The following is a 69,431-nucleotide window of genomic DNA, read 5'->3' as shown; positions in this document are numbered from 1 at the left end:
ACATATGTGTGGTGCAAAAGAAGGTGCGGTGGCATTATCCTGGACGACTCAAACCAGGTGAAGGAAGGCTTTTACTCAAGACTTAGCTCAGGAGACGCCTTGACGGCGGAGCTTTGGGGTTGTCTCCTCGGCCTTAAGCGAGCCTGGGATATGGGAATCCGTGATGCTGTGCTGAGATCGGACTGTTCCGAGGCCCTGCACCTGATACGAGGTCACGTCCCTGACTTACATGAGGATTGGTACCTGATCATGGAAGTGAAGCAAGTCCTTAACAGAGACTGGCGAATCGACTTGAAGCAATGCCGAAGAGAGGATAATGCAAGAGCTGATACGCTCGCCAAGTTCGCATTGAACCTTAGCCCGGGATTTCAGATCTTAGGCCCCTCTAGCGTCATGAACGTGCTGAACGCAGAAGGTGTAGGATAGTTCATTTTTTGTCGACTTTTGATTCTCAGTTTGTTTGGTTTTCATTTCCTCTGCAATCAAAAAAAAAAAAAGAGATAATTAGTCAACATTAATTGGGTGTATACTTAACTGGCCAAAGCCATGGATACGGATTAATTAAATGTAGAGATATACATTTAGCCAAATTTTATGTCGCGTCCTTTTATTGGTATATATGTTATTATTATGATATTCTCAGTGATAGTGTAAATGAATATTATTTCACTTATTGGATTCATGAATATGAAAAAAATAGTTAAATATAACCCATTTGATTAGTTGAGTTATTAAGGCTATATGATAGGATTTAGTCCTTCACTCTCAAAAAAAAATTGTTTGATTCTCATTATCTCACAAGCACTACAGTACATACCGCTTAGTTTTAGTCTGAAAAGAGAAAACTATAAATAAAATTATTGTATTGGGAAAATATATCTAGAAGAGTAGGAAGGGAAAATCAAGCTAGTATTGTTACATAAGCAGAGGTTTTTGTCTCATTTTGATGCTACCGTTGGCTAGAATGAATGGAACGGAATAAACGCCCCAACGTATAACTGCTATGCTAGGCATCACTTTTGTTCCTTAATATAGGAATTTATTTGATTTTTATTTTAGTCTTAAATTATTCCAATTTACTTTGTCTCTCATATTTATCTTTTTTTCCTTTCAATGAAATCTTACAATAATAATAATTTATAGTCAATACACTTGATTAGTAAAGATATTTTAGAAAACATAATATATATTTATTATAAATAACTAACTTAACTAGTTTTCTTAATCTACTCAAATTAGTCAACTAGCTCTTATATTAAAAACCGGAGATAGTATATTTTTTGGCTTCTCCATTCCACTGAGGTGGCAAGATGGTATATTTTTATTAAGATAAAATAGCATATAATTTTATATGAATGAGAGGCACTACTATTGTCCAATAAAATACGATAGTTCATTCTTGATTTTCTCATGGCATACCAAGCACTTATCTCGTTGTTGGAAAAAAAAATCTCATTTCCATAATCCGCTCAAAAGGAAAATAAAAAACTCGTTCTTACTTCCATTTCTTACGAAAACATTTTACAATCTAATTAAAAACTTCCTTCACAATTTCCACTGCTTTGGGATATTTTTCTGGGCCACCGCCCAAATCGCCGTTGGCCCAAATCGATGCTGATATCATTATCTTGTGAATGCTAGTATTTCGCAAGCCAGCTATCCTAATTTGTGTTACTAAAAAAAAAACTTTCCTAATTTGTCAAAAGGGGAAACAAACGGCAAACTGATGAGTAACTTGTTGAGCAATTAACTGAGGAAATTCACATTAAAGGAAACAAATATCTTATCAGAATCACGTAGATTTGGCATATCAAAGGCAGAATAAGAATAGTTCTTTTACATATGTGTATATATAGATAAGGCCCAATGTCGGAATATTACGTACAGACACCTTATCGGCATCACCGTACTGTGATTAGTTCATCTCTTCTATTCAGCAATACCATTAAATCTGTAAGCTTAATTTGTTCGTTTCCTCTTCTTGTCTATGACTGGTTTAGAGAAATGTAAAGCTTCTTATAATATGTTTCTTCTTAGGTTTCTGTCGCTTCTGTAGTCTTTAACTCTTAATTAATTATTGAAGCTTTTGAAGAACACCTTTTTCACCTATTATTCATAAAGGCAAACAAATACAAAGCTTTAGTACCCAAAAAGAAAAAGCACCAAGCTTTATTACCCGTATGTAGAAGAGTTTAAGCGTGAACCAGAGTTATTTTTACGGCAAACCACTAATCAAAGAAAACAAATCTATATATACTTAATTATACTACTTTTTAACTGTCAGATTTTCCAATGGGTGCTTCACTTGCCTGAATAAGGTAGGATTTCTTTACAAGAAAACTAAAAAAAATTTACGTTCTGCTATGCATGAAACATACTGACTACATTTGTTTTCTTTTGTAGGGTTTTTTTTGGGGAGAATGATGATACTGATCATTCAAATCGCTCTCGCCTTGTGTGCTTTAGCAGCAAGAACAGATGCGTCCATTGCTGTAGGTGTTAACTATGGAAGACTAGGAGACAACCTGCCACCTCCGGCCGAGGTGGTGAAGATGTTTCAGAAAAACGGCATAACTGAGATGAGGCTATTCGACCCTGACATTGCTGTGCTTGAAGCTCTCAGAAACACCCACATTGGTCTCACTCTCGGCATCCGAAACGAGGATTTGCCCGCCATGGCTGCCAGCATGGAACCTGTCAACACGTGGTTCAAAACCTACGTAGAACCATACCTCGACGACGTTGACTTCGCGTACATAGCTGTCGGAAACGAGCTGGTTCCCGGAGACTTGGCTAACTACGTACTCCCAGTCATGCAGAATTTCCAAACGCTACTGGATGCTCAGAATTTGAACGGCATTTCTATGACAACCTGTGTGGCTACCACTGTCTTGGGAACTTCATTTCCTCCTTCGCAATCGGTTTTCTCAGACCAATCAAGAGAGGTCATGACAGGGATTCTAGGGTTTCTTTCAGCTCAAGGATCGCCTCTTCTGATCAATCTCTATCCATATTTTGCATATGCGTCTGACCCTAAAAACATACGCTTGGATTATGCTCAGTTAAGTGCTACAGATATTGTGGTTCAAGATGGAAGCTTGGGGTATTCCAACATGCTCGATGCTATGATAGATGCGTTCTTCTGGGCTACGGAGAAAGTGGGATTTGCTGACGTGGACGTTGTGGTTTCTGAGAGTGGTTGGCCTTCTGATGGTAACGGGGAGCTCACAACTATATCAATGGCTGCTACTTATAATCAGAACTTCGTGAGGCGCATTGCTTCACTGACAGGAACACCGAAGAGACCAAACAAATTCATCGAAGGTTTTGTGTTTGCGATGTTCAATGAGAATCTCAAGCCTCCTGGTGTGGAACAACATTTCGGACTGTACTATCCTGACATGCGACCTGTTTATCCGGTTTTCCCTCTTTTGCATTAGAACTTAAAGTGCTAGTTGATGATCCTCATTGTTATAGGCTTATAGCAGTAATTTTAGGTATTGACTTAGCCCCTAGGGCACTATGAGAACAAATAGGCTAATATCGGAACTTTATGTGTTTTTCACTGAAAACATATGAGATGTAATGTTCATCATTTATTGATTTGATATTATATATTGATTTTTTTTTTTTACTTTACTTGTTGATATTGATTGATGATTCATATTTCTTGTAATAAAACTTCTCATTCTTAAGATTGGTGGCTGGATATCTTTGCTAGGTTATTTTCGTTTCTTTTCTGCTTTCTTTTTTGGGAGGTTTTGTCTAGTTTCCTAAAACATAGTAGGCCTAATGCATTTGAAGATTTCGGGCTAAAATACAGTGGCCCAGTGAAGAAACGGTCACCAATTCGGCTGGCCAAAGGAGAAATAACAGATGGATCGGATCAATATGCAGGAAGGCTCCCACGTTGGAACTCGACCTCTTATTTTGTAGCAAAAATTTCTACCCAGAAGTATAGCTAGGCACCAAAAAATAATTTATAATTCACATCCTTTGATAATCATTAATTCCTGTATTTAAAAAAGAAAGAAAGAAAGAAAGAGTTAATGAACTTATAGCCTAACGATATGAAAGATTCAGGCCATGGGTCAGAGAACCTCAGACTATTAGGTTATCTCCTTCAAATATTTAAAAAAAAAAAAAAGGAAAAGAAAAGAAGAACAAGGAGCAAGATGGTTCTCTGGAAACGACATAGTTTCTGGCATGATATTTTGAGCTCATACAAAGAATTTGGTTAAAATTTCAAAGTAATGCTAATGCCGGGTTACGAATGGAAAATATTGACAATGGCAAAGACTGAGGAATTTCATTAAAGTTGGACGACAGGATGCAAACATGAAGCCTTGGCCCCGGGGAACAAGTTTCAATGCGACGCGGCTTGATGAGCACAAGGAGCTACATCATCACTACGCACCGTTTCATCAAAGTTAGAAATTATCTCAACCGTTCGATGGTGAGCAATCTAGGTGGATATAGAAATTCTGAAGGATTGGAGCGTTTCAGTCCTCTCGGTTTATTCCCCCTTCTTCTCCGACATCGTCTTCATGCGCAGGTAAACACCTAATCAAGTGATTGAACAAGTGAAAGAGGGAGGAAGGCTGCAAGCTGCTTCGAAGAAGATGTGCTAATGACTGCGCCTTCGCTCCTTATTTCCCAGCTGATGAGCCCCACAAGTTCGCCAAATGTTCACAAAGTCTTTGGAGCCAATAATGTCGGCAAGATGCTTAAGGAGGTGCCTAGAAAGAGGCAACCGGTTTCAGTACTAATTACCTTGATAAGCATTTTAAGTTCATCATATCTGTACCGTCTATGTACTGTCTATATTGAACAGTCATTATTAAAAAAACTTGCTCATTATTTTTTTTTACAAAAAAAAAAAAGAACTTTTCTTGAATGGAGGGAACTTCGATTCCTTGACTTTGGGTGTGTTTGGATGAAACCAAATCATGGTTTGGAGAATAGCTTCTGGAGAATAGATTCTGGAAAAAATAAATTTTGTGAAAAAGTGATTCTGAGAAGTAAGAGTGTTTGGATAGTTGTTATCAGAAGCACTTTTTATATGTACAAATTATTAAAAAAAGCATAAGTTAATATGATAATTACATAAAACATAGATTGTTTGATATATTTTAATTTGAAGGAATAAAATTGTTAATAATATATTTTTTACCAACATAATTAATAATATATAAGATAATATAATTAATAAATAATTAATATGTGTATATTTATTTATAAGATATAAGATTAAATATGTTTATAAAAACTTAATTAAGGGGTATTAAAGTCATATTATTGTTGAGATTTATTCTAATAGGCACAATCATACTCTTCAATTTGAACCAAAAGCAGAATGGATTCACTTTTCCCGAAACCATGGTTTTGGATTCCAAAACCATGGTTTCAGATAATTTATGCCTATTTGGGTTGTTTTTTTCCCAAACCATAGTTTGGCCTACTATCCAAACAGGGCTTTTATTCCACAAAACTACATCGCATGGCAATTAAATGGAGAGAACTCTTTCTCGACTTTATTAAAACGGTGTGCACAAATGATGAGCTCCTGGTGCTCTCGTCATGCTTAGCATTGAAATTCAAGGAGTGTTTGAAAGTATTTTTTCTCGAAACGAGACAAACTCTTCTACATATTTACTTCGTACACCGTAAAAATACTTTTAAAACCATGGTTTTGATTCCATTCAAACACCTCCTGAGTCATGTATTCATGGTTGATTCCCAACCGCGTTTTCTGGGATATTGCATTGCCTCTAGCTAGTATAATTTCCCTCTTGCATAAATATTTTCCATGAACTTTTTGTGTGAGGTCTGTTGATTATTAATGATATTGATATTATCTCATGAAAGGAAATTAAAATTTCGTTAATGACCGAGCATATAGGAGACCTATTTGTGCCTTGTCAAGGAATTAACTCTTGCACCGTACCAAACGGGGCATTAGTGGAAGTTACTTCCTCGTATACACGAAGCACGGCAACTGGTGAATAACTTGTCATGCAAGCAATTGAGGAAATTCAGTCATTCACAGTACATGAAACATATAATCAAAGTTAGAGTAGGATTTCTATATATACATATAAAAAGCCCAAGGAAGGAATTAGAAGCGTCACTGATATCAGCTCATCCATCTTCTATTCCGCAGTACCATTAAATCTGTAAGTTACTGGAATTCAATTACTTTCTTGTTCGTTTGGCAGAGCTTTAATTCATCTATGTTTTCACTTTGTTTTCTTTTTCTGTAGTCTTTAACTCTTCATCGTAGTTTTTTAACCCCTTCTTCAAGCGAACACTTTATACTGATAGAAACGTCTATATATATTGATGATAAAGACAAACAGGTGCGAAGCTTTATTAGAAACTTGAAGAGTTTTCGCGCTGTGATTTGTTCAGCAAATCTATATGTAATTAATTAAAAACTGCTTCTTCTGTCAAATTTTCCAACGGTTGCTTCGCTTGCTTGAATAATTAGCTAGGTGACTGCTTCCCTTCATGAAGGTTCTTACATTTGTAACCTCATGCTTAAATAAAACTTCTTTTTTTTTTGGCAGGGTTTTTCAGGCGGAATGATGATGACACTTGTTCAAGTCGCTCTTGCGTTATGTGCTTTAGCAGCAAGGGCTGAAGCATTCGTTGCTATAGGTGTTAACTACGGAAGACTTGGAAACGACCTGCCGTCTCCGGCTCAAGTGGTGCAACTCTACAGGAACAACGGCATAACCAAGATGAGGCTATTCGACCCTGACGTTGCTGTGCTTGAAGCCCTCAGAAACACCCAAATTGATCTCACTCTTGGCATTCGAAACGAAGATTTACCCGCCATGGCTGCCACCATCGAAGCCGTCGACAAGTGGTTCGCAACCTACGTACAACCATACTCCCAAGACATCGTCTTTCGTTTCATTGTTGTCGGAAACGAGGTGGTTCCAGGGAACTTGGCTAACTACGTGCTGCCTGTGATGCAGAATCTTCAAAGCATACTTGATGCTTCTCATTTAAGTGGCATTTCTGTGACCACCTCGGTGCCTACTTCTGTCTTCGGAACTTCATATCCACCTTCGCTCTCTGTTTTCTCAGACGAATCGAAGGAGGCTATGGTTGGGATTCTGGGTTTCCTTTCAGCTCAAGCAAACCCTCTTTTGGTTAACTTGTATCCATATTTTGCATATGCGTCTGACCCTCAAAACATACGCTTGGACTACGCTCAGTTAAATGCTAAGGACGTTGTAGTTCAGGACGGAAGTTTTGGGTATTGTAACATGCTTGATGCCATGATCGATTCGTTTTTCTGGGCAATGGAGAAAGTGGGATTTGCTGATGTGGACGTTGTGGTTTCTGAGAGTGGTTGGCCTTCTGCTGGTAAAGGGGAGCTCACAACTACATCAATGGCCGCTACTTATAATCAGAACTTCGTGAGACGCATTGCTTCACAGGCAGGAACACCAAAGAGGCCGGACGCTTTCATAGAAGGTTTTGTGTTTGCGATGTTCAATGAGAATCTCAAGCCTGGCGGTGTAGAGCAACATTTCGGACTGTTCTATCCTGACATGCGACCTGTTTATCCGGTGTTTCCTGATGTGCATTAGAAGTGCTAGCGATTAGCGGTTATTCTAGGTATTAACTGAGCCCCTAGCTAGGCATAATAAAAACAAGTAGGATATTGCAGCTTAATGTGGCTTTTTACTAAAACCAGATGAGATGCACTGTTCATCATTTGTTGATTCTATATTATGTATTGATGGATGATTCATATTTCTAGTAATAAAATTTCTCATTCTTTGATTGGTAGTTATTATACCTCATAGTTTTCGTTTCTTTTCCGCCTTTATGTTTGGGAGTTTTGTTTAGTTTCCTAGAAAACATAGTAGGCCTGGGCATTTGATTCCGGGCTAAAGAGTCACGCGTGGCCCAATCAACAGACAATAGCGAGGTGATAATAATTTGGTACAGCTCGCCGCCTTGTCTTATATTTATATGCATGCGCCTCTAAATATTTACCTTTAGTTTTCTAAAAAGAAAAAAAACGTTATGATTTGAAATTACTGTGAATTATCAGGGTAAGAAATAACGTATGCATCGGTAGGCAGGAAAGCTTCTCATCGTTATAACTCCTTCCCAAGCTTTACCAAAAATCCACACCAAAAAAGCCTATCCGGCACCAAATAATACTACCTCCAATCCTTAATATAAAATCTCATTTAATTTTTATTTTGATCATAATTATAAAATCTCAATCCACTTTGCCTCTCATATTTATAGTTTTTTTCTAAGATAATCCTTCTAATAATAATAATTCTAGCTAATACACTTGATTAGCAAGAATATTTTAGAAAAAACAGTACATATTTATTACACATAACTAACTTAACTTATTTCTTTTATCTCCTCAAATTAATCAACTAGCTCTTATAATTAAGATTGTAGATAGCACTCAATAGCGATTTCTGTGATTAGACGCGCAATTTCTTAATATTCTGCTGATCGATTCACAACTCATTGAAAAAGAGATAAAAGGAAGAAAAAAGAGTAGGATAGTTCTCTGTATACTACTGCAAATAAATTCAAACCAAGGGGCAGACTAAAAAGAAAAAGCAAAGAAAATGCGTGTGAGAGAGACAAGTGGGGGGTGGAGACGATAATGAACTAGTCAACACTCAACAGCTATCAGTACCAATCTCAATAAAAATATATGTATTTCCCCAAGGGTAAGAGCTTGAACCCGGTGACAAGTTGCGGAGATTGCAATCATGCAATAACAATGCAAATAACATATCCAAAAACTGACACAATTAAAGACGCGAGAGTGATTTAGGCCCGCTTTCCTTGTTCAAGAAGGGGTAATCTGTGTATCCCACAACGGGATCCTGGGTGTAGAAAGTCTTCCTGTTATACTTATTCAGAGGTGCATTAATCTTAAGCCTTAGGACCAGGTCTGGATTTGATATGAAAAGACGACCAAATGATACCAAATCAGCATCATCTTGAGCCACGGCATCAATTGCTAATTCCCTTGTGAATCCACCACTGCACATGAGCGTCCCTTGATAAGCCTTCCTCAAGTTCCTCATCAAGTGAGCTTCTTCTTCTTCACTCCCAGGTCTGCCTGATTCTGTTTGCCCATATGCAGTGTATCGAGGCTGGGTCACGTGGAGATATGTAAGCTTTGAGCCTAACTCTTGTTGGAGCTTGTTGAGCCTCTCGACCACAGCTAAGCCTAGTCTAAGTGGGTCAGAGTCCATGGCATCCAGGTGATCTATTGCCGGTGAGATTCTCACGGCAACTCTATCGGCTCCGATGGCAGAAACCACTGCTTTAACCACCTGCATTAGAAATCTGCAACGATTATCTAGTGATCCACCATATTCATCTGTTCGATCGTTGATCCCATCCTTCAAAAATTGATCAATAATGTACCCATGAGCCCCGTGAATTTCAATTCCATCAAAACCTGTTTTATCACATGGCATTGAGTCAATGTGTTGGTACATGATCAAACAAAAGAAGTGTCGTTAAAATTATAGTTAATATGGTGTTTCAATTCAACAGTCCACAAGCAAAAGTTAATTTTTTTAACCCAAGACATAGCAGCGTCTAGACAAAGAAGCCAAGTTTATCGCCAAAAAAGACAAAGAAGCCAAGTTGCATCAAGCCTCTCTGGAGGACAGTATCATTTCAAGTCTCTGTCCGGAGGGTCATTTTGAGGCAATCTCCGCTCTGGGATAAGAAAAAGGAATCATATGAACTAACAAACGCGCAAGAATTTTATAATCGTAAGCGTGACTTTTCATTATCATCGTGCACTTTGAAGCGAATGATATGGATATGCATTATTAGGCTAAAGGAGCGCTAACTTTTCCCAATGTGGACCATACTTCCATGAGCATGAAAAAGACTACACTTTCGACGCGTTAGGTATTATGGAGCCTTTAAAACGGAGGAGCATTCATAATCACTCAATGGACCATATGGAGAAGGAAGTATTTTTAGTCCCCAGCCAAATGATAATTTATAAGCTATAGCCTATGATAGTCATTATTGTTGGGAATGACAATTAAAAAGCGAACAGTTCTTATGTGGAAGTATATAATTAAATTAGCAAACTAACCCGCCCGAATAGCGTTTACTGCCGCTTGCCGGTAATGCTGCACGATGTCCGGTATTTCATAAGTTTTCAGGGCTCGAGGCTCTGGATACACGCCATAGGACCCATCCGGCAAGAGAATTCTCCACCTCGCTGATATGGGCTTGCTAGTGGACGATATGGGCGGGGCCCCTCCTGGCTGATAAACTGTTTCGGAAGTAGAAAGAGAAAAACGAGGATAAGTCCTAACACCTCCTAACTGACAAGGATAAATATGAAATATCATAACGTCAAACCAGAGTTGGGCAAGGATAATCAAGTAAATTTAAAATCCAATTCCGACCTATTTAGCAAAATAGTTCCATAAAATGTTTATGATATACTCTCCTTTTTGTACCATCATACCAATTGATTTTTTTTTCATACAAGACCCTTTATAAAATTTAATAAAATATTTTTAACTCATTTTTAAAATACACTTATCTCTTTTATTCTTAGCTTAATTACTAGTTTTCCCATCCTATTTTCCTCCCCCAGTTAAAAACTCTACAAATCAATGAGTAGCTTTAAGAAGCTGTAAACATGTTTTATATTTAACTAATACTTACAAATTTCATTAATTTCAAGATAGTAGTTGGCAAGGCTTTGTTTAAAAAAAGATCGAAGGAAGTAATACATATATATACTTTACAACATGTCAATATAAGATTTGGATCCTCTAAAGTGCAAATTACGTCGAGAAAAGGGTGGACTCCCTTCTATAAGACGCACATCATTAGAAGTGGAGCCACCCTTTATGTCTGTTTCTCTCTAACTTTGAGTTGTTAATATGGGATGTGTCGGGGTAACTTGTTTGGTCCATTTAAATGCTTAGCAATTTAAAATAAATAAATATGAATACCAAATGATTTAAGGTTAAGCTCCATCTACTCCCAAAATGTCCTATTTGGTTTGTAGTTGGAGAAAATAAATAATTTTGATTATCATTTTTATCCATCATATGATTAATGTTCAAGTAACCAAGTGTAAGCAAGTGAGACTGTCCCCATTGAAGATCAGATACCAACGGCCCCTTACTCTTACAAATAGTATAGCTTTATATGGGTTTTTTATGATATATAGAGATATATATATATTAGGTACATAGATTTGGTATGACCTATAAAACACAAAAAATGGAGGCCACAAATAAGGCACAAATGGAGAATCATGCTGGACAAGAAAGACATTATGCGACACTTTCAGGCCACAAGTAAGCATTTGAAGTTTTGTCTTATGGCTAGCTCTCTCTATACATTTATCGATAAGTATCCTGTACCTATGCTAGCATTCAAACTTTCCTGATTAAATGGACGGAGATCATCATAAATTAAATTAGGAGTTATTACCTGAGTGAGAAGCTCGGCCAACATGCCAGAGTTGGCAAAAGATAATGCTTCCTTTGGCATGGACAGCATCCACTATCTTCCTCCATGCCCCAACTTGTTCTTCTGAATATATGCCAGGTACATGTGGAAATCTGCATAATTAAGCCAATTTCGCATTTCATTTTGAATCCAATGTCTAACTGTACGTCGTGTGTAAAATGTACTTTATTCCGCATCAAAGTTGTATTCCATATCAATAGTCAAATTTCAATGAAAATTTTGCACCACCCAAAAGAAAATTTTAACTGGAAAACTTTTTTCCCTCTTGTGGTACTGTGGGTTTTAGGGTCAAACTTGAAAACAGCTTGAAAGTGCCCATAGTCAAATAGTGTCTATAAATAAGTTTAAATATGCTTTTGGTCCCTTTTTTTCTTTTTTTTGGGGGGGGGGGGGATTAGGGTTTAATAAAAATAAAAGCATGTTGATTATATAAAAAGACAAGGGCAACAATCATTTTAGTTTTTCATGGGTAGAGATAGTAACGTTATCCTTCTATCTCTGGAAGAGCAACTTGCACTTCCAACTAAATTTCAAAGTAAAATTTATGAATATTGCGAAAGAAATTTCAGGTTTGAGTAGCAAGACATCAAAATTTTGCATGGACAAGAAAACTGGATCTTTTTACAGAAGTTAGAAAATAATATGCTGTACAAAAACTGGTCACTTTTTGCATTTTTTTCTTTAAAAATTTTATGAAACAAAAACATCAAAACATGATAGTCATAAAAAAAAAAAAGCAAAAAATTCTTGGACACTGACACCTGCATATCCCACTATAAAATGTGGGTATCACGACGAAGGAAATCCCGCCACGTGGCTACTATCATTTCATATGACACCATCTTTGACCAGCGAGGAACGAAATTCAATAATTCATTCATTCCAGATTCCACTACCAGATGATCCTGAATTACAAAAGACCTCAAAAAGTAGACAAAATTACAAGGATTACCCTGGCGCCGTGGGAGAGATCAAGGTTCCTTCGGTAATGAGAAAGCCCCCCGGAGTTGACCTCTGCACGTAGTACTCTGCCATCGCCGGCTGCGGAATCCAGTTCAAAGCTCTGCATCTCGTCATCGGCGCCAGCACCACCCTGTCCAATTCCAACAACACCGACTCAGTTAATTTCTCAAAAATCCATCGCCGATTTCGTCTCCCCAAATCCTGAAAATTTGAGTCAAAGGAATCTTAAAAAAAAAAACAGAGAGAGAGAGAGAGAGAAGTGAGACCTGTGAGAGAGATCGAATTTGCCCATCTTGTAAGGAGAGAAGAGGGTGGCTCTTCCTTGCGTTGTAGTATCCGCCATTTCAATCGTCTACGCCTCTGTTCAGTGCGTCGGAGTTCTGATCCTCCGCTGCTGGTGGCAGTGGCTGCTCGATGGTCCCTTGTTCCCTTCTCAACTACTACCGCGAGCAAATGATGTAGAACAATTCTGACTAGAGTGATCTCAAGTATTTATCGCAAGTGTCCTATTTGATATATATATATATATATATATATATAAAGACACAAACATACCGTACCCGCGGACGCCGGGGAAGAGGGATGTTGCTGCTGAGCACGTGATAAATTTTTGAGACGGAAACCGAAGCGGTTGTGATGGCTAATGGACGGTGAAGAAGGGGAGAGAGTGGAGTTGAATATTCAGGGCAGAGGGGGGGCCCACGGGTGGTGGTGTGGTGTGATGTGGATGGGCATAAGGCTATGAATTTTGCATTATGTTCACGTGGGGCTGCGTTCCGTGAAAACCGTGGCGGCGTTCACATGATTCTGAAATTTTCAGGCACTTTGGTCATCAGGGTTTCAACTTTCAACTCCTCTCCTAACAAATCTCGGTGCGCGGGGTTAGCGTTACTTTTTTTCTTTTGTATATATAATACTTCCTGTACGACATCTTATAATGAGTACAGGAAGTAGTATATGTTAAGCCGGGCAAGTTACAAACTTGACAAAAGAAGCTAGGCTAAAATAACTCAAGACGGCATCAAGTTTGCTTGAAGACGACTATGACAGTCAGGATACGGTTCCCATAGCAGCGTCATGTCTTCCGCCTGTTGGTGAGCATCCTCAACCAAAAAATCTGCACAGTATAAGGTTTCTGGCAATGCATGCCTAACCTCAATCTCCCAATCAGAGTAGATTAGCCTCTCCCTTCTCTAATTTCAGGTTTAAACGGATGATCCGTTCCACAGTCCGCCATCAGTAATTGAATCGCTTCAAGAGAATCAGTACTCCTCAAAATTTTGTTGAAGCCTTGTTGTTCACAAATGTGGAGTCCTGTTATATTCTTCTAATCTTAAATATAAGACATCTTTTATAGTGTAAAATTATACTATAAAAAGGTTTTATATTTAGAAACAAAGGAATAATTCCTGAAAAGTCTGTACAAGTTGGTGATATGCATCCAAGCTTTGGTTGTAATCCTAAAATCCACTCTCCCTTCAAATTCCTGATCAATCCACCACACGAGGCATGCCTTTGAGAATTCACAGATCCATCTGCATCTAGGCGAAGGTAACCCTCTGGTGGTGGAGACTTTCCCCTATGAAACTAACTATACTATTAATTTTTGTTTGAATTTCTGATTCATAAATACTTATAAGTCATTTTATGTAAATCGAAACAAAACTCTTCTCACATATTTATTTCATAAATAATAATTAAAAAATCATTTTTAAAGGACGATTCTAAATAAACTGAGAGGCCCGTTTGGAAAAATGATTGAAATTTTTTTTTTTTGGTACAAAAATTTTTGAAAAGGGGGTTGGGCTCACCCACAATCCAAGCATGTTTGAAATTATTTATAAACACGTTTTATGTAAAATGAGACAATTTCTATTACGTACTTATCCCCTCCTCCGTAAGTCATCATTCAAAACCTGCTTGTAAAATATCATTCCATTGTTAAGATTGTGGGAATGCCTGTAAAATGTACGCCACCTTACAATACTGGGTTAAAGTTGATATAAAGTATTTTCTTTAAGGTGGATCTAATGTTCTAAAATATGTTATGGTTGATTCAATATTTTAAAGTATATTTCATGCATGTCAATCATCTTAAAGTATTTAGTATTTTTTTTATGTGTCTAACACCATAAAAAATATTGAAGTAAATACTTTATGATAATTGGTGTTAAATGTAGCTGAAAAATTAAGCATGCTCAGTAAATCACATAATATTTTGAGATACCGAACATACTTAAAAAATTAATTCAAAGTGTTAGATGCAACTTAAACTTGCTATGTTGGCCAAAAAACCTAAATTGTACTACTACCTCCGTTCTAATTATAAGAGCTAATTGACTAATTTGAGGAGATTAGAAAGAAGTTAAGTTAGTTATTTATGATAAATATGTGTTGTCTTTTTTAAAATATCCTTACTAGTCAGGTATATTAGCTATAACTATTATTGTTAGAAGTATTACCTTGGAAAAAAATATATAAATACGAGAGACAAAATGGATTTAGGTCTTATATTTATGATTAAAATAAAAATCAAATAAGATCTTATATTAAAAATAAGAGATAGTACTATATGAATTTTGAAGAAACCGCTCTTCTTGGACCGCCGGAGCTGCTGGCGTCTTTGCATCTCTGGTCCCTCCTTTTTCATTATTCAAGGATCGAAGTTGGTCTATTTGGGCCGAATTGCACAAGACAAACAAATTGAGATTTAGCTTTAAATGCATAAGTACTCTAATTTTGTAAAAGCCTTTTATCCTTTTAAATTAAAAAGAAACGTGGCTTTTTTTTTTTTTAATTCTCTTCTACTTCTGAAAAAGTCTATTCTGGCATTTTGTCTCATGGCGCATCTAGAATTTAAGTTTAAGAAGAGCATGGCTTAATTAATAATATCAAATTAAATGAAAACTGATAATTAGTTAACAAATAATTAATCTTGAATTGTATAAATGAATTGTGACGTGTACAATTAGCTAGTATATTATTTTTTAAAAAATAATCAAATAAAATATGTCTAGAAAATTACATGAATTATAATTAGTTAGTTTGATCTTTTGATTATATCATCAAAGGCAAATATTATGCATTGCCTAGATCTGCAGAAAGCAAGAAAATTAACCTGAAGTCTGAGAGAGACCAGATATGATTGGAAATATTAAAAAAAGAAAGATAAATTTTTTTAATGTAATAAAAAATTATAATTTAATTGATCACATTCAAAAGATATTTATTGCAAATTACAGTAATATTTTAGTTGTCAAGTTACTTAATTAGCTAAGATATGCTTCTTAAGCACGCAAAGTGCCCTTTGCACCCTTAATTAACCCATCCAATCTCCCAAGCATCAAGCCACATGGTTCACTTTCTTATTTTATGTTTTTTTGACCAATGGATCACTTTTCACGCACAATATAGCATAAACAAAAGATGGAAACTTAGGAGAAAGTGATTTTTTCCCAACGAAAACGAAGTTGTTTTTTCTTTTTTCTTTTTGCTGTGATATCGATAAACATGTTTTCCTATTAATTTAAGAGTGAAACTAAGACTAAATTTCTTCCAAGCGATCCCACTCATCCTAGAATCGGCGTCATTTTGATATATTACAGAAAAAATGAAAAATAAAATTTTATAGGGGGCGAATGCTTTGAATCTGAATGCTTTTTAAAGTACATTGAACATACCTCCTTGATTAATTATAACATCCTTCCCTGCAATTTATTATTAATAATTAGCTTTCTTAAAATTGGCACCAACCAAAAATTGTTATTCTTGTCAGTTTCATTCACACAAGTAGCATCGATTTATAATTTTAAGGGGAAATGTGAATTCTCAAGATTATTCGCCCTTCTTTCCCTGAAGATGTGCCATTTTGCTTGCGTTATATTTAAGAAAAAATTAACTTTTAGTGAGAAATGAATCAAATGGTCCATCATGTTTGCAAGTAAGATATATTTATTATCAATTTTATATCTCATATTAGCATTTACACCCATAATAAATAATAAATTAAATTTACATTTTTTAATCAAACGAAAACATCAATTTTAAATTATAAGATAAAATCATAAAAATCATAAAACTTTTGCATACACGCAATTACTAACTTAATTTAAAAAATTTTAAAAGTAGAATTAGAATCTTTTAATTAAATTTTATTACTCTTTTATCTTACATCTCAGCTTTATTAAAATTAAAAATTACAAACTTAAATTAGTATTGTTGTTGTTACTACCATTGTTGGGGGAAATTGCAACGGGGGCACAGAGAATGATTCTAATGCCAAAAAGCCTCAAGAAATACAAAAATACTCCTCTGATCATATTTATAAAGCAAAGAAAGAAAATAATTTTTGTTCTATTTATAAGGTACTAGGAGATATTTTTACATGGATGTACAATTTTACTCTTTATTTATTAATTTTGTTTACATGAGGTATAATGTATATTAAATAGGAATAAAGTTAAAAATTGTTGAATTTTAAATAAAAATTAATAAAATTTAATGTTTTTCTTGATCTATATAAAATATACTAGAAGTGTCTTATAAATAGAATAAGAAGAGCAGGTCTGAAATCTTATAGGCTCTAATTGTAAATAAGTTTTGATATAGGGCTCTAATTATAAATAAGTTTGCATATATTATTCCTTTAGTCATTAATATAAGACCTAATTAATTAATTTGAATAAATTAAAAATATTAGTTAAATTAGTTAATATGATATGTTTTTCGTCAAGCACTCTAAGCATTTTTCTTAATTTTCTTCCTTCTTCTTCCATTTGATTATTGTTAGCGAAATATCAATAAGGTTAGTTTAAAAAAAAAATGTCAAGTAGATCTTGCATATATGATCAACATAAACTATTTAATTAGGTTTTATATTAAAAGCCAAAAGAGTATTATCTTGATTTAAAGAAAAGAAAAATCTCTTCCCATGATGGCTGGCGCTGTAGTCGCCGGTCAGCCACATAAACTCCGGCGTAACAAGCAATACATTGGCGAGGGTGGGGTTGGATTTAAGCACACAGTCTTTGGGATTTCAGTGTTATATGCAAAATATTATTTATATATATATATAAATAAAGAAGTTAATGTTATTAACTGAGAACGCTTTACTAGTTATTAACTTCAATAAAAATTAATCAAGTTAGTAAAGAATCCGCTCATAACCTACAAGACTATAAGTTCAAATCCTGATACTGATATAAGGACTTTATTGGTGAATACTCTATAAGTACCTCTGTAAGCACTTTTTAAGCCTAAAAACATGCTCTGCGGTGTGTTTTAATGAGTCTCCGAATTCAACTTATCTAATTTTTTTTATTAAAATATCTAAATTTTTTGTATTAAAAAAAACTTTATATACTATTTTTCTTAATTCCCTCACTTCTTCTTCTATTTGATTATTGTTAGTGAAATATCAATAGGGTTAATTTAAAAAAAACATTTGATAAACATGTCAAGTAGACCTTGCATATATGATCAACATAAACTACTTAATTAGATCTTACATTAAAAATCAAAAGAGTATTATCTTGATTTAAAGAAAAGAAAAATCTCTTCCCATGATGGCTGGCGCTGTAGCCGCCGGTCAGCCGCATAAACTCCGGCGTAACAGGCAATATATTGGCGAGGGTTTGGACTTAAGCGCAGAGTCTTTGGAATTTCAGTGTCGTATGCAAAATATTGTTTTTATATATGCAAATAAAGAAGTTAATGTTATTAATTGAAAACGTTTTACTAGTTATTAACTTCAATAAAAATTGATCAAGTTAGTAAAGAATCTGCTCATAACCCATAAGACTATAAATTCAAATCCCGATACTGATGTGAGGACTTTATTGGTGGACACTCTATAATTATCTCTGTAAGCAACATGCTCTGCAATCTGTCTTAATGAGTCCTCGAATTCAACTTATCTAAACCTTTTTTTATTAAAAAAAACTTTATATACTAAAGTTGTCCGTCTCTTTTACTAAAGTTGTTAATGTTACAACTATCAGTGGAAGATTAAAGCTTTATTATAGGAGTTGTCAATTTGCTGTACTAAAATTATTAATCCCTTTAGGATGTTTGTTGGTGGTGGCATGGATAGAAGCAAAAGCTTCCTCTTTTCTTATTAGATTACTAAATATATAAATTCAATAAAAATAATTGTTAATTTCTTATCCTAAAGTTAAATTGTCAGTCTTCCACTTTCCTACCAGAATTAATAACTAGAGTAGTATTTTATAATTAACAACAAACTATGTATACCCACACAGGCGGTGTGCTCAAATTCTACATAGCCATCCTTCACCAGTAATTATGTTGCTGGCGACCATGGAGAGTTTTCTTTTTCTTTTTCTTTTTTGCCTTTTTACCGAAAAACGTTTTGGTAAATGAGCATCGTCGCTTTTGCCTTCGTCATAAGGGCGGCAAACCGGCCTAACCTGTGAGAAAGAGCAGTGGCCGCAAAATTGGACTCCTTTTGGCACTAACTAGGACCTGCCACGTGCACATTTGTATTTTGTTCTATCTTTGGCTGCGAAATAAACATTTATTTTCATACTGAAGCATAACGGTAAAAAATACTACTACTTCCGATTCTAAATATAAAAATTAGTTGACTCATTTAAAAAGATTAAGAAAAAAATTAAATTAGTTTTTTGTAATAAATATGTTTATTTTTCATAAAATATCCTTACTAATCAAGTGTATTTGCTAGAACTATCATTGTTAGAAGGACTATTTTGAAAAAAATACATAAATATGAGAAATAAAGTGAATTAGGGTCTTATATTTAGGACTAAAATAAAAATCAAATAAAGTCTTATATTAAGGAGTGGAGATAATACTAGTTTAATGTGAAATGTTTGCAATTTTGTAATTGAAATATTTATTTCCTTTGTTACTATTGAAACTTTTAGTTGAGTTTGATGTCATAACTTGTAATGTTGAATGTGTCATGTGAACTTATGATCATGATTAGCCATCGGTTTGGTTGACCCCCAAAAACTGAGGGGTTGATTTGAAATAGCTTATAATAAGGTTTTCAATCTTGTGAAATATGATGTAAGTATGTGAGAGAAAATTTGTTTATGTTTATATGAAATATATTTATAAACATTTAAATAAGTCAACCCAAACTATCATGAAAAACAGTTTAAATTAAGTTCTTTTTGTTATGCTGTACGAGATAAATATATGAAGACAATTTTACTTAACAAAATACAAAAATACTTATTTATAGTAAAATTAAACCCAAGTCAAGATGCTCACACTCATCGGGTCAAGTTAACATGTGACTTTATAAGTGTACATATCTATTTTAACGACAAACAATAGTAAGTTTTCATATTTCATGGCTGGTCAAAAAAAAGTTTTCATATTTCATGGATGAATTTATATGAGTACACATGCATTTCAATAACTAACAATATCAAAATAATAACTACTTATAAGAAAATTTACAAATCTTAATTTACATGACAAGATCTCATATAAAAATTTACAAGTACTCACGAGTTAATTTATGAATACACATACATATTTTAACTTTTTTTTTTTTGCCAAGAACCTTTTTTTAATTAAAGTAACTTTTTTCTTCTTAATATTAATATTTCATCTTGATGTATTGGGTATGTACCCAACTAATAATGGAAGATAAGATTCAGAAAGAATTGACTTTGAACGGTTTAAATAGGCATCTTCCTGCGGCATGCAAAGTCGTCACCATATAACTGATTATGACATTATTAAAGTGGATGTTTCTAGTTGAAGGCTTTTCTTATTCAACAACTTTGAATATATAACAAACGAACAAGTCCTTAGAATACTAATCCATAATTTTTTTTCTTTGACATTATCGTCACCGCTCTAAATTAATCTCCTAAGAACTCACCCCGCATAGCTGCCAACCCCCGTGGAATATGCTTCATTTCTCAATTCCCCTGTTCTGTCCTTTACTCCTTTTATTCTGTTAAATTATACTACTATCAACAAATTAATAGTTTTAATTATTGTATGATTTATGCGAACAAAACAAGTGACATCATCTATGCGCCCAATCCTATATACTACTATCATTCTTACTGAGTATAATGCTTCCTGTAATAGTTGGCCCAAAAAAAAAAAAGGATTGAGAATGGACGATGATGATATCACGCTCTATTTTGATGTGACGAAGATAGGGCCAGGGGAGAGCAAGAAGCTAGCAAACGCCAACGTAGTTTATACATATAATTATGAGAGAGGATATGAGGCTGTAAGCGAGGCTGCGATTGCTTTTGCAAGAACACATCTTATGGAACACTGTGCATATAAAGAGGCTTTTAATCAATCAATTAGGTCTAATTTTGCAAATTAAAAAGTTGAGGTTGTTGCTGATAATGATAACCATAACCCAGTAAGAATGAGATCATCACACTGCATTCATATGATTAAGACGCAAGGGCAAGTGGCAGTCAATAAAATAGCGTAAACAAAGTATTCATTTTATTCCACAATACAAGTCACTTTTAAAAGATTGATTTAGTTTAAAATAGAAGTCATTTGAACAGTAATAAATGCTTCTTTATCAATTTTTTCTCTTCAATTCCCATTCACAACCTCGCGAATAAAGTTGAAAAAAAAAACCTTTTCAGTCCAAAAAAAAGCTGATTTTTTTTTTATATTTGGGACTGATTTGATAAATGTTTTTTTGACTAGTGACTGATTTAATAAGTTAACTACTATCTCTAGTTTTTAATATTAGAGTTCGTCTGACTTTTATTTTGGTTCTAAATATAAAATCACAATTCATTTTATCTTTCATATTTACTACCTCTGGTTCTTAATATAAGATATCGTTTGACTTTTATTTTGATCCTAAATATAATATTCCAATATATTTTGTCTATAATATTTATGTATTTTTTTCCAAGATAGTCCTTATAACAATGGTAGTTCTAGCCAATACACTTGATTAGCAAGGATATTTTAGAAAAGATAACACATATTTATGACAAATAACTAACTTAACTTCTTTCTTTAATCTCCTCAAATTAGTTAACTAGCTCTTATGATTATGACCGAAGGTAGTATCTATTTCTTTATAAGATAATCCTTCCAATAATGGTAGTTCTAGTCAATACATTTGATTATTAATAATATTTTAAGAAAGATAACACTTATTTATTATAAATAACTAATTTAATTAAAATTTTTAATATACTTAAATTGGTCAACTAATTCTTCTATTAAAAATTAAAAATAATATTATTTTTTATGCTCCATTAATAAATTAGTTTTTTTTTTGCCAGCACATTAATAAATTAGTTAAAGTAACCTATACACTGTGAATCAGCCTAATTAAGGCCACCACAGTACGACCGAAAGAGAAGGTTCTATATCATGCTCCTATGTGCGTGTTCCCGCAATAATGTTGGACATCGGAGGCAGATAATTAACGTAGGCGGCCCCCACATGACCATCACGAGGATAAAGAGGAGGGGGGACAGCCTTGCTTCCCACCCCTTCTTCTTATCCTCAAATATTCTACTCTATTTCATTATTATTTTTAAAAATGTTTTTTCAAAAATTTATTGTACTCATAAACAGGACAAATTACTCTTTAATGATGAAAATATATCCACACATTTTTTTTCCAAACAGAATGCGTGAAATGGAAATCAGGAAAAATATGTGCGGATGTGGAGAGTTTTTGTGATTCGGGTTTTGATTTGTTTTTTTGTGGAGGAATAAAACGTGGCAAAAGAACAATAAATGCAAAAAAAAAAAAAAGAATTGATTCGAGACTTGTTTTGGTTTGACCAGATCCCCGCAGTGCATCCAATGGCTCCATCAGATTCAGAGCCGGGTCTTCACACCCCAGTGACATTGACCTAATTCTCCAAAATTTTCCCCATTAATAATTAATTAATTAATCGATAATTACAACTTTTTTCCAGTTTCACGCTAATTACACCGCCAGAGTGCGTGCTTTTCCACGCCACTGTCATAAGGGGCCATGATCCCTGCCCATCATCCAACGGCGTCGTTTCCGCCTTTTCGACCAGATGATATCATTAAATAAAATTGCCAATTATTAAATATTAAAAAAAGAAAAAAGAAGAAGGAAAATGCATAGGATGCGGTTGTTGCCAAACACAATGGAGTTGAACAGCGAGAGAGTGGACAGAAACGACACCAACCAAACAAGGCGTAGAAAGAAACTGACGTCCCTTGTTGTGTTGTGCAGCCTGCAGCTTTCCTTTCGCAAAAATGTCTTGTTCCTTCCATGGCCGCATCGCTTCCTTTCGACGCGCACGAGGCTTCTAGCTTCGCTTCTAACTCGTAATCTCAACCATTTGCTTCCGTCTCACCCCCCCTTTTTTTTAATTGTTAAATTAAAAAAAATACCCTTTTTCTTTGCCCGAAAATTACCTGAAGTTGATCAATTAATTAAGATTTAATTCCTTCCCTTTTACCTTCCTCAAAGGTTGAAGCCCAGAGCTCTATAATGGCCGCCTCAACTCTTTCCTTCTCTGTCTAATACCTGCTTTCATTTCCTTATCCGGCTTTCGCGAGGTGAGCTTGTCTATTTCATATGTTTTTTGTTTTTGCTTTTTTGTTTTTCACTCCTCCCTTTCCCCTTTGAATTTTGGCTGTTCTTATTCCTGCTGATGTATGCGGGAGATGCAAAATTTTCTCTCACTTGTGCTCATGTTTCATTCTTGAAGAGATGATTTTCCAAGTTCCGTCCTCTACCTTACTTTAAAATTTCCACTTCTTTACGTTTTTGTGGGGCACTTTCTTCTTTATTAATTCCCCCCTTTTTTCTTTTGTTTTGGATACTTTTATGCAGTTTGGGACGTCAGTGTGGGATGCTTTGATTACATGTTTTTGTGCTGTTTATAGGTCTTGAGATTGTTGCATCTTGTCTTCAGGCTTTTCTTTTCTTTTGTTTCCCCCCTCCGTCGGAGCTAGCGCAGAAGAGAGTAAAAAATGAACAGAAGATGGCTGAGTGACGCATCCTATGAAGAAAGCTTGGCATCGGAAATTGTATTTTTGAGCTAAAAAAGAAAATTTACTTGTGCTTCTTTGTTTATCATGAGTTGTATGTGGAAGCGCTTGCAGATTTACGGTTTTTTCTGGAAGAAAGTCTAAGGAGAAAAGGGGAGTTAGAAGTGATGGGATCTCCGACCAAGTATTAGCTTCTTTTTGCCCCTCCCATTTTTCTCTTTTCTTTCTAATTTATCAAATACTTAAAGTTCATATGGCCTCAGTACCTCTTGAAGTAGCTTGGACGGATGATAACTAGGGCGGTTACAATGAATGAAACCTCCAGTCTTCAAGAGTACATTAATAACATAAATTTGAAGTTTTAGCACTAAATGACTTGTTTGTGCGCGAATAATGAATTTCTGAGTCTTCAGTGGATGATCTGTGGTCTTGTTGGTAGCCGTGCTTATGGCCTGCCCTAACTTTGATGTATTTGATTGTTATAGACATTCATGATAGACTTGATATGTCAGTTAGCTGTAATTCTTGCTGTTGCCTTCTTTGAAATGTTGCTTTGACGATAATCTTGTTTATCTGAGTTCAATTTCATTATGTTTAGGTAGGTACAAATGTCTGGAATGGCAAAGGATGAAGATTCAGGCAGTCCCAGTTGGGCTTCTTCATTTTTTATGCAGACAACAGAGGATGTGGCAAGAGCCGTTGCTGCTGCTGCAACTGTTGTTAATTCGCCAAGGCCATCTGTAATATTTTCATCTAAAGATGATCATAGTAGTGGCAATCTTCAAAGGTTCCAGAATCATGTTTCAAAATTAATAAAAGGCTTCTCACGCACTTCTGATGTTAAAGTTGCAAATTACAATCCTGAAGTCCTAACAAGTCAGAAGCGACAATGGGCAGAAAACTTTCAGTTGCAGTACTTGGTAAAATATTTTTCTAAGATACACCAAAATTATATGTTCATTCTACTTGTTCTCTTCCAAACTAGAATGAACACCTGCGCTGTTTGTCATTATGGGGTCTGCTGCTTCTGGAATTGTGTGCGCCCCGGTCTTGTTTCCTTCTTGATTGTTCGTTTCTAAAATATGTTATATTTTTGGATCTGCTGCTATTTCTTTTTTGGTCCAATCCCTTGTATTTAAGCTGCATTTCATGCAAATTACAAAGACTACATAGGCTGCTTTTTACTTCCAGGTTTTCAGCTTATACCTCTTTCTGGTTTATCTCTTTGTTGTTTGGTTCTAATATCTATTAGTTGAATCTGCTGCTATTTCTGTTTGGTTCAAGTTTTTCTGCGGTCTTACTTCAAGGTTCACAGCATTCTCAGTTTTAGGCATTACACAACCTTCTTGTCTAATGACAAAAACTCATGAAACTGTGTTGTCAATACATTTTTCTCATAGATGCTCTTGATTGAGTGCGCAGGACCATAGGTCTTGGAAGGAGCCGACACGGCTGTTTGAAAGCATGGTGGTTGTGGGACTTCATCCTAATTGTGACATTCAGGCACTGCAGAGGCAATATGTTGAAAGAAAATCTGAAGGTTCTGGTAAATTTAGAAGTTCACTTGGCCATCAGAATCAGTCCCGCGTAGAACCCAGTTTTGAGCCACAGGTTCTTAGACTTCTTAACAGATCTTAGTTTATTATCAAAACTACCAGTACTATTACCATTATTATTACAGTTTTATTGTAATGATTGCTATTATTTTTATTCACTTTTTTAATTAATTTGGTTAAAATTGTCATATCATGAACGCTGCATGTTTGGACTTTTTTCAGGTCTTGTTTGTTTACCCTCCAGAAAAACATCTGCCTCTTAAATACAAGGATCTCGTCTCCTTCTGCTTTCCTGGAGGCCTCGAGGTCAGGAGTATGCTTGAATCTACCTGTATATATTTGTAGTATATCTGAGTGTTTGTGGTTGTTAAAAACCATTAAAAAATCAATTTTTAGAGGGAAATTTTGTTTCTAGGGAGGTTGATATTGTTGAACATCATCTGTTAAACTAATTTAAATGTGCCTATTAAGTCAGAGTGCGCATCCACTGTTAAACTAATTAATTACAAGGTTTTACTCATTCAATTATTTGCCGCAAATGGTAGTTCATGACTTGATATATGTGAGGAGTCTCAAAGTTATCTGTTCTTGTATTTATTTATTTCTGCATATCTAGAAAGCTTTTGCTGAGGTCTTAATTTTTCCTGGATGTAATTGTAGGTTCGTGCTGTCGAGAGAACCCCTTCCATGAGTGAGTTGAACGAAATTCTTCTTGGGCAGGTAGCTTAGCTACTTTGTGCTCCCACTGATTCTACTTATTACTTTGTAGGACTTTTTTTTTTGGTTCATATTGGATTGATGCATGATCGTATTTATTCCTTTTGCCTCTTAACTAAGTGATGAATTGTGATATCCATCCTTGCTAATCCGATTTCACTGTCGAACTCCTCGGTAAAGAGAGTTGGAACCCTGTAATTCTAAAAGAATTTTGTATCCTCCAGAATTCTTCTCTTTGGAACATATTTTCACATAAGGTGCCATGTTCTGGTTATTTGAAATTTATGTCACAGTCAATCATAACTTTGTCATTCTGATCCTTGCTTTTCGTGGATTCTCAAGCTGGCAATTCGTTTCAGGATCATGATTCCCCAACCATTTTATACTTCCTATCAATTGAGAGTTTGTCTTTCTCAGGCTTTAGCTGTTGGCATTAGCATATATCAAACAGTTTGGGGTTGTTCTTCTTTTCCCATATTAACTATGTCAAAGCCTAATAATTAGATCTTGATTGACTTCTAACTGCTGTGCAACCATTCTATTTCGCCTTGCTGGAAATATTGTAATCTGTTAAATCCTGATTCCCTGAGGTGTGGTTTGTTTTCTACAGGAACACCTTAAACAAAGTGATCTGTCATTTGTATTCAGGCTACAGGTAGGTGCATCAATCTTATCTTTTACTCCATGTCCGCCATGCTTTTGCATTTCTTCTATGGATATTCTTGATTAGGCATGGTGTATATTTAGTTTGTGTTCTGGACTAATGAAAGGAGGCAGCTGGTCTGACAATTCATTGCCTCCATTTTGCAAATTAGACTATGTGCCTTGCTTACCAATACTTTTTCTGTCTAAAATAGGAGTCACTTGTTTACTATGTAGACATCTATGGAGGTTTAATTTTATAATCTCAAATTGTCTTAGGTTTACTATTTGACCATGGGAAACTAACATAAGTGAAGTGTCTTTTAGTTAGACTGGTGTTAGTTTGGGTTCTTGCTTTGGATGTACTTCTGATTATGTACCTTGGTCAGTATTTAGGTTATGTTTGTGGTTTACCTATGTTATGTGATGCAAAAAGCTCTTTTCAGTAATTCTTTTGAAGCTCTAAAAACTAAGTCAAATTGTTAGATTGTTGCTGTTTGAAAATATTTCATTTACTTGATTGTCTGTTCTAGGGCTGAAACTTCAAAACCTTGATAGAAGATAAAAAAAGATTGTCAGTTTATACCATTAAATTTTGGTTACAGTTAAAGGAATGAGTTTTATATGATGGCTCAATTTGCTCTCATGTCATTCTGAACTTTTACCTAATGAAGACACTGTCAAATAAGTAACTTGTCTGGTGAGTACCTAAAAAGTGATTGTTCCAGTCCCTGCCTGTGTTGGGAGATGAACAGAAAAATTTAGCTACCTTAAGATAAACGGATCAAATATTGTTGAGACAATAAAAGCTGGTCCATTACATTGCTCCTGGCTTCCAGACATTTTTTAATCCTGTCTTGGCACTTGTTTGTACTTATAACGTCTTCTTTTTCCCCCCAACAGGGTGCTGATAATTCAACACTTTATGGGTGCTGTGTCTTGGTTGAAGAATTAGTACAAAAGCCCTCGGGATTGCTCTCCCTGATTTCCGATAAGCAGCCACCATCATCTTTGAGACGTCATATATTAACCACACAGAGATGTTATTGCATTCTTTCAAGGGTCCCATTTTTTGAATTGCACTTTGGTGTATTAAATAGGTGAGTGTTTATACGGAGTTAACTGATGAGAAGTAGGGTGCATGCAGAAAATATTTGCACTTCTATCATGCTTTCAATGTATTACTTTTGGAGAAGATGGATCTGTTAACTGTCAAATCTCTTTTGTAGACACTTCATGCTCTATGAAATACTGAAATAATGTGTAAAGGAGTTTATTCTGATTGAGAGGGGGTTTCACTGGATTACTTCCTCGTAATTTCTTAAACTTCACGTTAGTATTTCCTATATTTTGTGAAACTATGGTTTCAAGGAATTATTGTTACTGAAGACGTTATATATGCCCATATTTCTGTTTGAGGAAATAAGTTATTATTGTCAAGTCTCATCAAATCATAGTACTTATATTTTCTAGTAGTTTTTTTATATATAGATTGGAAGATTGGGCCCTTTATGAACGAGTTATAACTTAGAAAATTTTTCCCTTTAAATTTTTTGGCAGTTGGCTCATATTGCTTGCTTCATGATCATGTACTCATTGTTGTGCTGTGTGATGCTTATAAATATTTATTTTTAATTTTATATGTATGATTTGACTCGTTTGTGCTAATATCTCTGTAGCATCTTCACCCAAGAAAGGCTAGAGCGGTTGACAAAAAGTATTGGAGATTTAAATTTAGAATTCGTTGAAGGTAACCATGAGGAGGAACCCCCAGAGGACAATCCTGAGAGCGTCTTGGTGGATACTAGACCAACAGAAGACAGAGCTGATGAAATGGTGATAATCCCAGACTCAAGCTCAGGAAATTCCATTCCTGAAAGCGTTGTGGGTGATGATAATCACTCAGAGCACCAAATGGCTAATGGAAAATTGCCGAAATTGAAGGAGAATGCTGGTGATGAAATTGTTGTACCAGTTGATTCTGAATCTGAACAGACAACTACCAAAGGTGAACCTGGCACTATGAGTTCTGAGGATAGTGATTTATATGGAGACACCTATGCAGCAAACAAGCAATCAGAAGATAAGCGCTTCCCAAATGCTATTCTGCCGCTATTGCGCTATAGCCAGTATGAAAGCTCTGAATCTTCCTGCAGGTATATATCATCATGACTGTCCAGGTCTTTGATTAGTATTTGTATGATGATGGCATTATGATATCAAACAGCAAAAGAAATCCGGACTTCCTTTACAGTTTTTAGTTATACTAGTAGTTAGTAGTAGTTAGTTATTAAAAGCTAAATATTGGTTATAACTATGAACTCTTCTTTTGCTAATATGCTAACATATCCTGCATGGCGGGGTGTCGCTTTCCTTGTTTTGTAAGTTGTATTCTGCGTTAGAAAACCTTATTATCTCCCAACATTTTGATAATTGTGGGGTAAAGTGTTTTATTTTGAAAAAAATCCAGAACATTTATCTTCCCCCCCCCCTTTAATCAGAGGGATTCATGATAAGGTTTTGAAGAACTAGTTTTCAATGGTGCAGAAACTTGGTGATGTATTAGCCCTGGTGATTGACATAACTCACACAGTGAGTAAATGAATTGTATCCATTGCTAACAAACGCAGCCCATTGTTTCTGTTTGTTCCTTCTATTACAGATGTGTGGCAGTTGCTTGCTTCCCTTTATTCTGTGTCATTTATTAGATTATTTCTCATTCTTTTTAGTGATGAAGCTTTTCTATGTTCTCTGCTTTTTGTAGTTTCCAAGGTTCACCTTGTGAAGACAGAAATTTTAGGAGTGATATTGATGATACTGAGACAGAAGAGGCTTCTATTTCTGGGCAAGAAGATTTAAATGATCTTCTAGATATTCTTGAATGGGCTAAGGTTTGCAGTTATTTATTTTTTTTGCCTTTTGATTTTTTTTTATTGTTCTAATATCTTATTGCTGATTACCTTGTTCTGATTACCAGGAAAATAACAATGGACCATTACAGATTATAAGCGAGTATTATCGATTAGGTTGCCCTGCGAGGGGCTCATCACTTAGGTTTCATCCAATGGAGCACCTACATCCCCTGGAATATCATAGACAAGATGAGACTGTTCTTCGGCTGGCTGGTTCAACTTTTGATTTGAAATCTTTTAAAACAGGTCTGGAATGGGCTGAGGTATGTTGTCGTGATATATTTGACTTTGAGTGAACATTTGCTTTCATTCCTCTTTAGATGAAGGAGTTATATGTCCTTTAGGTAGTGCCATGTTCAATAGGCATATGCTTGTTCTAAAACATTGCACTCATTTCTTTTTGTCAGGCGCAAAACGCACTTCTTGCAGAGGAGGAGGCAACTGCATTATCTATATGGGCTGTAGCTTGCATATGTGGTACCTTAAAACTTGAAAATGTAAATTTTATGTCCCAATCTTAGGTTTCTATGGCATTGCAGTTCTTTATTATGCTTTTTCCCAGACATTCATTTTACTTTTCCTATATCCAGTGAGTTAGAACGGGTGAATTATTTTTTGATGTTGTATTTCTGTGGTGATCATTAGATCATGCTTTTTAACGGGACAAAATCAGAGAGGGGGAGGGGGAGAGAGCAGGGGGATTGAAATGTCATACGTTGGTCATATTGTTCAAAACCAGCATCTATTTGATTGTAAAAATATCACTTTATTAATTGATGTGGTTTTCACCTTCAAAGTGAAAATTGTATACAAATAATCAATTTGTTCCCTTACCCTGTAGCCAAAGCCAAATTAGAGAGAGAAGTTACATGGCAGTCTTCATTAATGATCTGAGTATAACAGTATTGCATTGCTTGTCTGGAAGTTTTACAACTTCATGTTGGTTCAATTGATTGCCTCTCCATGCTGCAGGTTTTAGCATTTTTTGCCGGAGCTCTGTTGGAGAAGCAGATAGTAGTTGTCTGCTCTAACTTGGTATGTTTAGTTTTTGCCCTTATTAACAGTGTTTTGAATACGATGATGTACCTTTTTTAACTGTTACTTCTCTGTTGTTTATCTCGATGCATTATCTAGGATTTTCCCTTGGGAAGGTTTGTTATTCCTCTATTGATAGGTTCCTGTCTTCTTGGTATTTACATTTGCTATGGGGTGTCTTTTCTTTACTGGTCGATGTGCTCATTCCTATTACGGTTGTTGCCTATTCCTAAGCATAAAACGCGTTAGTTGCTTGCATTTGCATCCATTAGCTTCACCAAAACACGTTAGTTGTTTGCATTCGCATCCTCTAGTTTCACGAGTTACTAATATTTGAACTGAATAAAGTGTGGCTAAGGTATTCCTTATTTGAATATTATTGACAATTGTGTTTGATACTTAATTGTGATTTGCAATAAACTGACATCCAAATTCAATCATGTATGAACTACTTGATAGGTATAAATTTGCAGCTGTTGGTTTGTTTATTTATAACTTTAGTTTTCTTTGACGATCAGGGCATCTTATCTGCTTCAGTCTTATCAGTTATCCCTCTAATCCGCCCCTACCAATGGCAAAGCCTACTGATGCCGGTTTGATTTCTCTCTCAAGCAAATAGTTATTAATCCACAGTATCATTCTTCTACCTATCTGCTGACATTTGATCCATGCTTGACCTGCCAGGTTTTACCAAATGATATGCTGGAGTTTTTGGACGCACCTGTCCCCTATGTAGTGAGTATCCTATTCTTCCTGTTACTATTTGACTTGAAGTCAGGTCATAGGCTGTTTTGCATTTGGGTATGCGTACTCTGTGCTTGCCCTTGTATACGTTCTGTACTGGATATGTCTTTCTAGAGCTTGCAAAACTTGTTTGTAATACTTTTCATACATGGAAAATATAGTTGAGATTTGAGAAGATAGGCTCGCCAATAGAAGATGTGCCTTTCAATTTGGTTTTGACCTTTTCGTGTCTTGGTTATTTCTGTTGATGGCATGCACTTCTGACATGACTGGCTGACGTATTAATTTTCTAGGTTGGTGTCAAGCACAAGACAAACGAATTACAGTCAAAGTTAACCAATGTTGTGCTGGTTGATGCCAACAGAAACCAGGTTTGTATCTCTTTCTGCTAAAATTCGTTTTGTCTTTTCCCCTCAGTTTATCATTCAATGTGCATGACTTCTCCTTTTCTACGGTTCTAAAGGTTTGTGTCCACACAAATTGAATCATTATTCTATGCATCATTCTCTATTTCAATTTCTCACCTTATTCTTGTGCAATGTTTTGGAAAATTTGTACTGCTGATGAACACCAGTGCCGTAGAAAATAATTTTGCGGCTAACTAAAAGACAAATTTACTTTGGAGTTTAAATTAGATCCACTGCGTGGTCTCTGGCTAATGGAATTACACAAAAATTCTTCCTAATCAGATTATAATCTTGCCAGAGTGTAAGCCTTAGCAAGATAGGCTACGGTTCTGGAGATAAACACATACATAGAACACCTTCCTCTGGTATTTGAGGAACGTCTCAAACATCACTCATGTATGCGTCGCCTCTCACTGATCCAATCACCCAAGATATATTCCTTGGTGCCTTGCTTCTTCTCTCACTAACACATCACACACCCCACAAGATTTCATCCTTGGCCCGTTGGTTATGGGGCCTATCAGATTTGACAGAACGCAAGTCTAACCAGATGGGATGTCTACATAGAAAATAACGGAAGACATACACTAGCATTCAAGAGGCTGGTCTTCTAATTCACTTCCTGATTTTTTACCCTATTCTGACCCAAAACACTATATGCATCACTCTCTTACTCTCAATCACATCTCACAAATCCCATGAGAATTCAGCCCTGGCCCAATGTTTATGGGGCCCATCCCTGACAAAGAAAAGTGAGCTGGGTAAGGTTTGAAACTGAATCATATTAGGACTTGGTAAATGGAAGATGGCCTTGTCATCACACGGTAGTACTGTGGAACAATAATATAATTACACAGTGCTGATAACACAATATTTATAGCTTCTGAAATTCTCCAGAATACGGATTGCTGATTATAAATACTGCTACATATGCTGCAAGGGTTAGGGATAACTTCCTATTGCTCTAAGAAATAGGCTTTTCCTTGTGCTAAATATTTAACCCAAGAAACCCAAACATCAACATGAGACAGAGATCATAAAAACCTGACTAGGGATTATAAAAATTACCACGGGGCATTTTATTTTCAAGAAATTTTCTTGTTTAATATCTTCAGGGTATTTTTCAATTTAGAATTTCTTTATTCATTAAAATCTGGATGTCTTCATTTTTAGTGACAATCAATTTGCCCCTCTTCATTTTTATCAATACCATTCTCCAATTAATACTCAAAAGTACAATTTTTATCTGAATATGGACTTCCATGGTTCAAAGTCTTAATCCACTTGAACTTTGTCGCCTTGAGAACCTTGTTGCCATTTTAAATTGGCAGTCTATCAATGGCTGTATGTTGCCCCTCCATACCAGTCACAGAACATAAGAGAAATGAAACTTTCATGGCTGCTAAGATGAGTGCATGCGCACTGGCCAAAATAACAGGTTCAGCAATACAATACAAGATGAACAAGAGGAGGGAAAAAACTGCTTGGCAGCAGAAGAAAAGTTGATTATGAAAGATAAATGGGAAAATGAAACGGGGAATTCAGAGAATCAACACGATTGCAAAATTCCGCATTTTTGTTTAAGAACCAAGAAAATGCCAATTTATTGTTCTTAAAATTCTTGGAGATGTGAACTTAATTTTCCAAGAAAAATGTTATTAGTTATATGAACAACTTTTCATGTCTGCTTTTGGTTTTCAGCCGAAATGAAAATAGGTAGTGATAAAAGCAAACTCTCTCTGAGGCACCAAATATTAAGTTGAGTAAATTGAAGCATTTGAGCTGTTTACCAAACCTGCCAATGCTTAATGTTTTTTAACCTTGTCAAGCTTAACTAACGTCACAATGAGGCCTGATGTCGAAACTGTAACTGGGGTGTTTGATGTCAGAACTATGCTGCTTTTATTCTTCTTTTCCAAATCAACATTGGTGAGCTCAGTGGTTTCATCTCAGTTGGTATTTGGAAAATAAATAGAAGAAAAACAAAGGAGTAATTATAAAAGTATTCTGACGTTGGGCTCATGTAAGCCAAAATGAATGCGGCTTAATGCCTACCAAAGTGGTTTCTGGACTTACTGCTGTTGTGTTCCAATAGGTGAAGTCATCAACAATGCCGCTGTTGCCCCGACAAAAAGAACTAGTCTCTGCTCTACGTCCTCATCATGCAAAACTTGTAGGGGAAAGTTACTTGGCTAGAAAAAGGCCAATGTATGAGTGCACCGAAGTGCAGGTGTGTTTTCTCCTAATGATCTCTTGGATCATTTCTACTTTTGAGCATGTTGAACGATATTATGGATGTCAGTCTTGTTGTGATGCCATTATATGCTAAACGATTTAAAAATCAATTTACATTCTTGACCTTTTAATTTTGCATTATGCTGTACATCTCCAGAAGAATTCTAAGGGTATTTCAATTTGTGAAGAACTTTCCCTTGTTGTTATGGTCTTTCTCATATTATTAGTCACCGTGTCATCAAATTCTTATGTGATGATTTCCCTGCAGGTTGAAGCTGCCAAGGGCTTCCTATCAGTGTTGAGATCTTACTTGGATTCTCTTTGCTGTAACATTCGTTCCCACACAATTACTAATGTACAGTCCAATGATGATAAGGTCTGTGTTTTCTCCTCAAGTTAAATCTAGTTTGACATATTGATTTGATGGCCTTCTTTCATTCTCATTTCTTTTAGCTGTTTTAAGCATGTCTGGAAAGTAAAGTAAAATCTATTTAAACAAAGTCTTTTATAGTGAAAATGTGTCCTATAACACCACTGCAAAACCTTATTTTTGCTTGCAAGTAATTTAGCTGTTTTATGGCCATCTTTCATTCTCATTTCTTTTAGCTGTTTTAAGCATGTCTGGAAAGTAAAGTACAATCTATTTAAACGAACAACAAAGACTTTTATAGTTAAAATGTGTCCTGTAACACCACTGCAAAACCTTATTTTTGCTTACAGGTAATTATTGACAAAACCAATGAATCTAGTGATTTGACATGCATAATCCTGGAATATCTAAGACTCTTAACAATGCATTAGTTTAAGGTGTGCGCCGCTTATTAGGCTATTGATGCTAAGTCTGAATCATTATTTCAGTCTCCCTTGGGTAACGGATGACAGGCAGATAAACTTGCTGCAAGTTGCCATGTTCAGTTAGCCAAAAAAGGGACACACACTAACTCTCTCTCTCTATACACACACATATATATATAATATATATAAATGCAATATTAGAGACTAGATCGTATAAAACGGGAAATTGTATCCGAAAGTTGTGCATTGAGGCATGCCATCATTTATGAAGAGCATACTGTGATGATTACTAATTTTGATCTTTTTCCAATAACTTGCTGCTCCAGGTATCCTTGCTTTTGAAGGAAAGTTTCATTGATTCGTTTGCATATCGTGATCAGCCTTTCATGAAGGTATGTTTCCTGAGCTCGTGTTTTACTTATGTGGAAAAGAGATTCCCTTCTTGTAAGCAGTGATATGAGCTAAGTTGCAAAATCTGTCTGATATTCTACTAATTTGGAATATATTTTCTGCATTTGTTCCTTGTGCCAAACAGCTCTTCGTGGATACACAGCTATTTTCTGTCCATACAGATCTTGTTCTTTCTTTCTTCCAAAAGGAATAGGGCTGCCTGCCAAGCTAAAATTTCTTGGAGTGGTACTGCCTTGCTGCTAAGATTAAACGTAAGCTAGTCATTCACCCAAAAAAAAAAAAAAACGTAAGCTAGTCATTGTATAATTTTTCTTGAAATTATGATTGGGTTTAAATTATATCCATTTGACATGCACCCCAAGTCTCCCCATTCCTCCTTAATGTATTCCTATTTTTGGCTTTTCGCGGGACCTGTAAATAATTAGTGAAATAATATATGAAAGCTATAAATTATTATAGGGGTTTACATCATATGTACATGACAATTTTCCCAGCACTATAATGAGAGGCTGTGAACCATATCATGCAAAATGTAAGTAGTGCCTATAAATTTTCTTTTTATTATTTTTTGGTTATAATTTTCATTTTATTTTGTATCAAATATCTCTGTGCAGAACAAGTATCTCTTCACTAATCCAGCCCCTACCGACTCACCAACACCAGATATCAAACTCTTTAAAAGCCCGACGACTGAAGACCCCAAGCCTTCCATTAATGAGCATAAAATATAAAAATAGAAATGGTGAAGTTCACTTTAAATTTTATATAATATTCAAAACAAAATGGCTAACTGTTTAGAAAATAGTAATTGTCTTAAGAGTCACTCGCTATGCGGAAAACAAAAGGTTATTTCATTAACCCACATTGTGAAACACAAACTTATGTAGAAATAGTGAAGGGTAACCAAACATTTTTGTGAGTTTATTTATGGGAAAATTATGTACAGATCTCACAGAAGAGATTTTATTCATCTAAGATCTCATAAAATGGCAAAATTACTGACAGGTCCTAAGGGACCTTAGAGTAATATATTTTATTTGTAAAATGACATTACTGCCCCTCACATTCTAAATTCACATTTGCTCTGTCGTTGCGATTTACAACTTCAGCAGTGACTATAAACAACCCAATGAGAAGATGTTAACAACTTAAGCAGTATTCATTAACAACTTACTTTATAGAACCACATAAGAGTAAATTATAACCAAATAATATAATACAACTTTAACACTAAAATGAGAAGTTTTTCGAAGCCATTAAGAACTTTAACTAAATATACTAGGATTATAGCGAAATTTTAATGCCGAGATCTATTAACAACTTTAACAGTAAGTATTACTAACCCAAGGAGAGTTGTTGACAATTTAGGCAATATCTGTTAACAACTGACTTTATAGGATAATATAACCTCTAACAACTATATAAGATTAACTTTAACACTATTTAGTTATAATTTAGTTAGTTATAGTTAGAGGTTATATTATCCTATAAAATTAGTTGTTAACAGACAATGTTAAGATTGTTAACAGTTCTCCTTAGGTTATTAATACTTACGTTGAGGTTGTCAATAGATCTCTGTATTAAAATTTTGCTATAATCCTATTGGGTTTAGTTAAAATTCTTAATGATTTCAAAAAGCTTCCTATTTTAGTGTTAAAGTTGTTGTATTATACTATTTGGTTATAATTTACTCTTATGTGGAGGTTATGTGACCCTATAAAATAAGTTGTTAACGAATACTGTTTAGGTTCTCAACACCTTCTCATTGGATTGTTAATAGTCGCTATTGAGGTTGTAAATCGTAATGACAGAACAAATATAAATTTGGAATGTGAGGAGCAGTAATGTCATTTTACAAATAGAATATATTACTCTAAGGTCCCTTGAGACCTGTCAGTAATTTTGACATTTCGTGAGACCTCAGATAAATAAAATCTCTTTTGTGGGACATGTGTGTAATTTTCTCTTTATTTATTCTTCCGGTAGTCGCATTTATAACTGTCATCAATCCCTGGCATTTACCTTACCACTTCTATTTCTCAACATTATAGCTTGATCTCGGTAAAAAAAGTATAATAGATAATGAGTGTTATGGTTTTAAAAAAAAAAGCCCTGAACTTTCACTTCTCACCAAAAAAACAAAAATAAAATAAAATAAAGGACATTGATATCTGATACACAGGGTCATACACTGTGTGGGAGAGTAAGGAGTGAAGTATTAAATGGATAATAAAGAGGCTTGGTGGTGTGGTCCATGAATCATGAAATGAGCAGGAGGGTGGCAGGGTGCTGGGTGGTAGCTTTAAAACCAGATGGCTACAGTAAAGACACTGGGATTTGGGGCACCTGTGCGTGCCACTCTCTCTAACATTTTGGTGTGTTTTTGTACCTTTGATCCTTAAATGTCCCCTTGTTTTCGGTAACTTGGTTTCTTCCTTCTGCTCTTTCACATTTAAAGCTCTTTCTTCCTTTGTGTACTTGCATTTCTCTCTCTCTCTCTTAATTCCATTTTTGAAGCTGCATGCTTTGCTTTCCTCTTCCTTTCACTCCAACCCAATTCTTTGCTTTCCGGTAAATGCCACAATTTGTTTACTTTCAAGTCTACGTTTATTTAGGTGATACACTAACCACGTTCATACTAGTATCTAATTATTACCACAGAATCATATAACTACGTTGTTAATAATTCTAATAATTTTATGTTTTTATTAAAACTATGCCGGATTTAAATGGACAACGTGATTTCCATATTTGTCAGACTTGTTTTGTCCTATATTTTTGGACTAAGATAAGACTTGGTATTCTCTTTGTCCTCCTTAACCCCATATATATTGGATGTTTGGATGGAGATTGGAGAGAAACTCAGAAAAGACAGGAATGAAAATAGTTTCTTTTTCTTGTTCAAATAACAAGGAAGCAACAATGGAAGGGGAAATCTTATAGTTTTTAGTTTTTAAAACAAAAGACATTTGGGAGAGGAAATATGATTTCAATAATCAGCACAAATGAAGGAAAAAAAAATGAAGAGGCATGAGAATAAATAAGGTATATCTCCCCATTTAGCTTTAAATGTTAATTATAATAATATTTGATTGTGTTAATTACTTATGGAATCATACCAGTTTATTTTAATTATTAAGTAAGTATCACTTTTATATTTAGCAAACCTTTTTTGTCATGCTAATCTTTTCTCGTTTTGATTTTATTGGATGCCCCAATTTTTTTAATAAAAGATACAGTATAGTATAGGTTGATTATATTATTAAACTAACACAGCAGTTTTTTGCCAGAAAAATATCCACTGTCCAGCTAAGGTGTTTCATCTTTATTCATAAATAACCTTTGAAGTATCTTGAAAGCACAAATATAGAGTTTTCCAAATTAAAAAAAAACTATTAAGAAGACAAAATCAATTAAAATATGTGACAAGTAATTAATTCACAAGTTTTTGAATTTGAGCTTTTTATAAGTGATAACATACAATATCAAATTTGTGATCTAGCGCAAGTAAAGGCTACCGTTTGCTATTAAACCATAGGATCATTAATTGAACTCAAGTATGGAGAATTTTACATACATATACTTGGATTAGATTCTGAGAATAAATTTTCAAAAGCAAAAAATGAATTATGAGAATAAATTGTTAGAAGTTGTTCCATCCTATCCAACTATGGTTTAGGTATCCATATCAGATTTGACCAGACCAAAATTCAATCTAAAGTGTGGCTTGCTTTTTGAACAAGTTGGGTTTGGTAGCCTGTGATCCAATTTGATCTAATGGGAACTCGATTTTGGATTAGACTGGACCACCTTGAGTTGGATCGAATCGGAATAAATCACTAAATTTTTTTACATCCTTACCAATAATCTTATAATAAGAGTGAGCATTCGGTTATTCAATTTGATTAACAGTGATAACCGAACTAACTGAATAAAGAAAATGTGCATATTTACATAACCGAAACGAAACCAAAGTGCAACAACTAATCGAAATAACTTTGTTTCGGTTAGCTAGTTTATTCGATTAGTGAGCTTTTTTTTTTTAGCCTTTTCTATTCCAAACAGTATGACAGTAGTTTGTATAACATAATAAAAGTCCAAACACTAATAATCTATTTGAAAACCCATACAAGATCCAAAAGAGCATACAAATTGATAACAAATTTAAATTCAAACATAATAAAAGTCCAAACAAACAAACTACCAATGCAGCAACATTAACATTCAAAATTTTAGTACAGCATAACAAAAGTCCAAATAAATCCAACTAGCCTCCAAGCTCTCTTTATATGTAACATAACATGGTTATTCGATTTTTTAACAATAAGGGAGACTGGTCAAAAAAGGAAAAGAAAAATAAGGAGGCCGGTCAAAAAGAAAGAAAATAGAGAAAGATTAAAAAATAAAAAAAATAGTTTTTTTTTAATAAATTTTGGTTATTCAGTTATAACCGAAATACTTTAAAAGACACCGAACTGAACGTCGATAACTGAAATAACCAAAATAATTAACCGGAAAAAAAACCGAATTAACCCAACCAAAAAAATTAAATTAAATTTGGTTGGATTCGGTATTCGATTACGATTCGGTTTTATTCACCCCTACCTTATAATCTTATGTGACATGAAAATTTTGTTGTAAGCGAGAGACTATAAGTACGATCTCATTTATACTGTTCTGGTAAAAAAAAATTCTCATTTATAATATCATACTGATTGTGGTAGTGTGTACCCATCTAATTCAAAAAACGAAAAAAAAGAAAAGAAAAAGAAAGCCCTCCCAAACGCTCAATAAATTTTTTTTTTGACCGAAAACCACCCAATAAGTTGGAACTTTGCTTAAGTCGAGACATTAGAAAAATGAAAAAAAAAAAAAGTATTTTCTTGAGAGGATTACAATGAGCTCTCAAACAAGAAAATAATTAAAAAATAAATCTCAAAAGTTGTCATTCTCACTATAAAACTTGTTATTATAGGCTGTTAAGGTTGTTATTGAGATTTTTTAGTAATTATTTCTCTGGTGTAAAAATTGATTGTAATTTTTCTGTATTTTCTTAAACCGAAAAAAAAAAAGGTGAAAAAGGAATGGACCTACCAGTGGCAGGAGGATAAGAGTGCTAAAGAATGCATAACAGTACAGTACTGTCCCTGCCATTGTTTTCATTACAGGAATGGCTGCCACAGAATTCAATCCAACCAAACTTGTTCATTGCCTCTCTCTCTATCTCTTCAAACCTTCTGTTGACTCATCCCGTTTTTCCTGACTCCACGTTCTTATCTGCAATCCACCACCCACAAAATCCATCACTTTTAATCTTTTCCCTTTCCCTCTACTTCTTTCTATCTCGCTTTAACCCAACTAATTAATTACCACCTCTCTTTCTCTCTCTCTCTGTACTAATAATAACAACAAGGTTTGCAGAGAGCAATTAGTAATAAGTTTGACTGTGAAGAACGTATAGTATTTTGGGAAATTGATGACAGTCAGAAAACATGATACTACTATAATATATCAGGAAAGCCTATGAGTCTATTGTCGCAACATGATATGGACATGCCCTTAGTTTATGTTGTCTTCTGCGGTTCTGCCACTCCTAAACAAAACTGACCAAGTTGCTTAACACGTGCTTTGCAGCCCTTTTTCATCATTAAACTAATCTATAATCTACATAGCTAGGCTTAATTAAAAAACAGAGTTCAACAGATAACTTTTGTTGGAGGGAACCTTGCAACCAGTTTATTAATTACTAGGAACAGTAACGTGATGAGTGTGAGTGTGCTGTAAGGGCCAAAAGTGGGAGTGAGTGAGTGGCACTCTCAATATGGCGAGATGGAAAAAGGCAAGGAGATGGTGAGTGACGGGGTCTGAGACTCTGAGGTAAAGGAACAGAAAAAGTAAAAGAGTTAGTAGCAGTAAAAGCTGAAACCGTACAATCTTCTCAGACAGGCATTACCTTCTGGGAGAGACCAGTTCTTCAATTCAATAATACTACTCTCTCTCCCTCTCATGTACAAGCTGCGATACCAATAAAAACTATTTCCCTCTTTTGTTTTGTTTTGGGGTCTTTGCTTTTCTCTCTCTTCCCCCCTCTCCCCCCTTTAGTTTAAGGATTTCCGTAGAGATATCAGAGACAAGAGCCTGACACAAACGCAGCTTACCTGCTGCTTCTGCTGCTGCACCTGCAGAAGCAGTATCATCAGAGAGGTGCAGTCATAATAAGATCAGAGAAAGAGAAAGGCATGGCATGCACCTCTGAATTCAGAACCACTAGTTTTATTCATGTACAGAAGATTCTGTAACCCAATGGTCCCTGAAATAAATATACCTACTCTACTACTCCTCCATCGCCTATTTATCCATGTTACATTCATGCTCATCTCTATACTGCCATACGCATATCTGACTCGACATATATAACGCGGTAGTATTCTCTTTTTTTTATTAAACATTGAATATTGAAGTGAGACGAGAAGAATCCCCACACACCCTGCTGCTATTGCTCACCGAAAAAGCCGACTCCGCACTGCACTGTCAAGTGTGCTAATTTAAACCAGATCTGTTTCTTTTGTTGCTTCCTATCATCGCTCTTGTGATTCCGTTTCTGTGTTTTGTTTTCGTCTCTCTCCTCTCTCTCTCTCTCGTCCTAGTATCTATCTCCCACTCTCTGGTTCGTGATGAACGGAGGAAGGAACAGGTTCCCTTTTACTCCATCACAGTGGCAAGAGCTTGAGCATCAAGCTCTTGTTTTCAAGTACATGGCTTCAGGTATTCCTATTCCTCCTGATCTCGTCTTCTCCATCAAAAGGGCCTCTCTCGACTCTCCTCTTTCTTCCAGGCTCTTGTCTCTCCCACCTCATCAGCACTGTAAGTTGTTTCTTCTCTCTTTCTCTGTGGATGAATTTAGGCCTTATATAACAGTTTCGTGCTTAAGGATGTTCGAGGAATTAATGGGGTTATGTTAATTAAAAGTTGGGTGGAACTACTTGGAGATGGGCCCGGGAAGGAAGATAGACACAGAACCAGGGAGGTGCAGAAGAACGGATGGGAAGAAGTGGAGGTGCTCCAAAGAAGCTTACCCAAATTCAAAGTACTGCGAGAGACACATGCACAGAGGAAATAACCGTTTGAGAAAACCCCTGCAGCAGCAACAACAAGGTTTTAAAACAACGTTAAACCCGCCTACCAACAACACAAATTCCTCGACAATCACAAAAAGCAACAACACTCCTTCACTATCCCTCACAACTCATTCTTCATCCCTCTCACCTCTATCTGACCCCACCCACAATCATCATTCCTTCCTCTATAATCACCAGCCTTCAAGATCTTCTTCATCTGGTTTCAGCTTCTCTTTACAAGATGATAGTGCTTCTCACTTGTTAGTGACTTTTCTTTTTCTTCTCGTTTGATCCCTGGTTCATGGTTCTTTGTTAGTGATTTTTGTTTGCTTGCTTGTGTGTTTGGTGAAGTAGGAATAGTGGTTATGTTTATGATGGGCTGAAGGAAGAGGTGGACGAGCATGCTTTCTTCACAGAGCCTTCTGGGACGATGAGAAGCTTCTCTGCTTCATCAATGGAAGATTCTTCGTGGCATCTCACCCCACTCTCAATGAACTCATCGTCTTCCTCGAAACAGAGGAGCTACTCTGGTTTGTCCACCGAGTACTCTTCTTCCTTGCAGCTTCAAAATCAGAACCTTAGCGGAAGTACGAACCAGCAAGATCAAGATTGCTACATGCTGGGACTGGGGAAATCAGAAGAACCTCAGAATCAGAAGACTGTTCATCGCTTCTTGGATGAATGGCCCAACAAAAGCAAAAACTCGTGGCTTGATCTGGACGACAAATCATCCACAACCCAGCTTTCAATTTCCATTCCCACCACCACCTCTGACCATGGCCGTTTTCCAAGCTTCAATTTCAGAACCCACCAAGGTAAAAAAATTAATCAAACACACATACCCAACACCACTTTTTTCTCCTGTCATATCTCTAAAAATTTCCATTGATTTTTGCAGATGCTTGAGGTTTCAAGAATGTGGTCCCTGAATGAAAGGCCAATAATGTAAGATGAACTAAGTGGGGTTCATCAGATTCTGTCAGGCGGTCTTTTTCTCTAGAATGTGTTTAAATGCAAGATCAAATGGATGTGTCTCCGTGAAGGGGTCCAATGTGTAACGCAGTGGAATGCCAATGCTAATTCTAATTCTGTGTAGCTTTTTCAGTTCTGTTCTTTCTGTCATTTATATTATTCTAAATTATTGTTTTGTGATTTACCTCACCTGACATTTAATTCAATGCCTTTTATCTGTTCTTTTCCTTCCCCTGTTCCTCCTCCTGCATCGTCAGATGGAAATTACAGTCTTGGGCCGGTATTTTGTTTATTAATTTTTTGAAAAGAAATATTTATCTATACTGATAATAACGATGCTAAACACTATAACGGACCTGAGGCCAACAAAAAGAGTGTTACGTACTTGTCTGGTAACCAAGTTATTTTTAATTTAATAAGCTAAATTACTCATTTGAAATTATATATATATATCAACAATCGCTAAACAAAATATGATGCTCCTTAATTTCGGACATCATATGATAATGGGCATGATTTGGGTTGAAAATCGTCCTCACATACGTTAAAATACGTAGCAAGAAAATTTTGACATTTATAGGGTGTTAAAAGAACTACCATAGTGTGTGTGTAATCCAGCATAAATTAATAAATTTTATTAAAAAAATGACTAAAGTGCAGATAAGATACTACCTCCGATTATAATTATAAGAGTTAGTTGATTAATTTGAGGAGATTAAGAAAATAAGGTAAGTTAGTTATTTGTAAAAAAATATGTGTTGTCTTTCCTAAAATACCCTTACTAATTAAATTTATTGATTAGAACTACCATTATTAGAGGGACTATTTTGGAAAAAAAATATATAAATATAAGAGACAAAGTGAATTGAGGTCTTATAATTAGAATCAAAATAAAAATCAAACGAGGTCTTATATTAAGACTCAGAAGTAGTATTTTCGAAGCATGCATGAGTAATTCCCCTCTGCAATTTTTTAAGTGGAAACAAAAATATATATACACAAATACATAAAAGACAATTACAATAGAGTACTTAAGTTGGTTATTCTGCTTATAAATTGCATTGCAAAAGTTTGCAATGATGAACAAAGGAAGGTTCCCCAACAAAAGGTTTCCTGCAGAAGAAATAGTAATAATACAAGTGTATATGCTAATATGTGCTTGCCGAGAAAATTAATATTTTTTTTTTAATGTATTTTCATTAGGTCTCAGTTATTCTGAGGTTTGCAGAGATCAGTGGTATTGTGAGGGACTTTCAAAAAAATAATATGGACCCAGGCCTGACCAGCCCATAAGCCGGATCATTATTGCCGGGCCAGAGCCGGACTCGCAAATTTTAAAACTGGGTCTAGTCGGATCCTCTTAAACGACGACGTAACATGCTGGGCGGTGCCCCTGCAACTGCAAATCCATTCGCTGCCTTCTAGATTCGCGAGTGAGAAGCGGCGCTGCCTGGCAATTTACAGAGCGGAAGTGCTAGTGGTGCTTCCTTCAAGCTGGAGGATGACTGTCAAATGGTATTAACAAAATCAAATGATGGTTTTTCCCTTATTTTCGATTCTTTTACGAGTACCCTACCAATAGTCAAATTTCTAATCTTTCGTTTTTCTTTTTTGGTTTTGTTTTAAGGGTTTTGCACTGGCAGCCCAACGCAGGAACTTTGGTGAATAGCCAAATTCTTAATGAAATTTCTCAGTGCGTTGAGAGCATCAATGGTGTCAAAGACGGAAGATGGAAAGCGACTCTAACATTCTATCGACCCAATTTACGAGGTTCTTGTCTAATGGCATTGTTAATATGTTTGAACTTTGAAGTCTTATTCATTAAAACCCCTCCGTTCCAGAAATCATGCCACCTCAATTCTGAATAATGCTGTTATTGTACTCAGACCCGTCGCTGCAGGCCGAATTTCCGCGTGATTTTCTGGGGATATCGCTTCTAGAGCAACCTCACAAATACTACTTCATAATTCGCGGCCAGAGGATCGTTCTTGAAGCAGATTCTTCAATTCTGACTATAATGGAGAAGCTGCAATCGTACAAGTCTAAGGTGGCACTCAATTTCGAGGTAGTTTTGCAAATTTGATGGTTTGCTTGTCTTGAAAGTTGGCATGCTCCTATAAATATTTTTGATTGACAGAAATATTCCCTTTTGGACTTGTGAGCTTGGTGGTTATTATGTTTGTGCTGAAGTGTTTCTAAATGTTTATCCTAATGGTGCAGGGTGTGGTGTATAAACTTGGTGACTTTCAGCTGAAAGTTGGAAAAGTTGCCACTAGTACTTCTGAAAGCCTGAGAGGAATTGTGATGGAGGTAAGAAAACATGAACCTTGATCTCACACACACACACACCCACCCACCTTTCTCTAGTTCTGTTTCTGTTTGTATCTACTTGAGATCGATACATGCTTTGTATTTGCTTTCGTTAGAAAGCTGTAGAATTTAAGAAATTGTTAGAAGTTGCTGGATGGGCTGTAATCTATACCATGCTCTATATGTCAGAAGCATACATGTCATGCAGAATTCATTTTCTTCCATCTATGCTCAGCATTCAGTTTTCGTCAATTCTGAATTAACTGTGTCATTTGTTTTACTTTCCAAAGAAAAACACTTCTTTCCTTTTCACTTCTTGATTATTTTTTTGTTGGTGGGGGGAGAGGAAAAGAATTTTGGTGTTTATACATGACTTCTATGTTTCCATCTGACTAAGACTGCTTGAAAGTATGGTGAAAAATGGCGAAGAATTGATGCACTGGATCCACTACTTGATTTTTCCCATTATTCCAGAACAAGAATCTGTAACTGAAAATGACGGTGGTACATCTGGCAACTTCGATATTGGATTTTGTGGGAGATTGTAATAGCGTGTTTGCTTTTAGATAGGTCTTTTCCGTCACATGCCGCAATTAATATATAAAGTTGATTGTAGTTGAGGTTTTGAACAAGAATCGGTAACATGGATAGTCCTCCTGTATAATATATCATTGGGATTGTTTTCCTTGTGCCGCTTGATCACAACCTATTTGACTAAGAATGTGCTCTTGGAAATCTGTAATGTTAAGTGGGCTAGTGAATATAAAAATGGTGTTGTGAGCAGCCCATTTCTTCTTGTTGTGGTGGAAAACAAAGTGGAATATCTAGAATTTTTTCCCCCTCCTAATCTACCATTCCCTTGGAATTATCTGGAATTATTTGTCCTAATCATAGTTTTGTTGGGTTTTTTTATAGTTGTTCCATGTTTAATGTGTTTGAAGTTTTCTGCAGTTTGAGTATCTCCCCATTTCATCCATGGAGAAATCTAGGCAGCTTATGGAAGAATTCCTTAACATGTGGCGAGAAATAGTGTCAAAAAAATCATTACCAGGTCAATTCATGCACGTGGAACCAAATTACGCAGAATATGGTCTGTTGGATAAATATACTTCGCAACATACAGCTGTTCTGTATGCTACTGCGTTCGCCCAACTCATTGTACAACAACAAGCCGGGCAGCCTACGAGGAATTAGTAAGAGCGAATGGCTTCCATTCTCGCCTGTTCCCTGAGTAATGTTTGAATCTAGGAGAATGTAGAGGGAAAAAAAGAAAAAGAAAAAGGAAGAGGTTGGATTTTTCCCCGGGGAAACGTCCAAATTAAGTTTCCATTCTCTGTTCATAATAGCATTGTATTGTTATTATTATATTTCGATTTTGATTTGATTTCTAGAAGAAATAAAACCCAAGTATTGTATGTATTTATTATCAGTGCCTTCACATTATCTTGTTCACTAATCTATTTTTTTCAATTTACATAAATTAATTATTAATAATATATTTTAATATTTTAGAACCCGAATTCTTTTTTTGAAGCACATCAAACGTTAAAAGAGAAATTTTTAATGTTAATTTTACTTTTATACTTTATATTGGGATTCGTTAGGTTGTTTAAAATGAACTGCGATAGCGAAGCCAGACTTATGATGAGTTTAGTAAGATTATATGGAATCAATATGCTAATCATTACAAATTTAAAATAGTGAAAATTTTCCCCAAAAAAAAAATTCTTGAATTTCAAAATTTCAAAAAAGGAATTAATATAAAAAAGTGTTGTTATTTGCTTTTTAAGTATAGTTAATTATTATTAAAGTATAGTAAACTGTAAATAAGATTGATTTGAAATTTTAAAACTCAAAATAATTTTTTGATATTTTCTCCTTAAAATATCACATGTACCATTTGAACAACATTATTCCCACTAATAAAGTTTCGGGCTCGTAGACTACGTGCACCATTTCGCTGCTTCATCGTCGTGTAGGGTTTTTGACGGTAGGCCGAAGGAGAAATATCCACCGTCTTGTGCGAACAGGTGTGGTATTTACTATTTTGCATTGGTTCAAATGTTCACTTCAAGATAGCCATAATGATTTGATTTGAGTCGATCATATATATGACGCATGAACATCAATGTTAGCTTCTCCCTTGTCATTCATCAATCATTGTGTTTTTCAAGCTTAAACAATATACTATAACATTTGGCCGATGTCCTTTTTCCTATTGTTAAGGATCCAAAAATTATTCTTATGGATTCAGATCCTGCTCCAAGGAAGGTGTGTTTTTGAATGTGTTCACCATTCAACTCCTGATTTTGTCACTGTTTCGTCGGGCCCTGTGGAATCTGACGGAGAACTTGAACGTTTGCAGGTAAAGGCGGAAGTTAAAACGTATGCGACATTTTGTTATAAACGGATGCTGTTCAGGCCACAGGAACTTGCTGCGCCGTTTTAATGTGTTTGTACTTCCATTTTCACTAGTTTTCCTGATTCAATTTTCGTTTTCACTCTGATATTCCATGTTGAAAATTTCTGCATTTCTTGTCGCAGGAGAGTTCATGAACCAAAAGAAGGATTGATCCTTTTTATGCAATTTCAGTGTATCGAGGTTGAGGCTGTTTTTTTTTTTTTTTTTGGTTCTCAGTTTCTCATCATCTCAAGCCTATAATCAATCCTTCTTTTGGTTCATGATAACTTCACCGCCAAGCAGACTCTAATTTTATTCAATCCTCAGGGGGGGGGGGGAGATTAATAAAAAATTTGTTTTATGTTAACTTGATACATAACTAAGTCGAAGAGATCAATTTAAATTAAAGTCCTTCAGCAAAACAATTTTTGGGTGGAGTAATGTCATGAGTTTAAAAGAGGGGACTTGTAAGGCTTTGGTTTTTCCAACTCTGACAGTTAGCTTTTAGGGTATAGTTCTTATAAAAATTTATACTCGTTATAATGGTATTTTCATTGAGCGCCAGTCAACTACAGAGGACTATTTGCGAAGGGTTTTAACAAGAGGGGTAGACCAATAAGAGGCCAAGTTATGTGCCAAGTGAAATACTGTAGTGTGGAATTGTCATAATATGATGTATTGTCATGAGTCTCATGTTAGGAAAGTTACCTTAAAAGAGAGGCCTTACAAGATTTTGAATTCCGCGACTCTAATGGCTGCCTTTTGGATTGTCTTCTTTCATGTAATTTATGCTTGTTAGTTGTTACAATAATGCTTTCATTGAGAGTGACCAATCAGAGAAAGCTACTATGGGTTCTGATTGAACAATTTTTATATTTTGCGCGTGATATTATTTTCCTTATATGTGGAATATTATTATTATTATTATTATTTTACGTATCAATTTGTGCCGGGCCAGAGGTGGACACGCATTTTCAAAACCGGGCCGCGCCTGATCAGTTTGAAACGACGACGTAAAATGTTGGTTGCACATTTCATTACCTGGGCGCCTTCCAGCTCCCAACGCCCGAGCGACGCTGCCCAGCGATTGCAACTAGCAAGAGCGGGAGTGCTAGTTGGATACTTTCTTCAAGCTGGAGGATGCCTATCAAATGGTATTAACAAAATCAATCGAGGGTTTCTCACTTATTTATCTCCGATTCTTTTGAGATTACCCTCTCAGTAGTCAATGATGAAATTTCTAATCTGTCGTTTTCTCGTTTTGTTTTGTTTTGTTTTGATAGGGTTTTGCACTGGCAACCCAACGCAGGAACTATGGTGAATAGCCAAATTCTTAATGAAGTTTCTCAGTGCGTTGAGAGTATCAGTGGCGTCAAAGACGGAAGATGGAAAGCAACTCTAACATTCTATCGACCCAATTTACGAGGTTCTTGTCTGATGTTGTTGTTGATTTGTTTGAAGCCTATCCTTTGCAAAACCCTCCTTCCCCGAAATCGTGACATCTCAATTCTCAAGAATGACGTTATTGTACTCAGACCCGTCGCTGCAGGCGGAATTTCCCCGTGATTTTCTGGGGATATCGCTTGTAGATCAACCTCACAAATACTACTTCATAATTCGCGGCCAGAGGATCGTTCTTGAAGCAGATTCTTCAATTCTGACTATAATGGAGAAGCTGCAATCGTACAAGTCCAAGGTGGCACTCAATTTTGAGGTACTTTGCAAATTTGATGGTTTGCTTGTCTTGAAAGTTGGCATGCGCCTATAAATATTTTTGGTTGATAGACATCTTCTCTTTTGGACTTGTGAGCTTGGTGGTTATTATTTTTGCGCTGCAGCGTTTTTCATGGTTGGTTTATGCTAATGGTGCAGGGAGTGGTGTATAAATTGGGTGACTTTCAGCTGAAAGTTGGAAAAGTTGCCCCCAACACTTCTGAAAGCCTGAGAGGAATTGTGATGGAGGCAAGTGACTCTTACCGAAAACCAAAATCTTAATCAAATATCTTTCTCTAGTTCTGTTTCTGTTTATATCTGCATGAGATCGTTACATGCCTGATATTTGCCTTTGTTAGAAAGTTGTATGAGTAAAGAAATTGTTAAGAGAAGTTGCTGGATGGGCTATAATCTAGCATTCCCTCAGAATTTTCAGGAATTTTTTTCTTAATCATAGTTTTGTTGGTTTTTATACTTGTCCCTTGTTTAATATATTTGAGGTTTTCTGCAGGTTGAGTATCTCCCCATTTCTTCAATCGAGAAATCTAGACAACTTATGGAAGAGTTCCTCATTATGTGGCGAGAAGCAGTGGCAAAAAAATCATTACCAGTTCAGTTCATGCATGTGGAACCAAATTATGCAGAATATGGTCTGGTGGGTAATTATACTTCGCAACATACAGCTGTTCAGTATGCTACTGCTTTGGCCCAGCTGATTGTGCAACAACAACCCGGGCAGTCTGTGAGGAATTAGGGAGAGCGAATGGGTTCTATTTTCGCCTGTTAATTGACTGTCTGTTCTCTTCCCTCAAGTAAAGTTTGAATCTAGGAGAATCGAGAAGAAAAGAAAGAGAGGTTGGATTTTACTCAAGGGAAACGTCCAAATTAAGCTTTCCTTCTCAATTTTCTTGGACCCAGAAAGTTGAATACCATGCTGTCTAGCTTCTTTGTGATTTTGTATTATTGCATGCAGCCGCCTTGATCACCTTTGGTTTAGCTGGTGAAGCGGGAAAAAAATTAGGCCTTGCTAAGAGAGGTAAGGGAGAAAGGAGCAAGGATTATCCAGATGCTCTTCTGGTTGTGTTTGTTGCCAAAAGAAACAGCGCTGTTGCGTCCTTCAAATTCCCCCAGTGGGAAGAATTGTGATTCAATGTCTTTTCAAGTATATAGTCATCTAAATCTATATGTCATGCTACCTTCGTAATTAATTATAAAACTTTATTTATAGTTTACAAACGAGGTTTTATAATTAGAACTGAAAGTAGTATATTGTGCTTTCCTCTTATTGATCAAGCTGCTGCACGCGCATCTCCTTAGTTTTTGTTATTGATTCTTGAATCTTGATTTGATAATGATTAAATTTATATTATGGAGCATTACATCGTCACTCTTATTGGCGGCAAAAGGGTCGTCATCTAACGGTATAGAATCTCAGACAGACTAGGTATTTTCTGTTCGTTTGGTTGTGTTTTCATTCCTCAGCCGTCATTCCAACGGCAAACTTCATTGTTTCATGAAGGAATCATCACAACCTCCGGGAACGTGAGCAACGGTGACTCCCTCGTTTGCAATTTAGGTGACCATAGCTTACCAAATTTCCTGTTGGCGATGAAGCTTTCTATCCTAGCTGTCTGATTCTGCAATTTCTCCCTTCTCCCAGCGACGACGACGATTATATTAACCCTTTTAGCATTTTATAACGAATTCTATCTAATGATATTCTAATCATTGGATTGCAATCGCAATTAAACAGTTCATTAAATGAACAATAATCGTAATTGTGGGCTTTTGTTATTTATTTAACTCTCAAGTAGCATAATCACCGATATTTTAAAAGTATAACACTCCCTCTCTCCAGTCTACAATGTACTACTTTAACTAATTCATTAATATCAAAAAATAATAGTTGACTCATTAAATTTGTTTCAAGTTTATTTATTATTTTTTCTAACTTCACCTATATTAAATGAGGTTGTGAATGAGAGAAAAAAAACATAAGAAGATACATTTAAATATTAATTACAGGAACAAATTTGATGAAAAAGAAATAAGTACTTTTCAAGTGACTTGTAACTTAGACCAAGTCATTCTTCTAAAAACAATATATATTATGAATTGGAGGGAGTATATTTAATTATAATATTACCTTTTTCATTTAATACAATTAAATTAAATGCACACACGCATACAAATATTAATACTGGGTTCGAACTTATAACCTCATCTGAAAGTGATACATGGTGTTACTGCTAACATAACTAGCAAAAAATGAGCAGGAAAAAAAAAAAGCAAAGAGCATTTTAAGAAAATAATTTTTCAGAATATAAATTTAATTTATAGTTCTTAAATTTAAAATATCAAATGAAATGTTAAGATAATAATTCAAATATATGTGAATTTTGATATCATAAATAGAATTATATTAAATATATGATATTTTAGAGACTATATTCATTATATTAGATCTTCTAATTACACATCGCCATGTGTCTTTTTTATATAAATATATTAACATATCAAATATCAAAGATAGATTTTTAATTTGTATTTTATATTTTATATTGGTGTTAATTAAATTGTTTTAAATTTTTTCATTGACTTTATAAAATATGGTTGATATATGCAAAGTTAACCTAGAATTCATGACGTCGAAATCAATCAACAAAGCCCACCATCTACTTAAGAACCCAAAAGGTCGGTTCTGCCAAGTTTCAGGCTTGTAGACTACGTGCGCTATTTTTGCTCCCACGTCGTGTAGGGTTTTTGACAGTTTCCTTCAACACTTCACGCTCACTGTAGTAGGCCAGGGGAGAAATATCCACCGTCTGCGTCTAGTGCGAACCGGTATGGTATCGTGCATTGGTTCGGATTTTCACTTCAAAATAGCACGCTTGAAATAACCATAGACGAGCTTGTTAGTTGTAACCGCTAGTAGTGTATTTGATTTGAGTCAGTGATCTGATACATCAACACCAATGTTAGCTTCTCACTTGTCCTTAATCAATGATTGTGTTTTTCAAGCTTATGCAATATAACATTTGCCTGATGTTTCTTTTACTTTTTTCGAGGATCAAAGAATATTCTTATGGATTCAGACGTTTCAAGAGGCAAACCTCCTGCTCCAAGGAAGGTAGTTTTGAATGCGTTTATTATTCAACTCTTCATTTGTTATTGTTTTGTTGTGCTCTTTGGATATTCTATGAATAACTTGAACTGTTGCAGGTAAAATTTGCACCGAAAGCTCCTCCTCGTCGAGTGCCAAAGGCTGAAGTTAAAACGTTTGTGACATTTTGTTATTTAGTGACACATCTCAATTTAATTATCCTCTTGACTGCTCTGCTCCTAACTGGGTTGTTTCATTAGTGAAGTTGTTGATGATGCGGATGCTGTTCAGGCCAGGGACTTGCTGCGCCGTTTTAATGTATTTGTACTTTCGTTTTCATTAGTTTTCCTAATTCAATTTTCTTTTTCACTCTGTTATGCCTTGTTGAAAATTTCTTCATTTTTTGCAGGAGAGTTCAATGAGAGCAAAGCCTAAGGCTGAGAAAAAAGGTTTAGTCTGTTTCTTCATTCTGTTATTAGATCTCTGATCCATTTTATGTAATTTCATTGTATCGAGCTGAGGCTGGTTTTCTGTTATCAATTTCTTACCATGTTAAGCCTACGATTAATCCTTCTTTTGGTTCATGACAACTTCACTGTCAAATAGACTCTATACTTCTGTTTAATCGGAGTAAATGAATCAGAAATTTGTTTTATTAGGTACCTTTGTAGATTCGTTACACATCAAAAGTGAAGTTCAAGTCACAATTTAAATGCTTTGTGTCTCTGGTTTATTGATCCCTTATCACTTAAGACATAGAAATCTCATAAGTCAAAGTGAATGATGCTTTGCAAGGTGAAGTTTTCATCAATGTAGGCATTATTCTTTTGATTTTGTTTTCTAAAACTTAGTTGTTCATCTTTTATTTTTTGGCAGTGTCAGCTTCGCAAATTGCTTTTGGTGTTGGAGGTGCATCAGCTTCAATCAAATCATATGGCACTCCCTGGGGTGGAAGTCTAAGTGGAAGTTCTCAGAGTTCAGCCTTCGGTGGTACGTTGCAATCCAGGCAGTCTTTCATATCCCTTCAGGCCTATTGGATCCCCGCATTGTCTCTGTAATAACAGTTTTTCTGGGATTCTTTTACCACAGGTGTAAGAGAGAAAGAATACCAAGAACCATGGGTAAGCACACTCTGAGTCAAATAAAAAGGAAATTGTATTCGCGTATTTATCTGTTTCCTGCATGTGTATATTTGGAGGCACATTTGTGCGTGCTTGTTCTTCTTTGAGTTAAGCTTTGAGGACTTTGCTGCAGGACTATTACAGTTATTATCCAGTTACTCTTCCTTTAAGGAGGCCCTATTTGGGAAACCCAGGTATATTCCAAGAAAAAGCTTGAGAGAAAAGTTGACCAAAGTAATGTAAGGAAATTTTTATACCATAGTCATTGATGTCAACGTCTCGACTTGTCAGCCTGCTACAGAAGTATAAATGTTGTAGACTTCTGGTCCATTACATGTATTGTTAACTGTGAACATGATTTTTGTTCTGTCAGAGTTGAGGATTTATTTTAGTTATTTCGAAGGCATTTTGTTTTATGCAATATCAATTGTCTTTCATTTGCAATGATGTAATAGAACTTCTTGATGAGGAGGAATTTGGGGAGGCTGCAGAATCCTCAGCTTATGATGAAAATTCATCAAATCCAGCAACAGAGCTTGGACTGTTGGTAAATAATCTGAAATCAGGACAAAAATAATCATTTCTTTATATTCTAGGTCGATTTATTTATCGTAAATATTAATTTTCTGAGTAACTTGCTGGTAGGAGGAGAATCCAGAGGCAAGTTTGTTTTTGGTTCGGCTGCCACAAATTTTGCCTATGATCAAACAATCAGCTACTGAAGGAGACCAAGACGCACCTTCAAGCTCCAAAAAGCCTGTAGGGGCCAGACCTGTGGAAAGGCCGTGTAATCTGGACGATTTACCATCTGGATTGTTAGGTAAACTGCTCGTATACAGGAGTGGTGCAGTAAAGCTGAAGCTTGGTGATACTCTGTATGATGTAAGTATTGCATCCGGAAGCTAAATTAGAGGAGTAGATCCAAGTTTGCATTAGGTGTTCAGTCACGTGCAAAACCCATAATTGCGTTATCACTCTTGAAATTTCCATTCCTTTCAAGTGAACTGATGTGATGATCTCTTTGAACTTAATTTTCTGTGTTATTCCCAAATGGTTGCAGATTTCCTCTGGCATGGAGTGTGTGTTTGCCCAAGATGCTGTTGTGGTCAATTCTGCTGAGAAAAATTGTTGCACTGTCGGGGAAATCAGCAAACATGTTATTATAACTCCAGACGTAGACGCCATATTAGAGAGTGTGGCTGATTTGTGATGAATTCAATACGTTTCTGATATAGTTTGTTCTTCTTTTTTTTCCTTTGAAGAAATTCTGATTGATTTACTTATTTATTCCGAAAAATGAAGAGAAGGAAGTGAGAAAAATTTTGAACTTATGTCTTAGATTGAACAAAAGAAAAGAGGTTGCAAAGGAATTCATGGCATACTCGAGCAAAAGAACAAGATGGGATCTCTTTCTGTGATTCTTACTTTTGAGATTCCTTGTTCCCCGGGTATTACCGGCGTGAATTTCTCACATTAAGAAGCGACTGAAATTTATGGATTGAGGATCTGCTTTTCTCATTTCTTCCTGAAGTAATTCAAAATGATAACTAACAAAACATCAGTTTTTTCAGCGCTTCTGATGTTTTGGGAACATTGGATAGAATCTCTTATGTTTTCAGGCCCCAAAAAAAAAAAAGAATCTCTTATGTTTCAGAAATGCGTCTCTGGTTTCTTTTGATCTGGGATACGAGCCGAATATCTAGCCTTCATTGGCATTAAGTGTATGATTTCAATTATTCAATAGCTACTTATTTGATGACCATCGGCTCGAGCGAAGAAAAACATAAGATGCATTGTACTAACAGCAGAGAGGCTTCAATTCAAGACCGACCTTGGCATTGTCTTCTGTACGAGGAAGATTTAGATTTCAGTCATAACTTAACAAGCAAATTTAAACTCCAAATGCATATATCAATCCGAGGGAAAACAAACATATTTTTTAGTGGGAGAATTATTATGAGGTCACGGAGCAAATATAATTATTAAAAAGTTCTAATAACAAGTGAACGGCTAAAACTAATTAGTATTTTTTACACTGAAACTTGTATTTAAAACCTGCTCAGTTGTTCTAGAACTTTTTAGTGAATATATTCTTTTCTTAGGACGATACAGGAATTCTCCCTTCTTTATTCACTACATGGTCCGATGCCAGGGCTTTATTCACTGCATGGAAGTGCAAATAACAACTTGCGTGTCAGAGCTGATGCAATGTGATTTGAGCTCCATGTTGTGGTTGAAGAGTCATAACTGTGTAAGGAGCATGAACGTAAGAAGGAGAGAGCTCCCATGAGAAATGCCGTAAAATCTTAGCTAAAGCCATCTTAGCTTCTAGCATGGCAAAATTTTGACCAATACAGGTCCTTTGTCCCCAACCAAAAGGAAAGAACCCTGGCTGATCGTTACTTGCCCTGTGGACTCCTTCAGAGAATCTCTGTGGTTTAAACTCATCTGCATCATCACCCCAAATTTCAGGATCGTGATTTAGTAGCAAAATAGGCAGTGTAAGATCAACTCCAGCGGGAAGGGTGATGTGTCCTATTTTAGTTTCCTTGTATGTATGCTGATACAGAGCAATCACAGGTGGATATAACCTCAAAACTTCGTGAAGTATCATGTTTATCTGCAGAAAGATGATGTTTTTAGAAATGTTTGGTCAAGAAATGCACCTTTCTAACCCAATTTAATATGTATCAAGTAAGAACTGTATCAGCTGCGACATGTTAAGGAATCAAGGTATGTCTTTTTGAAATACTTACTATTTTGAAGTTTGTTATGGTTTTGTAGTCCAATTCCTGCTCCTGACCAATTTGTAGGGCCTCCTTCCTTGCCTTTTCTTGCCAATCTGGGTGTATGGCTAGTACTATCATTGTCCATGTCAACCAGCTTGAGGTTGTCTCGTAGCCAGCAAGGTAAAACTGCTTGCACTCCTCTACTACATCTTCCTCTGTCATCCGACCATCATTGTGCCCATTGTTCTCTGTGATTGGTCGCAGAAGCTGACCTAGTAAGTCATCGTTTCTGGACTGCCCATGTCTCATGGAATGCTTCTTCCTCTGTATCAAATCTCTTAACACTGATCTGATCTCTCTGTCTAGCTCTTTTCTTCTCCGGTTTTTCTTTGTTGGGATAAACCTAAAGTGATGGACATGTGATCCAAGCTTAGTTAGCCAGTTTCAGTGAAAATGGAAACAGAGTAAAGAAAATAGACATGAACCTGAATCCAGGAAGGTATAAAGTCTGCATGGCTTCAAGAACCAGAATCACGAGTTCGTTCAGAAGTTTGAAAATACGCTCCCCTTCTTCATAGTTACTACCAAATGCTGTCTGAGAAATAACATCGGCAGTAAGCTTTTGAAGTTCCGGCCAGACATCAATGTCACATTTTCCTTCAAGATTAGTCATGTTCTGCCATCTTTCTATCATACTGCTACAACTGGTTGAGAATACTGGTAACATACCCTTTCACGAAAAAACCAGACATTCAAAAACACTCCTCATGTCAGGAGAATAGTTTATTTCTCGTAGATTTTGCCCAGGAAGATGATTATCAAAATGGTACCTTCAATCGCTCTAGGTGGAATGCAGGATTAAGAATTCTTCTGCGTCTTGCCCAAATATCACCTTCTAAAGATGTCAATCCCCTGGTTAAGATGAGAATGTTTGGATTCAATGGAGGCTTTCCAAAATGGCCTAGCTTATTAGACAACACCTCAGTCATCAGCTTTGGATCCTTGATGATCAACCTTGGACTTTTCCCAGACCAAAACATTGATATCTTCCCTGAGGAATTCAAAATATGCAAAACATACGGGAAAAACATGCTAATCTGATAAATATAGACTCGTAAATGAACCTCGTAAAATAGATTCTCGCACCATGCATGTCTGCTTCTCATTGGTTCGATTTCTTTGTTTTCATTGGCCTTTTGTACATACAGTTTCTTCGCATACTCAGTTAATGGGAGATTTGAATAAACTCTAGCTTTTCTGGTGGAATTATTGTCATCGTTATGCCTTTCTATCACACTACGTGTGAGATTTACATAAACACTCACACTGATTAATTACAATTTCAAACTCCGTAAAATGAATATAAGGAAACTAAAATGAGCAAGGAGCATAAGGCAGGACAAAGTTACCATATTTCTGCACATTCTTTAGAGTGAAGGGATCAACTCTGGAAACAATATTGTGGTCTAGATTCATAGGTTTGGACCAAGCTTCAGTTATGAGCTTCACATACTCTTTCATGTCTCCAATCAGAGGCCTGTAAGCGGTACCCATAATTCCTTGTTGCTTTAAGTGCCTCTGTAACAGTTTGGGTTGCCACCAAATGGAATTTAAGCCCCTCAGGACCCCATAATAGAGCAGACCCAGCAAAGCTAGCAGTAGTGGATATAGCACTGTGTCATCCATGTTTAGAAGTAAGGATGTCTGACGCTTGATAACTCTTAAACCATGAAATTTATACTAGAGAGTTCGACTGTGTATCAGATAATTTAATATAAAGTCGAAATCCGTTTGTTTTTTAATCAAAGCTTGGTTTATCTTGGAGAAGAAGGCGAAGCGTCTCTAGCAACAATCTTTACAATTTTTCGGAAAGGTTGAAATTTTATGTGATGCTAGTGATGACTTTTGGGGAGCTGTCTTAATTGAAGAGATGGATGGAAAGAGATTTTACTGTGGACATGCAAGCGGACAATTCAAGGAGTCAGAAAAGCATTATCATGCTACCTACAAGGAGATCCTTGCTGTCTTTTTGAATTTTGTATAATGTAATAAGTTGTTGATGCTTACTATTTTTTGTTATCCGTGAAAAAAGATTACTTGTGCGTGAAGGACAAGTATGATGAAGTAACAACGAAAGAAAGATGCCAATTTAGCCAAGTGGATACAGGAAGTTTGACTTTGAAAAAAATTGGAGAGGATGGTTTTTTTTTTTTCGTTATTTAGGAAGAGGCCCAGTTTTTTCCCGCTACGACTGCAAAAACTGATTGTTGATCTTTTAATTTTTTTTTTAAAAAAATAATTTTATCAATAATAATTGGTTCAGGTTGTTCAGCATTTGTTTTTCTCAAGCATAGTTTTGTGTATGGAGAAAATTGTTGCTAAAAGAGCTTTATACTCATGCGATCCCATCATGTTCACTTTGAATTGATTAATCCTTAAGTGACTTTTGAAAACTGAGCGATACTAAATAAATAAATACTATCTCCAATCATTAATATAAAAGTTAGTTTGATTTTTAATTTAGTCCTAAATATAAAATCGTAATGTATTTTGTCTTTTATATTTTTTTTCAAGGTAATTCTTATAGTAATTGTACATATTAAATGTTTCATTCCATGATAGTTCTGAATCACATGGTAGTTCTAACTAATACATATGATTAGCAATGATATTTTAAGGAAGACAACCCCTGTTTATTACAAATAATTAACTTAATTAATTATTTTTAACATATTCAAATTAGTCAACTAGCTTTTATATTAAAAACTAAAAATAATAACTGATAGGATCATGGATCAGGCACCCAAAAAAAAGAGAGATAGTATCATGGAACAATATTTTTGCATTTGAAGGGTGAGGCTCTATTAAGAATGGGCCCTGTAACTTGGTCTCTTGGGCCTCTTTCGATAAACGGGCTTTGGTACTCTGAGGCTATTTTAACTGGGGGCCCAAACACGTGAAGCCCTTTTACAAGGGATCCAGTTTATTTGTGCAGGTGTCGTTTTGTAGCAAGATATCTTTCTTCGAGTTTGCAGATGGAAACAAATATAATCTAATTCATTAGAGTTAAAAACAAAAAAACAAAAGAAAATCCTACCTTCCATCCTTAAACCAGGAGCTCAATAACTAATTTGAGAATATTAAAAAAATTATTTAAGTTGATTATTTATAATAAATGTTTTTACTTTTCTAAATTATCCTTCTTTGATCATATACAGTGAAAAATCACCTCTTGATTGAAACTCATTGCAATCAATAGGAACATTTTAAAAATAAAATTATAAATTTGGGAGACAAAGTTAATTATATTTAGGAATCAACTTAGGTTAAGGTCCTGTATTTTTTCAATTAAAGAATCAATTCTGTAATCTATAGTCGAGGATAGTTCAGTTCTCAATAGATAATATGTGGCTGATACAGTAATCACAGGTCATTGATATCATAATAATATTTGGGAACAGTAGAAAATTTGAGCCAAGTTCACATAATTTTAGACACTAGTTTCTCAATATAAAAAAATACAACCAAAATGAGTGAAAAAATGATTAGAGAATGAACGAGAAAACGATATAAAAAAGACAGATAATTTATTAATAATTAAAATGGAAAAATACGTTAAATATTTAGACATCTCCTAACTATTACTGCCTCCGTTTCTTATTATAAGAGACGAATAACCGAATTACGTTGATAAAAAAAGAAGTTAAAATTAGTTAAGAACAATCGATGTGTAAAAAATATAATCTTTTTTTCCAAAAATACCCTCATTAATAAGGAGAGAGAGCATGAGAGAGAACAATTAAATTATTGAAAGAAAGAGAAGTGGGAGGGAGAGAGAGTGTGAATTGGAGACAATAAATATGGGTAAAATAGGAAATCAACACAAAAAAGTAGAGACAGCTTTTAAGTGTCTCTTATATATAGAAACATGCTATAAGCATCAAATGTCTCTTATAATAAGAAACGGAGGGAGTAGCTTATAAAAGGGACACAATCAATCAATTAAAAAAAAATTAAAGCTTTTAAATATGATAGGACCTAAAAATGCTTAGCGGTTGGCAACCAAAGTCCAAAGGGGATGCAGCCTAGAAGTCTCCACACACACACACACCTATTTATGAGGAGGATTGCGAGGGGGTATCACAGGACACAAATGGGACAGAGTGGCCGTATGAGAGGACTCAAAATGGGCCACAATTATAGTCTGCAGAATCCAAAGAATCAAACTTGAAGAATGGCATTTATATTGAGGTTGTAAAATAGGGAAAGGGACGACGTTTTTTCAGTAACTAAGAGCTATAAATAGGGTGAGCTATGCAAGCATTTGAACAAATTAAGTACGTTAAACAGCTCCATGTACCAACCAGATACAGTAGAAGGCCAGAAATAGTAGTTTGTAAGACTTTAATTGAATAAGCAGGAACAGTTGAACTCAGTTCACTTTTGCCTGAATTTAATTATTGTTGACTATTAAAAAATTTTATTTTCATATAGTCAAAATTAGTTATGATGACATATTTTTTTCCAAAATACTTTAAGTATCTTTCTTAATTTTCTCTTTCTATTTTTTACTTGATTATTGTTAGAAAATATTAATATGGTTAATTTAAAAAAATTAAGAAATGTATGAAATGTATCTTACATATAGGATCAATATTAATTCTCTAATTAAATCCCATATCAAGCACAGTCGGAGTATTATTTTTTAACGAAATTTTATATTGATTTTGCCCAGGAAAAAAATTGCTACAGGATGCGATGGAAAATCCAAGTTGAAGTGATTCGAAATTGTGCCCGTGGTCCCCAAAGACCAAAAGAAAAGAAAGTCTTTTTTCACATTTAAAAAAGAAAAGAAAAAAAAAGCAAGACCAGCTGTCATCCCGCAAAATGAAGTTCATGAAATGTCATCAGAGATTAATTGGGAAGTCTGAAGAAGCAAGAAGAAGTATATTTGGTGCTGTACTCTGCCTCTTTCATTTCACCATCCATAAGTATGTATATACTCCCAATTGAAGCCCCCTCTTACATTTTTTTTCCTTCTTGGTCCCTCTCTCTGTGTTCTCGTATTCCTTTTCTTATCTAGACTCTGCCTTTTCCCTTTCACAGTGAATTATTATTACTATTATGACCCCCTCCCTTCCCAAAACCCTACCTGTCCCTTCTTATCACTAATAAATTCATCAGCCTATCCATCCACCTCCCTCTCTGTTTTCCCTGCATGCCCCACAAGCCTCCCTATTCTCAACACATTCCATTCCTAATTCTTTAACTCCTCCTTATTCTAACTCATATGTGATTTCACTCACCAACTTACCATTTTCATACTCCCTCGCACTTCGCTGCTTAAAGCTCCCTTTAGATGTCTCCTGTCTTTACCCATATAAAAGGGGGAAAAAAAAATGTTGTTTCCAGGATTTGAATCCTCAAGTCACATGTTAGTAATCTGACATGCATTCTCATATAATAAAGATAACTAATCCTCTCTCTCTCTTTTTCTAATAACAGGTAACCAGTTCATGTATTATATGACTTGAATTAAGTGCCATGTTGAAATTGAAAGCAAGTAATTAAATGACAGAATGAAATAATTAAAATTCTAAGTATAACTAACATTAAATGGAAAAGGGGCAAGATCGGGAAAACGTGAACACTGCATGCCTGTTTCTCTAGATTTTTTACTGAGGCCCTGTTTGGATAGCAGGCCAAACCATGGTTTGGAGACCCAAACCATGATTTGGGGAAAAAAAACAACCTAAACAAGCACAAATTATCTAAAACCATGATTTGGGTCAAAACCATGGTTTTGGAACCCAAAACTAGGGGTGTTCATGGGACGGGACGGGATCGGGACCGGCCCGGTGAACAAGGACGGGACTGGGATTTTGTCCCGTGTCCCGTCCCGTCGGGACCGGGACGAAACCAGGACGAGACCGGAACGTCCCGCTTCCCCCTTTTTTTTAAAAAAAAAAAGATACCATAATTTTTTATATGAATTTTCTTATGTTATAATACTTATTTTTTTATTGGTCTTTTAAAGATAAAAACATTATTAAAAAATATTATGTAGAAAGCTTAATTATATAGCATAAAAAAGGTGTAAAAATAATACTGTAAAAAAAATACCGTAAAAAAAACACTATATAATGACTTTATGAATTATTTTATTGAGGAAGGAGATTTTGTTGAGATAATACTACAACTTAAGAGCTACAAATCACCATAAAAATAAGAGTTATTATTAATAAGTAAATTGAATAATCTAATAATAATTATTAATAAATAATTTTTAAAAGAAAAAAAAATCCCGGGACGGGACGACCCCGTCCCGCGTCCTGTCCCGTCCCATCCCGAACTCACCGGGATCGGGATGGAACGACTGGGACGGGACAAATTGAACACCCCTACCCAAAACCATGGTTTCAGGAGAAGTGAATCCATTCTGCTTCTGGCTCAAATTGGAGAGTATGATTGTGCCTATTAGAGTAAATCTCAACAATAATATGACTCTAACACCCCTTAATTAGTTTTTTATAAACATATTTAATCTTATATCTTATAAATAAATATACACATATTAATTATTTATTAATTACATTATCTTATGTTTTATTAATTATGTTGGTAAAAAATATATTATTAACAATTTTATTCCTTCAAATTGAAATATATCATACAATCTATGTTTTATGTAATTATCATATTAACTTATGTTTTTTTTAATAATTTGTACATATAAAAAGTGCTTCTGATAACAACTATCCAAACACTCTCATTTCTCAGAATCACTTTTTCATAAAATCTATTCTTCACAAAATCTATTTTTTCCAGAATCTAATTTCCAGAAGCTATTCTCCAAATTATGATTTGGTTTCATCCAAACACTCTCGAATATATAAATCGGAAGAAGTAATTCATTATTACTCGGTGTTAATAATCATGCTTATGGACGGACGTTCCATATTGAAAACCAAAATTAATCAGTTTTTATGAACTATTTCAATGTCAAATCAAATCAAAGCCCATAATCTTTAGGGGACCATGGCAATAATAATAACGAATAATCAGCGTAAGGGACATTAATTTGCCTAGTCTCAGGGTAGGCTTTTGATGGTTTCACATAATTGAAGTTTGTTCGTGTACGAGTATAAAGTAAAAACAGCTTTCACATTGAGAGATCAAAATGAGGAATTTTGGCAGAAAAAGAAAGAGGAATTAATTCAGATTTCAAAAAATAAATAATTCATATGCCAGTCTTAGAAAAATTAGTCAATTCAGATTAATTAGCGTAAGTGGTTAGAAATTTAAATTTATACGTGACAAATTAATTAAGCTAAGAGAGATGTACTATTTACTCTCAATATTTCAGGATAAAAATTAGATTTTGTTGTTCATAAGCATCCTCCTCAGCCCAACCGAAATAAGCCAAGAAAAATTACCGTGTAAATCTTAAATAAATAATTTAATCATTAAAAAAGGAGAAGCATATAATAAGATTTTTTTTTAAAATAATGAATGAGATTGTTGATATGAAATTTAAAGGTTAATCCAACTGAGAAGAAAGGGTTGCTGGTCGACTGGCTCCCTGTTGAAGAGGCCGTTCTCCAGTCTCCACGTGCTATCTTCAGCACCCGGAAACACCACTAGATTAAAATTCAAAATTTTATTATCAAATCATATAAAAAAATAAAATGTTTATGTCTGAGTGATCAATTTTTCTTGCCATCTATTGAGGTTTTAGACCAAAAGAATTAAATACAAAAACATTAACAATAAAAACAATTGGGGTTTAAAAAACAAATGAAAAGGCAAGTCACGTGAAGTGAAGGGAAACACGTGTCACATTTATAACCGACAACTCAGCGAAGAGGAGGAGGGAAGGAGGTGCGCAGGTGTGAAATAATAATAATAATTAATATTGGTAAAAAAAATTTAATAAATAAGGGGAGAGTGGGGCAGGCGGCGGAGGGGCCCACGGGGAAGAGAACGTCACGTGGGGTGGGGTCCTATTGTCGTCTGCCCCTCTCTTTGTCAAACCCGGTCCCCACCTCCCCCAAAAAACCTCTGTCTTTTGAACTTGTGCCTCCCTTCTTTTTTTTATAATTCTTTTGACTTTTGTTTTTTTTCACTTATTTAAATCCCAAAATATGCTCAGTCCTTAATATTACTCCCTCCGTTTCTTATTATAAGAAATAAATAACTAAATTATATTGATTAAAAAAACAATTAAAATTAGTTGAGGACAATTAATGTGTAAAAAGTATAATATTTTTTCCAACAATGCCTCCATTAATAAGAAGAGAGGGTATGAGAGAGAACAATTAAATTATTAAAAGATATAGAAGTGGGAGGGAGGGAGAGTATGAGTTGGAGGCAAAATAAATAGGAGTAAAATAGGAAATCAATACAAAAAAATAGAGACAACTTTTAAGTGTCTCTTATATATAAGAACATGCCATAAGCATCAAATGTCTCTTATAATAAGGAACGGAGAGAGTACATTAATACTACTTCTAGTCCTAATTATAAGAGTTTGTTAACTAATTTAAAAAAATTAAATTAGTTATTTGTAATAAATAGGTGTTATTTTTTCTAAAATATTCTTGTTAATTAAGTGTGTTGGCTGGAATTATCATTGTTAGAATGACTATCTTGGAAAAAATATATAATATGAGAGAAAAAATAGATTGGGGGTCTTATATTTAGGATCAAAATAAAATTTAAACAAGGTCTTATATTAAGGACCGAAGGTAGTATAAAAATTTATTTGATTTTTATTTTGATCCTAAATATAAAATCTGAATTTATTTTGTCTCTTATATTTATCTATTTTTTTCAAGATAATCCTTGTAATTATGATAGTTCTAGCCAATACACGTAATTAGTAAGAAGATTTTAGGAAATACACCACCTATTTATTACAAATAACTAATTTAACTAATTTTTTAATCTATTTAAATCAGTCAACTGGCTCTTACATTAAGAATAAGAGATAGTATATAAGAACAAAATGATACCACTAATGTGGCCCAGAATGGAACAAAAAAATTCATAGATTTTCAGCTGATGATAGAATTCTTACCTAACTACTACCTTCAAGTCCTAATTATATAGAAAGGAAATCTTATAATTAGCATAAAAAGTAGTACTATATTTGAATCCTTTGACAACGTAAGATTGAAACCAAAATCTCTCGTGGCTTGGATTTCGTCCGCTTATTATGCAATCAATACATTTGGATATACATATACATACATTATACATGTGTGTGTGTGTGTGTGTGTGTGTCCACGATACACTCGCAGGCACACGTGACCCAAGCCACGTAGCTAATGTCCGATCAGTGTCATCAAAAAAATGAATATCTTTATGCGCCTTGATATATCTATGACCGGTCACCGGAGCAGCACTGTTTGAGAAGATGGAGGGGTAACAAACGCAGGAAAGAAAAAAAAAAGTAGCAGAGGGGGCTCAGCTCAGTTGTGATGGTAACGTTCTTGTTTGTTTGTGCTGAAAGAGGAGACATATGGCTTCTTGAGTAGCAATCTGTCCCCAAAACAAAAAAATCTCAAATGTGTGTGTGTTTTTTTTAATGAAAACAATTTCCTGCATCCAAAGGCAAAAAAAACAGAAAGAATGAAGATCCTTCCACGGAGAACTTCTGTTTCAAATCCGTCTGAAACAAGAAGAATAGACTACAAACTAGCTACCCGTCCATGCTTTATCTTTGATCATTTTCCTCTAAAAAAAATGGAGAGATAGAGCTAATGAATTTGGAACATGGATTGATATGATCTCCAGCTAGCCAGACACCAATCTTAAAGAAGTCGTCCCTGAATTTCTCTCGCAGGAACAAAAAAAAAAGAGCAGAAAAGAAATAATGTCATTGTTGGTGCATAGGATTTCACCTTTGAATCAAAGATTGTGAAAGTTACACGTAGGCTCCAATGTGTGAAGTGTGAAGGAGGAATAAAAGAAATGAGAAACGGAAGGGACTCCTCCCCCCGTGCACCGCAAAACGGTAAAGAATTGGGGGATCCGTGAATAGCACTTCAGGGGTTTCACTCTCAGGCACCCAATGGGGCTGCTTCATTTGTGTTCTTTTTTCATTTCATCGCCCTTGCCTCTTTGTTTTTCGCTCTATATAAATTGATTTTTATAAATCACACTCCAATTTTTAATCACTAGATTAAAAAAATTCTAAAAATTAATTAATTAATTATAATAAATGTCACCTGCACTCACTAAAATATCAACGTGTTGGGTTATATTATGTGTGGGTTTTGCCAGTTAGATAAATTAATTTAAAGCATAATAAATATCAAAAAAATGAATTGAATTAAAATCTTATTATAACATAAAAAAAAAATTTTAAAAAGCCGGGCTTCCACGTAGGCAAAATCATTCCTTTCTTGCATTTCCATGATGACATGATTAGGACATTTTCCAGCCCAGATTACGCCGCTAGATTTGTCTTCCTCGCACCTTGGGGTCCACGCTTTTTTGACCCTTTTTATTTCCTTTGGTTGGCTCCCCTCCCCTCATTTGGTTAAAAATTTTAGAGGTGAGTCAAAATTTTGGACTATTATGTTCTTGTAGTTTTTTTAATATTCCACTTCTACCCATAAAATATATTATTATAATATTTATTTCAAATAAAAAATATATTATTCTAAGTAAAAAAAATAAAAAATATATACATTATTATAATTAAAAATATATTATAAAATAAAAAATTATTTAAATAAAAAATTATAATATTATAAAATTTTTTTTTATAAATATATTATTTATTAAATATATTTTAAAGCTGGAAAAAAAGATAGCCTAAAGAAAATAAAATTTCATTTTTCTTAGAGCATATAAAATTTGTTAATTTGATTATTTTAAATATATTATTATATTAATTAGAATAAAAAATTACTGTACCAATTTTTTAATACACATATTAACATGATAAGACTGAATTTTTATTAAATTATATGATTTAAATTAAGATGTAAATTAATTTATATAATATATCAATAAAAAACATAAACTAATATGTAAGGGTAAAATGGTAAATTGATTATTATTATCCCTCCCCTCTCCTTTGAACCAAACAAGGGATCATTAAATACCCTCCCCTCCTCTCCTTTTTAATCAAACCAAATAAGGTGAGGATGAAACCTCCCCTCCCCTCCCCTATCCCTCCCTCCCCTCCTTCCCCCCAGACCAAACAGGCCCTTAAACCCCGTCATCCCTTCCCATCATATGCTATTTTTCTTTCCTTGCCTTTTCTTTTTCCTCATTTGTCCCCACAATTTTCCTTTCGCTTTTGCATTCCGCCTCGATCACTTGTGACATATTTCATTAAAACTAAAACATGTCACATTCTGTTCACCAAAAAAAAAATAAAACATGTCACATTTTATTAATTATATCTTAAAATATAATAACTTTTCACTTCTTTACTATTTGTGCCCAAAACCTTCTTCCCTATTTAATGTAGGGATAATTAATCCACAGGTCCTTATAGTTTCAACTAATTTTGAATCAAGTCCTTATAGTTTTTTTTCTTTTTATCAGTCCTTATACTTTCACCTGTTTTTAATTAGGTCATTGTATTTATTTTTCTTTTTATCAAGTCTTTATAAGTTCACTTATTTTTAATTAAGTCCCTGAATTTTTATTCTTTATTTTATAAATTCTAATAGTACTATTATATAAACATAAAATAGTATATATTATTTAATATTAGTTTATAAACAATAATATTCTAAAGATATTGAATTATTGTAATGATTTTAATTTTTTCAGCAAAAAATAATTGTTCTAAAAAATTTTCCTGAATTAATTAATTCTATTAATTTTTATTACATAATTATTAATTTAATTTAATTATTAATATTTTATATTTCAGTATTAATCTATTTAATTAAGCTTATATTTAATTAATAAATAAAAATTAAAACTACATGGACCTGATTAAAAATTTAGTGAAATTATAAGGACTTAATTAAAAGAAAAATAAATACAAGGACCTAATTAAAAAAAGGTAAAAGTATAAGGACCTGATAAAAAGAAAAAAAACTATAGGGACCTGATTCAAAATTCGTTGAAACTATAAGGACTTGCGGATTAATTAACCCTTTAATGTATATATATTTTAAGAAAATAACTAGACAATAATATAGATGAATACTGAAATTGTATATAGATGTTAAAAATTTAATAACATGGTTTACAAATGTATAAATAAAAAAAATCGCTCTCCAACTTATCAATAACATCGGCATTTAACCTCAGGCATGATATTTTGCAAATCACTATTCACTATATATTTTACAAATATATAAACAAACAAATTTCAATGATAAATTATTTTTCTAGAAATGACAATTGTAAATTATCTTTATTTTAAATTATTTAGTTATTAAAACAAAAAATCTAAATTGAATATGAACTCACTAAAATCAATCTAAATGGTTGAATGCTCATTATGAGCATGGATTGGGCTCCCTGCCCCAATTTATTGTCGTTTAATATTTTGAATAGAAATATTATTGTAAAGAAGATATAATATAACCATCTCTCATTGTTCTGCTTTTACTTTGTCTCAATTTAAACCTGTATATAACGTTGAATTTAGTTACATTTATAATAATAATAATAATAATAATCTAATACGTGTTTGGAATATTGCATTGAATTTTAGCTTTGATCAAACTAACGCAAAGACAATTTTTGGTCAAAACCATCCAATTTTTTTAACGAAACACATTAGTTTATGACAAAGATAACTTTTAGTAAAAAATATTTCCCCCCAGTTCTTAACAGTAAGTCCAGTCTTGTCCACTCCACAACGGCAGATTGCTGCAATATTCCACTACTTCTCAGCAAATAAAACAACCACGCTCGGTCTTAGCTTTGAGCTGTTTTTCATTATTAATTATAAGGTTGTAACTAACTAAGTAGTTTTGGCGTGACATAGCGATCTGGACTCTGTAGAGAAGCTGGAGATTTAAGTAAGTACCAAACTCTGCGTTTTATATATAGAAACAT

At 34.8% G+C, this 69,431-nt stretch overlaps 9 protein-coding genes across 12 annotated transcripts; 7 read left to right on the top strand and 2 right to left on the bottom strand.

Moving 5' to 3' along the window:
• The first annotated feature begins 2,420 nt into the window (after positions 1-2,420).
• LOC114711268 (probable glucan endo-1,3-beta-glucosidase BG5) lies at positions 2,421-3,440 on the top strand. The gene has a single exon (XM_028895636.1). It carries the CDS (start codon positions 2,421-2,423, stop codon positions 3,438-3,440), a length of 1,020 nt encoding a protein of 339 aa, XP_028751469.1.
• Positions 3,441-6,586: 3,146 nt separating this feature from the next.
• LOC114711262 (probable glucan endo-1,3-beta-glucosidase BG4) lies at positions 6,587-7,813 on the top strand. Its single transcript, XM_028895630.1, has one exon. It carries the CDS (start codon positions 6,588-6,590, stop codon positions 7,602-7,604), a length of 1,017 nt encoding a protein of 338 aa, XP_028751463.1. The 5' UTR covers position 6,587; the 3' UTR covers positions 7,605-7,813.
• An 844-nt stretch (positions 7,814-8,657) lies between these two features.
• On the bottom strand, positions 8,658-12,993 carry LOC114711258 (12-oxophytodienoate reductase 3). The gene is made up of 5 exons (XM_028895627.1): positions 12,756-12,993; positions 12,479-12,619; positions 11,488-11,618; positions 10,124-10,306; positions 8,658-9,466 (listed from the first exon to the last, which is right to left on the bottom strand). The coding sequence occupies exons 1-5, from the start codon at positions 12,830-12,832 to the stop codon at positions 8,808-8,810; spliced, it is 1,191 nt and encodes a 396-aa protein (XP_028751460.1). The 5' UTR covers positions 12,833-12,993; the 3' UTR covers positions 8,658-8,807.
• A 9,682-nt stretch (positions 12,994-22,675) lies between these two features.
• Positions 22,676-35,484, top strand: LOC114711257 (uncharacterized). Of its 4 annotated transcripts, XM_028895623.1 has the most exons (21): positions 22,676-22,800; positions 22,946-23,034; positions 23,312-23,653; positions 24,068-24,389; positions 24,892-25,080; positions 25,248-25,331; positions 25,686-25,745; positions 26,353-26,397; positions 27,288-27,484; positions 28,064-28,540; positions 29,149-29,275; positions 29,362-29,559; positions 29,704-29,793; positions 30,269-30,331; positions 30,850-30,924; positions 31,016-31,066; positions 31,369-31,446; positions 33,578-33,712; positions 33,986-34,093; positions 34,839-34,904; positions 35,048-35,484. In XM_028895623.1, exons 4-21 carry the CDS (start codon positions 24,078-24,080, stop codon positions 35,114-35,116), a joined length of 2,424 nt encoding a protein of 807 aa, XP_028751456.1. In that variant the 5' UTR covers positions 22,676-22,800; positions 22,946-23,034; positions 23,312-23,653; positions 24,068-24,077; the 3' UTR covers positions 35,117-35,484. The 4 variants fall into 4 exon arrangements, with proteins under 4 accessions (XP_028751456.1, XP_028751457.1, XP_028751458.1 ...); XM_028895624.1 differs by lacking the exon at positions 23,312-23,653; XM_028895625.1 differs by lacking the exon at positions 22,676-22,800 and having other exon boundaries at positions 22,827-23,034; positions 23,394-23,653.
• A 6,113-nt stretch (positions 35,485-41,597) lies between these two features.
• Positions 41,598-42,947, top strand: LOC114711267 (growth-regulating factor 5-like). Its single transcript, XM_028895635.1, has 4 exons — positions 41,598-41,787; positions 41,893-42,301; positions 42,396-42,856; positions 42,940-42,947. The coding sequence occupies exons 1-4, from the start codon at positions 41,598-41,600 to the stop codon at positions 42,945-42,947; spliced, it is 1,068 nt and encodes a 355-aa protein (XP_028751468.1).
• Positions 42,948-44,428: 1,481 nt separating this feature from the next.
• LOC114711259 (mediator of RNA polymerase II transcription subunit 20a-like) lies at positions 44,429-46,803 on the top strand. Its single transcript, XM_028895628.1, has 5 exons — positions 44,429-44,528; positions 44,641-44,783; positions 44,900-45,078; positions 45,234-45,323; positions 46,275-46,803. The coding sequence occupies exons 1-5, from the start codon at positions 44,515-44,517 to the stop codon at positions 46,515-46,517; spliced, it is 669 nt and encodes a 222-aa protein (XP_028751461.1). The 5' UTR covers positions 44,429-44,514; the 3' UTR covers positions 46,518-46,803.
• Positions 46,804-48,787: 1,984 nt separating this feature from the next.
• On the top strand, positions 48,788-50,666 carry LOC114711260 (mediator of RNA polymerase II transcription subunit 20a-like). Its single transcript, XM_028895629.1, has 5 exons — positions 48,788-48,878; positions 49,008-49,150; positions 49,260-49,438; positions 49,597-49,686; positions 49,949-50,666. Exons 1-5 carry the CDS (start codon positions 48,865-48,867, stop codon positions 50,189-50,191), a joined length of 669 nt encoding a protein of 222 aa, XP_028751462.1. The 5' UTR covers positions 48,788-48,864; the 3' UTR covers positions 50,192-50,666.
• A 1,856-nt stretch (positions 50,667-52,522) lies between these two features.
• Positions 52,523-55,029, top strand: LOC114711266 (uncharacterized). Its single transcript, XM_028895634.1, has 10 exons — positions 52,523-52,567; positions 52,660-52,715; positions 52,801-52,858; positions 52,950-52,989; positions 53,417-53,530; positions 53,630-53,661; positions 53,795-53,855; positions 54,117-54,208; positions 54,307-54,543; positions 54,722-55,029. The coding sequence occupies exons 1-10, from the start codon at positions 52,523-52,525 to the stop codon at positions 54,869-54,871; spliced, it is 885 nt and encodes a 294-aa protein (XP_028751467.1). The 3' UTR covers positions 54,872-55,029.
• Positions 55,030-55,781: 752 nt separating this feature from the next.
• On the bottom strand, positions 55,782-67,612 carry LOC114711285 (cytochrome P450 72A15-like). Its single transcript, XM_028895659.1, has 7 exons — positions 67,608-67,612; positions 61,260-61,262; positions 57,800-57,956; positions 57,221-57,441; positions 56,876-57,120; positions 56,418-56,793; positions 55,782-56,281 (listed from the first exon to the last, which is right to left on the bottom strand). Exons 3-7 carry the CDS (start codon positions 57,942-57,944, stop codon positions 55,856-55,858), a joined length of 1,413 nt encoding a protein of 470 aa, XP_028751492.1. The 5' UTR covers positions 57,945-57,956; positions 61,260-61,262; positions 67,608-67,612; the 3' UTR covers positions 55,782-55,855.
• Between the last annotated feature and the right edge of the window lie 1,819 nt (positions 67,613-69,431).

The sequence above is a fragment of the Neltuma alba genome, unplaced genomic scaffold (genome assembly GCF_004799145.2).
Source record: "Neltuma alba isolate B1F8T4 unplaced genomic scaffold, ASM479914v2 tig00011287_pilon, whole genome shotgun sequence".
NCBI lineage: Eukaryota > Viridiplantae > Streptophyta > Magnoliopsida > Fabales > Fabaceae > Neltuma > Neltuma alba.
Note: the sequence above shows the minus strand (reverse complement) of the source record. Positions and strands in the feature narration are given on the sequence as shown.

Excerpts from the sequence above, each read along its gene's own strand:
- LOC114711268 (XM_028895636.1), top strand. The coding sequence starts at position 2,421 with ATGATGATACTGATCATTCAAATCGCTCTCGCCTTGTGTGCTTTAGCA.
- LOC114711262 (XM_028895630.1), top strand. The coding sequence starts at position 6,588 with ATGATGACACTTGTTCAAGTCGCTCTTGCGTTATGTGCTTTAGCAGCA.
- LOC114711258 (XM_028895627.1), bottom strand. The coding sequence starts at position 12,832 with ATGGCGGATACTACAACGCAAGGAAGAGCCACCCTCTTCTCTCCTTAC. Across the intron at positions 11,619-12,478 it reads ATCTCTCCCACGGCGCCAGG|ATTTCCACATGTACCTGGCA; the intron begins GTAATCCTTGTA and ends TTAATTATGCAG. Across the intron at positions 10,307-11,487 it reads TGGCCGAGCTTCTCACTCAG|TTTATCAGCCAGGAGGGGCC; the intron begins GTAATAACTCCT and ends CTTCCGAAACAG.
- LOC114711257 (XM_028895624.1), top strand. The coding sequence starts at position 24,078 with ATGTCTGGAATGGCAAAGGATGAAGATTCAGGCAGTCCCAGTTGGGCT. Across the intron at positions 29,560-29,703 it reads CAGGTCTGGAATGGGCTGAG|GCGCAAAACGCACTTCTTGC; the intron begins GTATGTTGTCGT and ends TCTTTTTGTCAG. Across the intron at positions 29,794-30,268 it reads GTACCTTAAAACTTGAAAAT|GTTTTAGCATTTTTTGCCGG; the intron begins GTAAATTTTATG and ends TCCATGCTGCAG.
- LOC114711267 (XM_028895635.1), top strand. The coding sequence starts at position 41,598 with ATGAACGGAGGAAGGAACAGGTTCCCTTTTACTCCATCACAGTGGCAA. Across the intron at positions 41,788-41,892 it reads TCTCCCACCTCATCAGCACT|TTGGGTGGAACTACTTGGAG; the intron begins GTAAGTTGTTTC and ends GTTAATTAAAAG. Across the intron at positions 42,302-42,395 it reads GATGATAGTGCTTCTCACTT|GAATAGTGGTTATGTTTATG; the intron begins GTTAGTGACTTT and ends TTGGTGAAGTAG.
- LOC114711259 (XM_028895628.1), top strand. Across the intron at positions 45,079-45,233 it reads AGGTGGCACTCAATTTCGAG|GGTGTGGTGTATAAACTTGG; the intron begins GTAGTTTTGCAA and ends CTAATGGTGCAG. Across the intron at positions 45,324-46,274 it reads TGAGAGGAATTGTGATGGAG|TTTGAGTATCTCCCCATTTC; the intron begins GTAAGAAAACAT and ends AGTTTTCTGCAG.
- LOC114711260 (XM_028895629.1), top strand. Across the intron at positions 49,439-49,596 it reads AGGTGGCACTCAATTTTGAG|GGAGTGGTGTATAAATTGGG; the intron begins GTACTTTGCAAA and ends CTAATGGTGCAG. Across the intron at positions 49,687-49,948 it reads TGAGAGGAATTGTGATGGAG|GTTGAGTATCTCCCCATTTC; the intron begins GCAAGTGACTCT and ends GGTTTTCTGCAG.
- LOC114711266 (XM_028895634.1), top strand. The coding sequence starts at position 52,523 with ATGGATTCAGACGTTTCAAGAGGCAAACCTCCTGCTCCAAGGAAG. Across the intron at positions 53,531-53,629 it reads TCAGAGTTCAGCCTTCGGTG|GTGTAAGAGAGAAAGAATAC; the intron begins GTACGTTGCAAT and ends CTTTTACCACAG. Across the intron at positions 54,544-54,721 it reads TTGGTGATACTCTGTATGAT|ATTTCCTCTGGCATGGAGTG; the intron begins GTAAGTATTGCA and ends AAATGGTTGCAG.
- LOC114711285 (XM_028895659.1), bottom strand. The coding sequence starts at position 57,944 with ATGGGTACCGCTTACAGGCCTCTGATTGGAGACATGAAAGAGTATGTG. Across the intron at positions 57,121-57,220 it reads TCCACCTAGAGCGATTGAAG|GGTATGTTACCAGTATTCTC; the intron begins GTACCATTTTGA and ends TTTTCGTGAAAG. Across the intron at positions 56,282-56,417 it reads CCATAACAAACTTCAAAATA|ATAAACATGATACTTCACGA; the intron begins GTAAGTATTTCA and ends ATCTTTCTGCAG.